Raw genomic sequence first — 71,404 nt, 5'->3', positions numbered from 1 at the left:
CAACTATATACGAAATCACAGCTATATTGGGTGTGTGATGATTGTGTAGGCCTACTATAATGGTGATGGAAAATCTCAATGAAGATTTATTATGCTTTCTTGTATTAGTCATAATTGAAAATATTGGATATACACGCATTAATTACGTGTCATTATGGTAGATTTTAGAGTGGCTAATAGCCTTATACTGTTTTTGTTGTTTGTTCTACAAATCCTTTAGTGTTAAAATTTAAAAACAATAAAACCAGGTTACATGGCACACACACAATTATCTTTGAGAAAAATGAGGAAACAAATAATATACAAACAGAAAAATTTACAACTGAAAAGAGAAAAAATACCTCTTCTTGATCCAAACCCCTCTCTAAAATAAATATGTGAACATAAGAATTGCTATGGTTTCATTAGACTAAGGTATGTTCCATAGAATCTTGAGCCATTTTGAGGTTAAGAATGCATGATGTGGTACTACTTGGACTTTTCTTATTATCTTGTGAAGTAACCAAAGCTAGAGAGTCCATTTTCCAGTACTCACCAGTTCTCCACTTTTCCCCTTTAAATGCCCATTTCTTCTCAGATTCTTTCTTCTGCTGATTTTGATCAGTCCCACCAATGCCATAATCAGAGTTTGAGATTGATACTTTTCTCCAGTTGCACCAGATTCGTAGCATAATATAAAGCATCACTAAACATATTAGTGTAGATGTTAATACAATGGCCACTACTATACCAACTACTTGTGAATTTGATAGCCTCCCTTTACCATGCTCCTCAGATTCCAAACATGAAACTAATGGTGGGCCACAGAGTCTGTGATCATTGCCCATGAAAGAGCTCAGTGGGAATCCAGAAAAGATTGTTGGTATTTGTCCTTGGAGATGGTTGTTTGAAAGGTTCAACTTGTGAAGGCTTGTTAGTTTTCCAAGTGAAGAAGGGATATCTCCTTGAAGCTGATTTGAAGACATGTTTAATCTCTCTAACTTCATGAGGTTTCCTAGTGATGATGGAATTTCCCCAGCTAACAAATTTTTGCTGAGGTCCAGGATTACTTGTAACTCAGTCAACCCTCCTAGCTCAACTGGTATAGAACCTGTCAAAGAATTCTCAGAGAGCCTCAATTCATATAGCTTCTTACATTGCTGGATTTTTACTGGTATGGGTCCTGAGAAGTTGTTTCTTTGCAGATTAAGAACATTGAGAGATGTAAGATCTCCAATCTCTTCCGGGATTTCGCTGGAGAAGTTATTGCTGTACAGGGAAAGCTTGAGTAGTTTCGAACAGTTCCCGAGTTCTTTAGGGACTATTCCATGGAAGTTGTTAGATGACAAATCTAACTCACCTAGCTCTTTTAAGCTTCCTAACCATAAAGGCATTACTCCTGTGAACTGGTTATTTTTTAGTAAAAGATGCTCAAGCTTTTTACAGTTTGATAGTTGAGGTAGGACTTCTCCTATCAAACTGTTGAATGATAAGTCAATAAAATTGAGCTCTGTGAATTGAGAGAACTCAGAAGGAATGCTGCCAGTAAGGCAGTTTTGAGCAAGTCGAAGACGGCTTAAGTTCCTAGATGTGGCTAGGCTAATTGGAATAGGTCCTGAGAAACTATTGTTTGTCAAATCCAAAGCAGTAAGAAAATTTGAGCCAGTGAGGGGAAAGATGCTTCCCATGAATTTGTTATGGGAAAAATTTATGATTTTGAGATTTTTTAGAAGGAAGAGAGATGATGGAAGAGGACCTTCAAAGGAGTTATTGTAAAGAGTGATGGTGCTTAGCTCTGAAAGGAATCTGAATGTGGATGGTAATGAACCTGAGAGCTTGTTATCAGCTAGAGCCAAGATCTGAAGCTTTGTGCAGAAACCCAAGCTTGGTGGGATGGGACCAGACAAGTCATTTTGCCTGAGATGAAGCAAAACTAGTTGCTTAAGTTTCCCAATTGTCTTTGGAATCAAACCTGAAAAATGGTTACCAAAAAAATCAATTTCTTTTAAGCTTGAGCAGTTTGTTAACTCTGTTGGTATTTCTCCTGTCATCTGGTTATCATAGAGGTATATGACTTCTAGCCTCTGCAGTTTTCCTAGCTCCACTGGGATTCTGCCTGTGATCCTGTTACCAAACAGATAAAGACTTTCTAAGTTACTCAAGTTACCGATTTCAGGCGGTATAGTTCCTGAAAAGCTGTTGTTATTGAGCACCAGATCTGTCAGGCTCTCTAATTTGTCCAAGAAAGGTGGTAATTCTCCTCCTAAGCTGTTATCTGAAAGGTCTAGCTGTAGGAGTGAAGAACAGCTCAATAGCTCTAATGGAAAACTCCCAGAGAGCTTATTTCGAGCGAGAAGAAGTTGTTGCATACTTGAAATGTTGAGGCAGAAGTTTCTTGGAATGGTACCAGTCAATCCATTATCAGAAAGAACCAAAGCTGTCAAGCTCTTTAGCTGAGTATTGAGAAGATTAATGGTTCCTGAAAGCTTGTTTCTTGATAAGTCAAGTACTTCAAGCTTAGATAACTGATTAAGCTCAATGGGAATTTGACCACTCAATCTGTTTCCCAGCAAACTTAAGTACTTCAAGTTTTGAAGGTTACTTAATGAAACAGGAATCGATCCGGAGAGGCTGTTGTTTGCCAGGTTGAGAACTTCCAGTGATTTAAGAGATCCCAATGAAGGAGTTATAACACCTTCAAGCATGTTGTTTGATGCAGCAAAGTTCTGAAGCTCTTTGCAGCCACTAATCTCTTTCGGTATAAGGCCACTGAGACTGTTGTTCTGCAGATCAAGAGATGTGAGATGCTTCAAGTTACCAATCTCAACTGGAATACTTCCATTGAATTGGCAAAAGGCAAGACCCAATACTCTCAACTCATTCAAGTTACTAATAGCTGGTGTAATTTCACCTGATAGCATGTTGTTTCCTATTCTAAGAACTTGCAAGCTCTTCAAAAGACCAATCTCTTCTGGAATCATACCAGATAGATAGTTTGAGTGTAGGAGTAGTATTTGAAGATTTTGAAGTTGTCCAAGCTCAGAAGGAATTTCACCAGTGAGAGTATTTGATGACAAGTCAAGTGTTTGGAGAGACGAGAGCCGCCATAGCTCACGAGGGATGGTGCCTGATAGTCCTGCCCAAGATAAGTTCAAGCTAACTATTTGGCCATTTGAACATATCACACCATTCCAGCTGCATGCATTAACTCCTGGAGACCAGTTTTCCATGACTCCTGATGAATCAACTAGTTCTGATTTTACTTTTAGAAGCCAAGAGGAATCAGTGGAATTGTCTCCATGAACACCAGCAATAACAGCAGCAGTGATGACAGAAAAGAACAAGAACAAGATGCCAGCCATTCCTAACATATAACCAACAAAGAATATTTAGTATTTACACTTGGGAAACTTAGTTCCATGAAAGACAAAAAAGAAGAAAAGAGTGTCTTAACTGTTATAACTCAAGTTTCAGTGTGATCATAAGAAGGAGATGGAATTCAGAACTGGTAAGATAATTGTAGAGCTGGGGTTTTTATGTAGTTAACTTGAAGCAAGTGTTTATGGTTAGTTTACATCATTAAGCTTTAAATTATAATTTCTTTGAACTAACTTCCATGTATAAATGTATCTATTATATTATATTATATACTAATTACTTTTTGTAGTTAGCTAAAAGGTGTGAGTGCATCTCTACTTTTTATTCTCTAAGACAACATGGAAAATTATTGCATGTCTAGGTAGATTTTGAGTGTGAAGAAGTGATGGAGATAAGATAGTGATATGGGCATTGGTGAAAGCTTGAAACAAAAACAAAAAGGTTTAGTAAGACCCACTTGGCCTAGATAGAAAAGTAGAGTGGGGTAATCTCTCTATAGGTTTCTATGATGAGCTTTTAGAATATAAAATTTATATATATAGAAAAAATAAAAGATAATTAAAAACTTAGGATGTAAATGAAAAATAGACATCAAATTTAGAAGAATCTTATAAGGATCCACTTGAAACTTAATCTAAAAAAAATGAGTGGATTTGACTTTCTTGATTGTCAACTAAATGGGTATAATTCCATTATGTTAAGTGATTTTTTCTTCTAAAATGCTTAGCAGCTACATAAGGACAAAAATATAGACATTCATGAACCTTGTACTGTTTTTAATTTCTTCTTAGCAATTTCATGGCTAATATCAATGGCTTTTGCAAGTGGAATTTGAAAACTAAAAGAAAATTGAATTAGAATTCCATTTAGAGATAACAAATATGTTACATATTTTTCTCCCTTTTTACATTTGATTATGATTATGATTATTATTCCACAATCTCACAGGTTAAGATGTCAACCATCAAAAATCCTTCATCACAACCTAAAACCACCTAATACCATATTAAATACAAGAGAAAACAGAGAAGCAAATCAACTACTATTTTGATCAATATTCATAAGTTGAAAACAGGGTATAGTTCCAAAAAATAACCCATGTGAGGTTTGGTTTAATAGATCCAAAAAAATGTTGTGTTGGCCTAAGGAGATTTGAATAGGAGTGTACAGAGATCATTTAAGTATATTTATAAAGCCTTAATAAAGGATTCCTGCTAATATAGAGCCCAAGCAAAAGAGGACAAATAACTTGCTTAAAAATTGGAATATCTTGATAGAGAACTGTTTATTGAGGACAAATATTTATCTGTATCAATTCATCAAATTAATAATAATAACAACATTTCATAAATTCATATGTATCATTTGCTTATTTGAGTGGGTTTAAGTTGAGAATTGATAAAATATAGTGTTTTTGTATTATTATTGATGTAATTTAATATTAAATTTTACCTACTTAAATTAATTATTAAACAGCATAGCATAACAGTCAAATTTAGTATATACTCCACTTCGGTACCTCCAACATAGCAGCATTTTTAACATTATTTTATCGTTCTAGCTACAGTGAACGACATATATGCCATGTAGCTAATAACATCTATTTTTTTTATATATATATTTAATAATTTTGTTTATGTACTTTTACAATGCACCTAAAAAAAAAGTGCACTACTGATGTATTTCCTATTATTTCAGTATTTAGGAAAAAAAACATAGATCAATTTTTTATAGTTGTGGCGTTATAATTATTTAAGATATTTAATAAACTTTTGAAAAATTAAGAATAATTAACAATATTAAAAATAATATTCAAATAGTCTATTTCTTATGTATATAAAATAAAAGAGTCACGCATGTAACAAACTGTTTGAATCTTATTTTCGACATGTAAATTTTTTTCGAATTTTTTAAAATTTTACAAAGTATCTTAAATAACTACAACATATACAATCATATAAAAAATGAACTAAAAAATTTACTTTTATGCCGAAACAGATAGAAGATGTATCAGTACATCTTTTTTAGAGAGATGCACTATAAAATTTTTCAATAATATAATAGTAAAAAGAGTGCTCTAATTTTTTAGGAAAAGAATACTATAATAATAAAAAAAATATATATATTAATTTTGGTGTAATTTAGTGTTGTAGTTAGAAAAAAAAAAAAAAAAAAAAAAAAAAAAGAAAAAAGAAAAATATAACACTATTTTTGGTGTTAGTGCAATACTAAAATTTGGTGTCTCAAACTATTTGTAAAGTGTCACTTTATAATGGTGCTGGATAATACTACTACACCTAATAAAAATACTTCTTAAGCTAAGAAAAACAAAAATAGATGAAAAGAATAAAAGCCAATAAGATTGTACCACTTAAAAAGTCCCAATAAAATGATGATTTATTTGTAATAACCCAAAACTAGTTCACATTTTCTTTTCCTGTGATTGAAATTATTATTGTTACCCTTAGTCATTGGCTCCACCATACAGTAAAATGATATGTGAACAATGCTCATATTTTCTTAAGTTTGGTCCCAAAATTCTATTCGTCAAATACTCAATTGACATCCTCTTCTTATTTTCTGACAGCAAACAAGGCATAATAATTTTTAATGATTCATTGAGTTTATGGTCAAAGTCCACATAATCTTCTTCCCAACCTAATATGAGGCTCTGAATTTATAGAAAGACAAGCAAGAAAGATTGTTAATAAACACTCTACCAACTCTAGAATTTAAAAGAGAAACAAGTTTGTGAATACAATTTTTATTTAACTTGTCTGAGAGACAAAGGGAAATAAATCAAATACAAACAGCCAAAGAAAGAGGGTACATTATTATGCATAGTAAATAAAATAACAATTAAGTGGGAATTCTTGTTTTCTTCTATTTATTTATATCAGACAAGTCTAATAACTAACTTCTTTGACAAGTTCTTCTTTATTTAACTAATCAAATTTGTGAGAGGAAAAAAATGAAAGAATGAAAATTTTTTTCTTATGCAATTTAGTAATACAATGATAAGTTCACTATCTAAGAGAAGATTACACTAAGCTAAGGTTAGGTGTCAATAAGAGTGTTTAGCCAAACTACTCTTATTATTGTTATCATCATATTAATTTATTTCGGTTCTTGACTTTATTTCTTAACCTTTCTTTTAAATTGTTGGAGACCTTTTATTGAAAAAACAAATACATTTATATTGACTTTGGCTTGCTTTGTCAATGATATTGTAGCTGGTAGCCTCCATAGTATATCAACCAATCATCAGCAAGATTCTAAAACTTTCAATAAACTTGCTGATTCACACATATTCATTTGTCAAAGATCAAGAAATATAGTCAAATGTATTATCAACCATACCACTATTTACACATCACCCTCAGTCTAGTAGCACTACATTATCAAAAGCCTTTAATTTTGTAGAGCTATTAAGTAGGAGTGTTCATTAGTTAATTCAATTATTTGCATAATTTAATTTAATATAATTTAATCTAATTTATAAAGTACAAATATCCATACATGTGTAGATTAGATTGGATTGGATTAGAAAATTCAAAAGTCATATTTGTACAAATTAAATTGTTGATTGACATATAAAAATAATCGATCCAATAAAATTTGAACATATTTATATAAAATTTTAAAATATATATATAAATTACTATTTTTAATGTAAAAAAATTAATAATATATAATATGTTTAATGTGTTTGTAATATATAATAGAGGTATTTTAAAGCGAAACTCTCTTAATTTTTTTTAATTGTTACACATATGACCCTAACTTAAAAAAAAAAATAGTGGCAAAAGTCCCTTTACTTATCATGATTTTGTTACACCTGGCAACTTAGCAACTAAAAAGGCTAGCTGCAACAAAATCATAAGTAAAAGAATTTTTGTCGCCATTTTTTTTATTGGAGTCATATGTGTAACAATTGAAAATGTTAAGGGAGTTTTGCCACAAATATTCTTATTTATTATATATTATAAAAATATAGTATATACTATTATTGAGGAAAGACCTCCACTGTTGGACCGTCAAGGAGGGAGGAGGTCGTCGAGTGGAGCTGCTGGACTGGTGGAGGGAGGAGGAGGGACTAAAATCTGAGATTGCAAAAGAGAGGGAAGAAGAAATTAGAGAGAGAGAGAGAGAGAGAGAGAGAGAGAGAGAGATGCACAGTAAGAAGAAAAAAAAAGAAAAAAAAACACCTCGGGGTGGTACTGCTCCGTCCCTTTGGTGTGCCATCAGTGCATGCCAAGGCTTAACATCGGGCGGGTTGATTGGATTTCAAGTTAACGGGTATCGAGATCACGAGTTTAGAGCAAAAAAAAAAGTATTTGTACCCGCTTGTGTAATAACTAAGTTGGTCGAGTTCACGAGTTCGTGGATTTGCGGGTTGGGTGGGTTTACTAATTGAAATTATTTATTTATTTATTTTAAGTTCTCACATCATAAATTCAAAAATTAAGACATAATAATAATAATAATAATAATAATAATAATAAATAAATAATATCTTTCTACCGTGACCTGTGAAGGAAGGAGGAAAGGGAAGGTCGGAGTCCAATCCAGCATTAGTGGCTACTGGCGTGCAAGGTTGATATATGACCTTTAGGTCATAGAGAGAGAGAGAGAGAGAGAGAGAGAGAGAGAGAGAGAGAGAGAGAGAGAGAGAGAGTTGAGAGTGAAAGGGGTTTCAACTCGTTGGGGTGGGATTGGAGGCTTCTGCCAGTCTGGTGAGAGGGGTCTCTGCCGGTGTGGTCTAGGTTCTAGGGGGTGGGTGAATCAAATGGGGGATGAGTTGAGCAAGGGAAGGGGTCATGGGGGGCTCTGGTAGTTTTGGGTTTAGGGTCTTTTTTTTTAAAAAAAAAAGATTAAGTGTAATGATGGGCGGGTTTGGGTCTAACCCTAACCTGACCACATGCAAAAAAGTCACATGAACCCGCTCGTTCTTAATGACTGGGTTCAACTCGACCCGAACATTCTATACAGTTTTTTTTTTTTCCAATAACTGGGTTGATCAGCTCGAGTTCGGGCCAAACTTAGCCCAAATATTCAACCCCTAGTGCATGGTGGTGGCTGACGGGATTAGAAAAGGTGGGTGGGTAAGGGCAGAGGGCTTCCAGAAGGGAACAGGGGGGAAGGGGAAATGAAATTAAATTTTTTGATTTTGAATTAGGTTCTTACTTTTCACTTCAGTGTATGTGTGCATGTGGTGTGAGTGTGTGTGTGTGTGATTAGGTACCGGACGAGTACAAATTAAACCTGTAACCAAGTGGTGTTATATTTGTATACTTGTACCAAACCTAATTAACAACCAGGTGAGACCCAACCGCTTATCAGTGCATCATACATTTTAACTTTCTCAAGTTTTCCGAGTTCGGGTTAAATGGATTAAGCGAGTTTCGAGTGTCAATGTCCAACCCTATAATTTTGAAATAACTGTGTCGTAAAGTGTAAAGAATGGTTCAACCAAACACTATTGCAAAAGTGAATCTATCTTCAGTTTCCTTTCGGGCAACTCCATATTTTGGAGTAGTTTTGTGATAGTCTTTAAAGAGCAACACAACTTAACATTTTCTCATAAAGTGAATCCATCTTTTGTCCGAACAATCAGTTTCGGTTGTCCTTTCTACTTGTCGGCGAGCACAACCTACCTTTCCATATTTGGGGAAGTGCATTTGGACTAAAGGTGACTGAGTTGAGGCATTTATATAATAACAAGAACAAGCATAAGTCTTTATTTGGAAGGATTATAGCATTGTTACAGGAGTTTATCCAAAAAACAAAACCACATTAAATTCAAAATAAAACGAAAATTGATTATCTTACACGACTTGAAAAGGCTGGACTGAGAAATGATCCCAGTGAACTTACACAACACCATAGAAGCTCTGTAAATTAATAGAACAAAATAAAACATAACATGTTCCATAGAAGAATGTTAGTACCTTTTCTCTCTTATTCATATCGCAAAAACAATTTATTCCAAGTTCTTTAGAAACTAGAGAACATTAATTAATGCTAAACAAAAATCATTAATGCATAAACTGGATCTTTTCCAGTTACATGACTCTAAGTTGTTGCATACATATTTTAATGGGTAATGTATACCCTTACTCAAATGACCAAGATTCAAATTTTCATACCTATGATAAGTAATATATAGCATAATTTAGAGCAAGTCAGTAGCACACTCTAAAGAATAATATAGTATTAAATCACACACTCGAAAGTAGTCAAATGAAGACACTTCTGTCTGCATTAAATTGGTCAGTTTTTTCAGTTAGTGATAGACAGTTGGGAATCTTAGGATTTGGAACCACCGCCGAGGCCCAAAAACTTATCAGCTAGGTTTGCCACACTATTTGCTAGGGTGTTTGCTTCGTCTTGTGTGGAAGCCTCTGCGTAAACACGTATCACATCTTCTGTCCCCGATGGTCGTATGAAACATCGGCCTTTTGAATATTTAGCTGCAGTTTTTGAAAAGGAGAAAATCGTGTTCTTAAAGATTCGATCATGTTGAGAATCAACTTTTCTCATTGAAAGAATAGTAACATATGCTAAAATTTAAGTTTTGTGACACCATTTTAACTTCTAAGAAAGATCTTAAGCTACATACCTGTTTCAGCATTAATGGCTTCTTGAAGGCCAGGCGGTTTCACAACCTCAGTTTCTGCATTTGCTGTAACGACAGCAGTTCTATCTACGACTTTGACCTGATAAAGTAAGCAAAGTTTAGCCAGTTAAAAGATGTAAGAAATGGTAAAAAAATTTACTTACCATAATATTAAAAAAACTAGTTCGAATTTAGAGACTGAGACCTCTACTTTTACCCACATTCTACTCTCATCACTGAACTACGGATAAGAGAAATGCTAAAAATAGACACTAGTGGTACTTAACACCCTTCTCGGTGTCATATCGCTATTGGTGCAATTAATTATCGAGTCTCATACAACTTAAGATAATAACTTTTAGAAAATATTGCTAACCAATCGTAAGGTGCCACTTATAGGTGATGTTAGGCATTACTGGTGCCCAATAGCAATAGGCTAGGCTCTCAGTATACTACCGAGAGTTTGGCAAAAAAATTTGGAGATGTATTGTGGTCAACACTTCTTCATAAATATATTGAATGGAGAAATTAAGGCCTATTATATTCCATCTACAATATCATCAAAAGGGAAAACTTGAAAGTGAAAACACTGTCCACGCACACAATTATACACAACAAAGAACTAATAATTACCATGATCTAAAGAAAATTCAAAAGGAAGGAAAACAAGAAGATCACACTAACATTTGGTTAAATCTTTATACTTCATAACAATGCCCTAAATTCTGACCAAAATCAAGTTACCTATTGAAAATTTACGTGACAGACTACAATGATAAATATAAGATTTGGTACCAGAAAATATTGCTTCCAAAGACAAAACTTCATTTATTGGACGTGATAAAGGACCAATGTTTCACATAAAAATTAATAATAAAGATCTCTACCTTAAGTTGCTTACTGGGTAGATCATGATAAAGCTCACTCCATCGATGTATCGACCATTTCATGTGTCTTAATATAGCCTCCACTAAAAGAATTCCACTTATAGCATCCCCAATAGCCTGGTTGATTAACTTACTAACTGCTAATAATCTCAAAGCAGCATTTCTTTGCTCTGGGTCTGAAATAAACACCAAATATTTCATGAGTGTTAGCATGTCATTCTATTATTTGTATTTGATACACTAAAATTCAGTTATTAGTTTAAAACCTTGCGCACCAGAAGAAAGCTCATCATTCTTGGCCTCTAACCAATGTAGAAAAGGTTCAGAGAACAAAACAGTTCCGTGGCCATTTGCTTCAAAATAGATCCCAATATCATACTGAGCAGCTTTCTCGTGTAGGTGCTTCACCCCTGTTGGTGTAAGAACAACTTCAAGGCCTAACTGCTTCAAATAATCTGTGGATGCTCCATTTGCATAAGCAGTTTGTACAACACCAATACGACATTGATAATCATTTCCAGCACCATTGGTTTTCTTCATGAGAATGCTTAGCTGCTCCTTGATAAATATAGCAAACAAAGATAATATCTTGTCCCCATCAACAAGTTCAATCTTATCACTATTTTTCGATGGCACTATGAAATATACAAATCGATCAGCATCGCCATCCAAACTAGCACACCTGAAATATTAGAACCACCCCAGCAATTAACTCCATCACTGAAGTTAGCATTTAGCATCAACAGTATATCATTAACATAACTAAAAAGGAACTACCATACAGCCATGTGATTAGGATTTCACAACTACGAAATTAAGATAAATGCTCGAATCATATCATTTTATTCTTGAAAACACAATAAAATTAAACTATCAAACTAGCTTTAAGTGAATCAAAAGTCCTTTAGTAGCGGACCTAGTCATTGCTCAAGTTCAAAACTTCAAGTATTTCAAAAGTAATTTCATTACTCCAATTGTTTACACAAACAACTAACTCAATTCAAACTTACATCAAAGGTATTTACAAAAACAAAAAAAAACTACACAATTTCGCTATATATTTTCATTCTGCTTACTGCTTTCACTATATTTATCAATTAAATAATAGCTTACCTTATCCCAACATCCTGTGAACCAAAACCAGAAGGAACAACTTTCTCTTTCTGCACAAAATCGGCACCAACACCTTCATTTAGCACGCCACCGCCACTTCCAGTGTTTCGAACCTCAAGTTCCAACCCCTTCAAGTTCAACATTTCCTTCAAAACCAAAAGCTTTTCACCTCCAACACCATTAGCACCATCAACAACCAACTTATGAAACCCCTCAATGCTTTCACCTCCACCAGGAATCAAATCCATCAAGCACCTAAAGCAAAACCCACTCAAACCCTTTAATATCTAATCCGCAGTTACAATTCTCAACCCATAAACCAAACAAAAACAAACTCAACTCAACTCACCAACCTGAAGGACATCGAAAGCTGCTCAAAGTAATCGAATTCGGCTGCTCGTGTACTACAATTACTAGCTCGAACCATCCAATGTAGTTGAGGAGTAGTCAAAATTCCCACATCGATAGCAACAGCACCAATAATCGAACCAATTCCCTTCAATGAATCATCGATACAAAAGAAAAATCGAATCAAATCTCCAATTATTACAAAGCAAAACTATCAGGAAGGATATGGGGCCTAACTCAACCTAACAATTAAGGGTGGATCGAGTATATATCACCGGCTAACGTGAGACTTTAATACGTCCCCTCTTGCAGAACATACAACAACATTGAACTAATCGATATTAGGAGTACCCAATATTGTAAAATTAGGACGAATCATCAGTACAAAAGAAAAATCAAATCAAATCTCCAAATATATACAAAGCAAAACTATCAATAAAAATATTGGACCTAACTCAACCTAACAATTAGGGAAGGATCGAATATATATCACCAGGTAATGTGAAACTTTAAAATTGATATTAGGAGTACTCAATATTGTATCAGTACAAAAAAAAAAAAAAAAAAAAATCAAATCTCCAAATATTACAAAACAAAACTATCAGGAAGGATATTGGGCTAACTCAACCTAACGCACAACATAGACTATGCTTAAACAACAGTGAACAAATCGTTATTTAGAAGCGAAGGATGCTTAACTCAACTTAACAAAAGCTGCTTGTGATGAGAGAATTGCCCTCATCTTCTTAATTGGACTAATCAATCAAGTATATACGACAAGCCAAATTATGAATTTAATCAAAACTACACTTTTTCAAAGGAACAAACCACACAAATCGAAATCGAACACAAAATTACTATTATTGAAGAAGAAGCCTTACAAGTTTAGTAGCCTCGAGCAGAGAAGGACCACTAGGCCTGGTATCTCTCCCAACCAAAACCTCAACCTTCTTCTCACCACATCGCTCGATCTTGTCCGATATAAGTTGGATAAGACAATCAGCAGTAGGTGCGTTGGCGAGTGAATCTGCAAAAGGCTCCCAATCCTGAGAAAGCATCCCACCGGTTGGGTCGACGATTTTGACGCCATTATCAGAGACCTGGTTATGAGAAGCTGTGATCATGATTCCAATCACGGATTGTGTCTTTAAAGCCCTTAAAGCACCCAAGATCCCCATCCTGTAAAGAGTGGATGGGAGAAGAGAAGCTTCGGCTCTGAAACCAGCTGTGCCGTAAGATGGCTTGAAGCCTTGTGGGAGTGGGAAACGTGAGGCTGTGCTTAGAAGAAGCGATCGCTGCTCTTCTTCCATGGTTGATGGAGTGAAATTTGTCTGAGGAGAGAGAGTGAGAGAGAGTGGCATGAGAAGAAGAAGAAAACGAAATGGATGAAAAAGTTAATATATGATTCCTAATTATGTATCTTAATTAATTAATTAATTCTAATTTGGATAAGAAAACATTTCGGGCTCGTTTGGTTTGTCGTGCTGTATTGGATTGTATTGTATTAGATTAGACTGTATAATTTTAAAAATTACCTAAAATATGTGAAAATGTCAAGAGTTTACTTTTTTATGACATAAATAAATAAAGCTAAGTGGTTACGAGTTTTTTTGTTTTTTTACATTTATATGGTTTTTTATGCCATATTTTTGTAAAAAAAAAAAGTAGAAATCCTATATTTGTAAAACAATAATAAGTTTTGCCGGAAAAATCACGGTCACCGAAAAAGTCGTCGGGAAAGTCACCGAAAAAGTCAACGTGGCCGGAAAGTCAACAGAAAAGTCAACATCGCTAAAAAAGTCAACGTCACTGGAAAAGTCACCAAAGTAAATGTCTCATATATAACTAAAAATATAACCGGTTATATGAATAAAAACTAATAACTCAAACCGGTTATAATTGAAATATAATCGGTTCTGTAACATAATAAATAAATTTAAATAACATAAAATAACTCAAACCAGTTATAATTAAAATAGAACCGGTTCTATAACAGTGTTATAATGAAAAAAAACAAATAACACGAAAGAACTCAAACTGGTTATAACTAAAATAGAACCGGTAATATAACATAATGAATACAAACAAGTAACACGCAATAACTCAAACCGATTACAATTAAAAACAAAAAAGAAATCAGTTCCTAAAACACTGAAATATAAATTAAAGACAAAACTAGTTTCATAATAAAATACTTCATAACACATAATACCTCATAAAACCGGTTATAATTTTTTTTTTTTAAAAAAAAAAAGTAGGGATCAAATGTCTCGGATATAATAAAAATAAAATCGGTTCTATAACACAATGAATAAAAATAAATAATACAAAATAACTCAAACCGGTTATAATTAAAATATTACCGATTTTGTAACATAATGAATAAAAATAAATAACACAAAATAATTTAAATCAGTTATAATTAAAATAGAACCGGTTCTGTAACAGTGTTATAATGAATAAAAATCAATAACACGAAATAACTCTAAACCGATTATAACTAAAATAGAACCGGTTATATAACATAATGAATACAAACAAGTAACACACAATTACAATTAAAAAATAAAGGGGAAATCAGTTCCTAAAACACTAAAACATAAATTAAAAACAAACTAGTTCTACATCGTAACACATAATACCTCGTAAAATCGATTATAATTTTTTTTAAAAGGTGAGGATCAATTTAAAAAAATACTGAAGCATAAATATGAAAAGAACCAGCTTCGTAACAAAATAAATAACACAAATAATAACACACAATAACTAAAAATATAATATAAAAAAACCAGTTATATTTTAATTATAACCGGTTTGAGTTATTGTGTGTTATTTATTATTATTCATTATGTTATAGAAGCGGTTCTATTTTTATTATATCTGAGACATTTGATCCCCACTTTTTTTTAAAAAAAAAATTATAACCAGTTTTATGAGGTATTATATGTTATGAAATATTTTATTGTGAAACTAGTTTTGTCTTTAATTTATATTTCAGTGTTTTAAGAACTGATTTCTTCTTTGTTTTTAATTGTAATCAGTTTGAGTTACTGCGTGTTACTTGTTTGTATTTATTATGTTATATAACCGGTTCTATTTTAATTATAACTAGTTTGAATTCTTTCGTTTTATTTGTTTTTATTCATTATAATACTGTTATAGAACCGGTTCTATTTTAATTATAACTGGTTTGAGTTATTTTATATTATTTATATTTATTTATTTATTATGTTATATAATGATTAGTGTTTTTAAATTAAAAAGTATTCTATTGGTCATCTGTGGTGTCTAACACCTCTAGACATGTTGTCTTATAATTAGCTAACGATACTCTTTAAAAATTATTATATTAAACTATATAAAACTCAATACTTAATTAAACCAATAGTAATATTGACACACACACAAGCATGCTAAATACTACTGGTATCTTTTAGTATTATATGATACATAATCCTTAATTACACCAGTAAAAATATAACACATTCTAATAGTATTGAGTATTGATGCAAATGAGCAGTTTCACCAGTGTGTCACCTGATAGTCACGTGACTATTAGTTGAGCTTCATCATGGAAAGGTAAACAAAATTACCAAACTACCCCTTCTCATAAACAAACTATAGATTATAATATAATGGCTAGGGAAATCCCATAACCAAATGTGTAAGTAGTAAGTACTATCAAAAGAACCAAACTTGAGCACGACATAATTTATTGATATACCCAACAGTTTAAGCTCATATTTTAGGATCATAAACATTGAACAATCTGTGGCACAAATAATTTATGTACAATGGGTATTAACTTGCAAGAAAGCACATGAAAAAAAAAAATGTCACCAATTTTGCTTTCTTTTCTGCACTTAGTATCTTTCTTGGTATACAAAGTCCTGAGAAAATCTTTGTAACTAGCTGTGGACAAGTCAAAATGCTTCAGTATCCATTCACTTTTCAACCAAAAAAAAAAATGAAAAAATAGACCTATCAAGAGTTGAATTTTAAAGATCAAATGCAAGTTGTTTCACTGGTTATATAAGGAAATTTGATGCTTTATTAAGAAGAATAAGCAGGTGAAGGGAAAAATCTCATAAGGAAGCTTGATAGAGACCAAATGCATATAACCCCTAGACACTGGAGGACATTCAGAAGTGTTCCTAGGGAGCTGTTTATCGCCAAGTTATGAGAGGTCATCTCAGCTCCTCTTACTGTAAACGATAGGGCTGTTACCAGCTGAGCAGCCCTGTTCAGTTGGTGTAATCTGTAAACCTGCAAAGCATCAAACAGAAAAGTTGATTTTTATAGTCCTCAAAGGTAAAATAGTTCAGCTAGTCTTTTTTGTAGTTATCAAATGAGTCAAGATAAGAAACCAAGTTGAGCGAAAATAAACTAAGTATCTTTACCTGAAAGATTATTGGAATAACAGGCCAAGATGGTGACTTCTTATATCTTGCATACTGCTCAAATGCAAATTGGACTACTATACCAACCAGGTAGGGTGCAAGAGTAGCAGATGCTGCAGGGCCAGTCCAGGGCCAGACGAACCCCATTGTCACCATGGGAATTATAAGACTAAGTACCAAAGCAGCAACAGATGAGATTCGTTGTCCAAAATGTGAGGCCAGCGTTCTATTACTGTTTGCAGTAGATTCTGGCATAGAGGGCCGCCCCAAACGGTCAATTAGAAGAAGAAACACAGCAACACCGCAATAGAAAAGAGCTTCCGTGAAGAACAGTATGAGGAAATCTAAAATTTGACAAGAAGTCGGCGTACTTTTAGAACTATGTGACAACATAACAAAGTCATATCACACCCAAGTATATTCAGACATCAACTAAGATAATATCGACCTGATTTTGTTTGCAACTAAAGCGTCTCTAATTGAAAAATAGGAAGAAACAAAAGGCAAAAATATAGCAATCCTCAAAATCAGTATATACCAGTGCAAGCAATCTCACCTGTCAACAAAGAGTCCTCAAATATTGCTGAGAGCATTCTACGCAAATACAGAGAGGGAAAGACAAAAGAGGCTACAAGTACAGCCGGACCAATAAACCATAACAGGCTGTTGTGGTTCTTCTCTGGACTAAACACATGAATCTTATCCTCTCTTTCGTATGAACGGTGGTTATAAAAGGATATTAGACCTGGTTTTCCACCAGCACCATCAAATATAATATTTGAATTGCTTGCAGTAGATACATCTTCAGCACTAGGGTCAAGGTTTTCTTGCTCTGATGCAACTAATTCTATCTCATCATGTAGCGGTTGTTCCTCAGAAACTGCAAAAAGAGCACTGCACCACTTTGGGGACCTTCCTTTTGAGTTAAGTATTCCATGAATGAACTTGCAGGACTTGCCTGATTGGAATAAAAATAGAAGCAAACAATAACATTTTAGAGAAACTATTAGCAATATTGAACCTCGCGGGGAAGTAAAATAAGCGACTATATAATGTTCACTGGAGCATCACTCAATACATCCCTTGATTTGTATTTATAGATAAAGTTTTAATATTGACTCTCTTAAGTAGAGTCCCAAGACTTCCCTTAGCCATAATTGTCTACCTACTATACATTCTACAAATCAATTTGGGCAACCTAAATTGCACTTCCAAATACAATTTCCGCATTTAACAAATTTTGTAATCAATATTGGAAGTTACCTCTAGGATATCTTAGCAGTTGAGGTTCATGTTGTTGATTGTTGTATAATCCTCGTGATAAGCTCAACTGGTGATAAAATGGAGAAAATAATTTTCATGAGCACTATGATATTCTTCAACCAAAATCCTCTTCAAATTTATGGCAAATGGCAAGAGAAATAACTACAAATCCAAACTACAAAAAGCATATGACAACAACAAAAGTAAAAATGATTTGATAGGACCTTAGCTCAGCACAAATACAAATAACCATTTCCAACAACCCTCATTAGTTCCATGAAAAGACCAAGGTTGCAAACAATACCTACCATCATTTATCAGTCCTCAACATAATGACTCTTAGACAAAATCCAAAACTAATCCACTACCCAATCCAAGGGGCATCCTCGCGAAGTAAGTTCCATTAGAATGAAAGTTAGCAAACTACTGTGTAGCATTACCAATTTACAACCTAACCATCAGCAAGGCAAGCATATAAATTTTCAAGTAATCTTTGTGTAAGAAAAATACCAACTCTGTTGTAACTCACCATCTCAGCATTGTTTCTAATAAAAAAAATTGAAATACTCTAACAGAACACATATATGAGCTATCTACACTAAAAAAAAATGCTATTATATCAGAAAATATTTACAGCTGAAACCTACAATATCAGACACGAGTACCAGCCATTCTGCTTAGGAAGAGAAACAAGTTGAAACCCAGTAATGTCATCAAAGTTTTATCCCCCTTTTTCTTCTTAGAAAGGGACACATTCAATACCCAGTAAGCAATAAGTCAAAGACATAAGTTTTTTTGGGGCCTAAATCACACATTCTCATTTCTCACAAAATGAAATCCCGATTGCTCAAGTCGAGTAAAAGGGCTTAAGTTGAATCAAACCTGAAAAGGACTTCTGGTGCGTATTGGAGTGGAAAGAGCAGCAGCCAAACAAGAGAAGGAGGAGCCAACGTTAGTAGCAGCCATTACTGAAACCAAAAAAAAAAAACCTCACACTACCACAGACACCACAACCGCAGCTAATGATTAATACTACCAAACCCAGTTCAGAAGAGCGACAATTATGGATACCCACATCCTAAAATTATAGAATAAACGGAATTTTATGAGAATTCGAAGATTTTAGTGTGGATTTTTCCTTTTTTTTTTTTGTTCCAAGGTGGGATTGCTACGGATGAACTTTTGGGACATGTAAGTAAATGAATGTTGTTTGTGTTGTGACTACAATTCCTCCGTCGTTTAGTGGAGTATTGTTTTTTCTTGTATTTTTTTTTTTCAAAAGGCTTTTTATAAAGAGTTAGACTTCTCGGTCATTACAAAGGATAGGAATAGGAATGGATTGTACATCCACTCTTCCGAAAATAGAGTTAACAAAAGCTTACCTGGTCACATTATGGGCCAAATAGTTACAAGTTTTAGAAATAAAAGAAAAATTACAACTTAACATAAAAGTAGAAAGCTTTTTACATTGTTGTGTATAGTTATCAAATTTCCAACAGGTATGAGTCCCCGTTAAGGTCTTGATTACCGTCTCTGAATCACTTTCTACTAACACAAAGCGGTGTTGCTGAGAAACAACAGTCTCCACGGCCAACAAGACAGCTGGAGCTTCCCCAACAAGGGGGTCCGAAAAACATAGCGTAGAAGTAGCCACCCACAAAATGGTCTCCCTATGATCCCTAGCAATGGCCACCGCGCACATAGAGTCAGAACCAACTCTAACATCACAGTTGATCTTGATCTAGTCTTCAGGAGGAGGAACCCAAATAGGAGACCCAACTACCTTCAAATGATTAAGTAAACTAGAGCCATAATCACAGAAGTGGCATCCACTTTTAATTCGGATATGAAAATGAAGTCAGGATTGAATGACCGAATCAGGGCTTTCAGTTCAAGAACTATAGAGGTCTGCCCTAACCCTCTACAGTTCCAAGCGACACCTTTCACGGATCTGTGGAGGAGGTACACCGGCCTCCTCCACAGGGGTCAAAGACACCACCGCCACACCAACTGCTGAACTAGCAATCTTCAATTTGTATGCCCACATTGCGTGGAATAGAGAGATCCATCAGCCGGGCCTTCATCTTCCAAGCCGTGAGTCTCTCAGACTGACCCACCGAGACTAGTTCAACTCCTTTACAAGAGGGAGAAACACCAATCTTAGCGCATCCACTTTGATCAATTTCGTCACTCTCCAGTGGTTCCTCAGTAGATTCATGAGAGGCATGATCGCACAAATTATTATCCACCTGCCCCAGTGGTCCCGTACTCCGAGGATAATCCCTGACCACCCTTTTAACTCTACGCATAGATACCAACGGGGTGACTCCCACTGAGTTTTTTTTCTTGTATAATATATATACGGTCATTTACGGATTTTTGTCTAGAATTTTGACATTTATATATAATATATATACGGTCATTTACGGATTTTTGTCCAGAATTTTGACATCTAATAATATATATCCCAACTTTACATACCATTAAAAATTTCTCGGATTAAGATAGTGAATCAAGATGTCCTCTTAAAAAGTTGTGTGTTGTGTTAAACCAATCTAAATTTGACACGTCAACTAATTTTTTATTTATTAATAAATTAACCATTAATATATATAATTTTTTTCCTTAAAATACTCAAATTAATTGCTGTGTCAGAATAAAATTGGTTTAATATACTATAAAACACAACCTTTTAACAGAATATTCTAAGATAGTTGGATTGAAGAGTTTCTGTATAATTTAAGTGAAAATTACATGAGATTTTATAAAAAAAGTTATAAAAATATAGCATTTTTAGGTTTGCTATTTCTTTATGGCATTTTTTTACATTTAAATTTTTTTATAGTATTTGATATGCTATATTTTTATAAACTAATATCCAAACACATATTTGATGTTTTTGTTTCTAGTTTAATTAGTTTTATTTTTTTTCTTTAGTTTATTTTATATTTACATTTTAGGGTTTTTTTTTTCAAACATTATATTTATAATTTGATAAGAAAATTTTTATATTTATACTTTCTTAATTTTTTTTTTCTTTTTTTACTATTTTTTACTTATTAAAGCTTCAAAAATTTTTTTTGTCCTTTTATATATGTTTGAGTCAATTTTGACTCTTTTTTTCTTTTTATTATTTAAGTCAGATACTTACTTTTTTTTTTTCTTTCTTTCTCTTCTCTTTCTCTATTTTTCTTCTTTTATTTTTTTTCTAATTTCTCTTTGTGTCCCTTTTTTTTTTTCTCAAACTAATTTTTTTTATCTTTGTATGTATACAATAAGTGTACATTTTTATATCTTATTTTTTTTAACACTCTTTTTCACTCTTACAAAAAAATTAAGAGCACTCCTCCTATAATATTTTTCTATCTTTTACGTAATTAATAAAAATAGTATATTTTATTAGATGTTTTGTAGTTTATTTAGAGTTAATCTATGAATGATTTGTATATTTTAAAAAGATTGATGTCTTGATATTTTTCTTTTAATTTATAACAAGATTTTCTACAATATGAGATTGAGTATTATAAATACAATACTTAGTTTGACTTTTGTGTTTTTTTTTTAACACTTCCGTTTTACTATACTGGGGTTGCATCATTTATTTTTTTTGTTGTGTTTTGTCTTTTTTTTTTATTATTTTAAGCTTTTCATATTATTTTTTATAGAGTCAAAACTAAATTTATAAGTTTTTATGAGTTCTATTTCCACCCTATAAAATGATAAGTACACCCTATTAGAAAAATACTTATATAATTTTAAAAATTACTCTTGATATATTTTTAAAATATTTTCCTCGCATTATTTTATGTTAATTTCAATACTTATTTTGATTTATTTTCATATTTTTTTCCTAAATCATGTACACATATTTTTTTTTTTACTTTCTTAAGAAAATTTTAATATGTATATTTTTTAAGAATATGAAATAAAAAAAGTTAAAAAAAAAATAGTACAATTAAATATATAAATTTTATATAAAATAAAAATTATTAAAATTTGGTGGCTTTAAAAGTTTTTGGGGTGTAGATAAAATTTCTTTTTTTACAGGGTCGAGACTGGTTTCATGAATTTTATATGATTTTCTTATAGGGCCGAAACTGGTTTAACAGATTTTGAAAGTTTTGTAATGAGATTGCTTCATTTTATGATTTTTTTATTTTAAGTTTCTTTATATTATTTTTTTTTTCTAAATTTAAAACTGATTTTCACATTTATATTATGTTCTTAAAGTATGTGTTGTTTTTGATTATTTTTGTTAGTGTTTTTTTCTAAATTATTGTTCGAAACTGGTTTACATATTTTGAGATTTTTGTAATGAGATTGCTCTATTTTATAATGTTATTACAAATTTTTTATTTTAAGTTACTTTTTTATATTTTATTTCTAGGTTCGAAACTTACACTTATATTTTATTTTTAATTTATTGGTATGCATTGTATGTTGTTTTGATTATATTTGTGATTAATATTTTTTTGTATTTTTGTATGTATTTTTTTTTCATTTGATTGTCTGATGAAACTGGTTTCTATTGACTTTATTATTTAACATTTATTATTTTTTATGATTTTTTATAGCGTCAAAACTGGTTTTACATGGTCGAAACTAGTTTCACAAGTTTTAACTGTTCTGTAATGGGTTGCTCCATTTTTATGATGTTATTGTATATTTTTTAGTTTGTATAAAATCAGTTTTATTATTGTATGATATTTGAACAACAATTTTTGTTTTATTTTAAATAATTAGTTTCTGACACACATATTATTTTATTATTTTTTAAGTAACTAGTTTTCATAACTGGTTTTGTTTTTTATTGTTGTTCATAATTGAGTTTTAAGTTTCAATTTTTTTATTTGATTATTTTAGGAAACTGATTTTTATTTTGATTGTTTTACTAACTGGTTTCTCACATTCTACTATTTTTTTGGTTATTCTTTTATGAGTTTTATTGTATTTTTGTCTCTTTAATTTTTTTTGTTTCTTTTTATCTCTTTGATTTTAATTTCTGATTCTCTTTGTTATATTTGCTGCATATTGTATGCTTAAATTAACTCTGATTTTCGAGCAAGCAAATAAAAAGTTAAATGCCAAATAAAGAATTAAGTTAGAAATTTAGTTGTTGCACCTGATTTTTCCCAATATACGTGGACCAACCGAACAAGGACACGTGGATCAAGCAATGTACAATCCAAAATATTTGCTAAGTCTTTATGCTGTAAGGTAGCTTCCAGGACGTAGCTCCCGGAGAAAGCATGCAGAACCCCATATGCTCCCGGAAGCTCGAGGTAACGTTAAGGCATCTCCGGGACGTGTCAGGTTTCTCCTGAGCAATCAAGTCGCATTTAATGCCGCATGGGAGGAAGCGTGTTGGGACTGCTACACGCAATAAAGTCTGACGGCACAACCTCCAACCAACAGCTACAAAGTAATGATCATTTAAGTCTAGCGACGGCTACACTGTGAAGAGTCACATCAGTCAAAAGACAATAAGGACATTCCACATAAAAACCCTACAGCACCTAGGGATTTGACCATGCATTACCCATGGTATATTCATTGGGAATGCCCAACTTTATGGATACTTATAGATACATTTGTAAGGATAATTCTGGGCCCACCAAAAACACTATAAATACCCCCTCAAAGCTCATTAAATGGGATCGAGAATCTTGGGCTGCATATGAGCAAGTAGAGTAAATACTCACCAAGAACATTCTCTGTATTTATAAGAGTGAAACACTCCCCAAATACATTCTCTGTATTAAATACATCCATAAATAACAAAGACTCGTGGACTAAGGTTCATTAACGCCCCAACCACGTAAAAATCCTTCTCTAATTTTCTTACAGCTCTCTAACTTTATAATATTTTATTAGTTGCTGAAAACAACGGTCAACATTAGTTATCACGTATTAATATAAAATTTATATGTTCGAAACTGGTTTTTAAATTTAGTATCGTTTGTAAAAATTTAGTTATGAGGCATTGTGTATTTTTTATTATGTTATTGATGAAATTGTTTTTTTAATCACTTTTAATTAAATAATTAGTTTCTTTTAATATTGATGAAACTGGTTTTTAAAGTTAGTATCGTTTTTAGATTATAATTTTTTTCATTATCTTGTTGATGAAACTATTTTTTTATTTTTTTAATAAAATTATTAGTTTATTTCAATGTTGATGAAACTAATTTTTAAAGTTTGTATTATTTTTAGATTATAATTTTTTATATTATTTTTTTTCGAGGAAGATGTTGATGAAAATGGTTTTTTTTTTCTGTTGCTTTTAATGAAATAATTAATTTTTAACCAAAAAAAAATAAATAAACAAACAATAGTCTAAATAAAAAAACAGGTTTAATTTTTGAAAAAAAAAACAGCATCTATAGTTGAGATCATTTTTTATTTATTTTAGTGTTTTATTTTTCAAAAAGGAAAAAAATACTAAAAAGAAACACAAATTTAAAGTTTTTTATGGCATTCCTCATAAATTTTTTCCATATTTGTAAGTTTTTTTTTTTAAAAAAAAAATGGCATATTTAGTATAATTAAGTATTTATGCCATATATATCAAAATTGATCTTCATTTTCCCATATTTTTGTAATATTAAAGGGTACGAGTTAGTACATAGACAATTATTACATTAATAAAATTAAATAGAATTAGACTGAGATATTTGTATCCAACAATCTCGATAGTAAAATGAATTTTTAATAACTACAAATTTAAAAGACATAGTTTGTTACATAATAAAATTTGGAGAACAAAAATAGTAATTTATTTATGGGTATCTACACATTTGTTATCATGTGTTTTATCTAAATACAAGTTAAATACCTTGTGTCTTTAATAATACTTATTTGGTACGCTGTATTTTAAAATCATACATATTTAGTAATTTAAATTTAAATTTTTTTGAATAAATTTAATCAATACAATCAAACGGTTTAAAATTTTACAAATTTTGAATTCAAATTTAATTATTTGATTATATATAACTGAGATCTGGTTTGTTAAATTGAAAAAATTATATTGATTAAATTTTACTTTAAAGTACTAAATATATATAATTTAAAAATATTTATTAAAAATACATGATACAAAATGAAGACACAAAGTATTAAATAAGTATATTTCCTCTATTTATTATTATTTTTGTATACAAAACAATACAATTTTATGCACAAGCACACAATATGTTTTTTTTTTCACATATTATAAATTTTGGGTTAATCTATTATTAGGTGAGGTTGATTGTGTTTAATATAGGAACGATTTTTTCACATTGAACTAGATGTTCACTTTATCCTAGACAAAGTGCTTGGAAAAATATTAGAGATGAGGTACTGCTATCATATGACCCAATCGTAGATTGCCTTACCAAGAGCCTTATTCACACAACATTCATTTTTCAATTGACTATCTTGGTGATACATTAGTATCACCAAGATACTAATGTATCACCAAGATAATGAATGTTTAGCAAAAAATAACGAATACTCAGCCTAGAATAGCAAGTATTCGAACAAGGTTGCCTAGACAATAGAACGAAAATGGAAAAATATAATGAACTCAAAGGTGTATAATGGTTCAATCAGATCACGTCTGCTTAGTTCACTGTTGCAAAGGATTTGTGTTCAATTTATTCATGTTAGATCAATCATTTATATACAAAGCAAGTGTCCATTTGATTACACATAACTAACCGGTTACATAACCATTTTACAATTAATATTAACATTAAATTAGAATAAATGTAATAAGAATAAATGAAGAACAGTTTTAAATCTGTTTCAATAAGTATAGCAACGTATGCAACCTGTAAGGTGCGAGTTGCCTGTTCATAGTCTCACTAAGAGTGTTCCCGGTGTGGGTGGTGCGATTTTTGACCATTCTGCACATGCAATTTTTTTAATTTTTCAAACCGCACCCGCACCGTGAAACTAAAAAATGCAGAAACTGTACCCCAAAAAATGGTGCGGTGCAGTTTTTGCAGTTTTTATGGTTTAGACTATCACCAAATAATTAAACTATCACAAATACAACAAAGCTTGAGCAACATTTATCAAAAATACCATAAGGCTTGAAAATAAATATGAAAAAAATTAAGTTTTAATAATACAATAATTAGTGGGCTTTGAGTTGAACATTCAGATATTGGACCTAAATAAATATAAAAATTAGTGTTTCTATAATATGCAGTGCGGTCCAGTTTGAACCGCATATTAACAATTCAAAACCGCAAACTGCACCGCATTACGCAGTTTAGGAAAAATTCAAATCGCGTCCGCACCGCAAAGAATTTCAAACCGCATTTTTTTGCAGTGCAGGCGATTTGAGCAGTTTGATGAACACCCCTAATTCACACACAAGCTCACAGGCTTTGGGTGCATTTTATCTTTCTAGAAAGGGCTAACGAGCCTCGTGTTAAGGTGTTTGCATTCTGTTTGAGTCACATATATGGACACCTCATACGCGTTGACAACATGAGACATGCGAGTCCCTATCGAGTCATCGAATTGTCGTTTGGACAAGTTCATTATGTAAAGAAGCGATCTTTACTCAATAGAAGGAGAAGGCTACCTAATCATCGCATATATCTTGGTACATGCGCAACTTGTATAAACTCATTTTGGTCCTACTTATTTTATACTATGCATGGCACAATATGTGACTAGATGCTGTCAAGGTCGCATCATCTCGCGAGTTTGGGTCAAGCAAGGTCAACTCTCAAGGAGTCATTAATTAACAGCTCATCCATCCCTCATGAATTGGATCCACGTGTCAATTTCATAGGAGACTGATCTCGAGTTTCTAGATAAAAAATTCGCACTGCAACACATGCCCCCTAGTTTCGCGACTGACGGCTACGTCATTAAGGAAACTATTAGAGAGAGGTAGGCGAGTTGCTATCATGAGATGATGACTTTTGGTTGTCTTGTCGAGGGTTTCGAAAAGTCGGCTATAATTATTACTTTATTTCTTTGAGATGCCACGTCATCAAAACCATTCGGGGTATCTGCAGGTGTGTTTTCTGGAGACCATTGGATTGGGAGACCTTAAGCATTCTCTTGCCACGTGTCCATATCCCAATGAATGAAGAATACCCCACGGATATAAATAGATCACAACTCATTTTTCCCTTACCCAGAATTTCAAACTCTTTAGAGTATTCTAAATTTTTGAATTCCTGCTAATTGAAAGCAATTTTGAAGGTTCGATCATCTACAAGAATATTCCAGAAAGAATCATATTGAAGGTTAGTGACTTTCCTTCTTGTAGTAATTTTCTTTTCCTTGAGTATTCGCGTGCATTTTGGGTTTTAGGGATAGAAAAATGTATGAAATGAATAGGGTCTAATGAGAGAATTAAAAATTTTAGGCAGAATATGGTTTTTTTTTTTTTTTGAAAAATACGTGTCTGAAATTTAAATACTCGCGGGTTTCCATGCTGAACTCTTGAATACCCGCATCTTTATGATATACCATTTTACATACTCGCATTTTGAAATTGTTTAACCCAACATAACTATTAGACATTGTCTCTGAGTTTTGACTCTTAGGTCATACGTGACCAGTTAACTTTGGGGTTTTAATCCATATGCACTTTAGTTTATATGAAAAACTACTTGAGTTCTCAAAATGGTTGGAGTATCCCATTAACTTAATGTTCATGCAATCGCATACCCTTTAGGATATTGGGATACGCCCAACCATTTCTTGAGACATGTGGTTAGTCTTTTCTTGCGTTTTGATTTGAAATCTTATTGTCCGAGTGAGAACACTTTCTGTTCAAATTGCACTTGCTCCACGCTGAAAAGATCTTCTATCTTTCAGATGACCGATCTATCGGATGTACGATTTAGGAGAGGGGGCCTTCACTAACGAATCTCATAAGAGTGATAGCTTCATACCCACCTCGCCATCTGAGGACGAGACTCCTATGGATAGGGTTCGAGAAGGCTCACTATCTACCGATGAGATAGATCGCATGGTACAAGAGTTAGCAGAACAAGTCACCTTAGAGGTGCAGGATAGCGAATCCATGAAGTCTGCCCAAGGTAATTTCGCCTATCCGTGAATTGCCCCAAATGTGGAAGTCAAAGAGATGGGTGGGGACTTTGAATTACCTGATCGCAAAGTTGAAGATGATGCAGAGGGTGAGGGCAGCAAAATAGATTCAGTGGACAATGCCCAGTTAGACGAGCATTTTTCTTGCGAGGATCTAGTTTCGCGGGTTAAAATTTTTTAGAAACTAAATTTAATTCACACTGCTACCTCAAAGGCCATGTCGATGCAGTAACATCATCTTCTGTTCACTAACCCTGCGATCATCTCAACTCAAAACATTGTAGTTTCAATTCTGATTCTTCGTTGCGGGGTGATGTTTCCTTTTCACCCTTTCGTAAAAGCCATCTTAACGCAATACGATATTTCTCCCTTCCAATTTACCCCTAACATTTATCGCATAATTCTCAAATTCTATGCGATGTATATGGAATACACGCGAGGAGAACCCACAGTCGAGGATTTTAGCTACTTTTATGATATAAAAAAGTGTAGGTCATGATAATGGTTTCTACTGCTTTAGAAAATGGGGCAATTCTGAAATAAATAGGGCAGAAGACACGATTTAAAATATGGGGGATTGGAAGTTGAAGTGATTTTATGCGTTTAAGATGCTAGGGGTCAGGATTGACTTTAATTGTTGACCTCGTACGTTGCATACCTTCACACTTAACCTTTATTCTTGCTATTTTACAGATGATGACATTTATCTATGTTTGCAGGTAGACTGGCTCGATCTATACTAGACAAAAGTCGTGTGGAAATTGTTGAAGTGTTGAGTAGCCTTCCAGTTCAAGATCACAACTGGCGTTTATTGTGTACTTCTACAAAACTGCGAGAACACAATTTGATTCCAGACAACACTAAGCTTCAGCGAGAACCAATTTATAAGGAGCCATCTGAGAAACAAAAGGAAAAGATAGACAAGCATCTTTCCCAACAGACCTCAAGACAAGTATTAGGTAATGTGATTTGACGATTATTGATTATGTTGTCTTAATTTCTCAAATTCTCACCTTTGTGTATCTTTTTGAAAATATGACTTTTCTGAAGCAAGCTCCCTATTTTAGTTGCAAGCCAAAGGTCAGTACTGCAACTCCCTCTACTGTAACGCCTCAAAAGAGGAAGAGCAAAGTCACCACTAATCCTGGGGTTAATTCATCAAAGAAACACCAGATAGTGGCTCAAGATAAAGGGAAGAAAGTCATGATGGATCCTGCTACCAAAGCTAGCGACTTCATGGTCTTACAGGAGAAGTTCGTGAGAGAAGACTTTGTTGCCAAAGTCGAAGGGGCTCCTACTAAGATCTTTTGTCCCGTTCGATCGAACTTTTCTCCCAAATGACGACTGTGTACTCGGGGGCCTTTGTTGCGGGTTTCAAAGATCTTGACCTTTTGAAGAAATAAAACTCGACTCTTCAAGAAGTCTTGAAGAAAGCAAAGTTGGACGCTGCTGCAAAAGAGAAGGAAGTCAAGGATCTTGGCAAGGCCAAAGATTAGGCGAAAGAGAGGGCCAAGCAGTCAGAGGATAAGAATAAGAAGTTGGAGGAAGAGAATACTACTCTTACTCGCAATCTCAAGGCTGAGAAGGAAAACACGAAAAAAGCTTACAATCAGGCTGTCTTCGACTACATCTATACCACCCTGACCAAGCTGCCAGACTTTGCCTTCGCAGTTTTTGGACCAGAGGCAGTTGACATGGCTAATGCTTTTCGCACCATGTTCCAACTGAGACTCAGGAGTTAGGTGTGAACCTCTTTCCTGAAGATGCAAATACTTTTGAAGTCGCAGATGGTAATAGCAAAGTCGCGGAAGATCTCAATGCCCATGTTGCTTATTTTTTTTTCCCTTTTGTTTTTCGAATTTCTTTTGAGCAGTACACGGGTACTCGCATTTTGTACTTGGTATTTTTAAGACAATTATACTTATCTTTTTATGTTGCTCTTGTATGAACAATGTATCCTTCGAGGATACCTCTTTTTCTTCTAAGTATTTTATAGTTCACAGTGAACTTTTTATGCATTTATAATCGCAACTCAATACTTTTAAACGCTTATCTTCCTGGTTGTTGTTTTATAACGACCATCCTTCACAGCTTGGTGCGATGAACATTTCGATGTTCATATTGAAAAATTCCACAAATTTTACTAAGCATATAAATGCAAAATATGTGAAAAAAATTTAAAATTCATAAGTTTCAAAAAAAAGATAATTCATTGGATAATCAATAGTATAATGGTACAATGTATGGTTATAGTCCCTATACTTAGATAATTTAGATTATAAATAAATTGGCTAAGTATATACATGCGGGTACTATTGATAGTAATACTTCAAGTGTTCCCCATTCCAATATCAAAGATTGAGTCATTGAGATCAGATAACCAGTAAGTTGCGTTTCCGATCTTTTTGGCGATTAGGTAGGGACCATCCCAATTATTACCGAATACCCCATGCATAGAGTTGTGTGTGTTGGGCATGACTTTACGCAATACCAAGTCTCCTACTTGTAAACTTCTTTCTTTAACCTTAGAATTAAAATAACGGGTTGTGCCCTGTTGATAGGCTGTGTTTTTAATCTAATTCTGATTGCGCTTTTCTTCCAGTAAATGAAATTGAAATAACTGATTTTCTTCGTTGGTCTCGATGTCAAAAACATATCTTCTCAATGATCTAGCTCCTACTTCGACTGAAACCTTGGCTTCACACCCATAAGAAAATGAAAAAGGGGTTTCGCCAATCGTGGAACGAAGTGTTGTGTAGAGTGATAATCCACACCAAAACTAGGATTTAATTTTAAGGGACATTAGCTTGAAAATATATAAGGGAATTGTCATGTATACTGTATTTTTTATTTTTATGTTTTTTTTTTTAGATTTTTATTTTATTTTTATAAAAGTTGTTTACATTTTTAGGTTATGTTGTTTCCATTTTAAAGTTATCTTATTTTTATTTTTATAAATAAATAAAAAATTAATTATAAAAAATATAAATAAAAAAGTCTCAAATATATACTTAGTATACCAAAAAAATTTGTTAAACATCGATACTTATTATATTAACCATAATTTAAAGCTAATAAATAACAATAAATGATTTGACTTGAATAAGATGGATACAAGGGCTATAGCCCCTGAAGAAAAAATTATACTTAAAAAATTAATTTTTTATTTTATTTAATAATTAAATAGTAAAATGGTAAAAAAATACCCACAACTATATTTTATAATAATTAAATCTCAATAAAATTAAATAAATTTACTAAAGTGGTTATAATTTTTATTGTAAGTAGGCATAATTATTTTAGGGATGACAATATATATAGCTCTTAGTGATAAGTATTCTTATATCAACAATGTCAACCAACTAATCTTTTAATCAAACATACATAATTCTATAATCTCAGAATTTATTTTTGTCAAAACAAAAATAAATAAATTGTTCAAGAAAATAAATAAAGAAGTAAAATTATCTATCTCCTCTCTTTGTATGATTATACTTGATTATGTTTGATGTCACAAATTGTTGAAAAGATCTCTTTCTAAATAACCTAAATCATGTAAAATATTTTGGCCCTATAAAAAGTGAAATTTGTTGTAAAAATTATGGACTTATTGGAAATGACCTAGAAAATCAAAATTGACAATTGAAAGAGTGCTACAATTGTAATCATAAATATAATTTAATTGTTCAACACTTCTCTTCTTCTTGTAAAGAGAAATAGATGTAACTGTGCTGTGAGAAAAAACAGTTATAGTAAAACTGTAAAAAAAAATTGAACTGAGTGTTTGGTAAATTATAAATTTCAAAGTACTGTGAGTTATTAAGATCTATTATAATGATAATGATAATGTTATAATCTAATTTATTATAATCACAAATATGTAAAAACTTATTTTATATAATATTTTATATTTTTATATATTTTTAATTTTTTTAATTTTTTTTTCAAATATAAATTTATATGCATTTGATCAAAATAATTTATAGTATTTTTTTATTATGTTTTATCAAATGTAAAAAAAATTAGAAACTCAAGTATATAAGAAAAATTCTAGGTTGATGTTGTTTGTTAATATTAAAATAAAATATATATATTTTTTTTTAAAAAAAAATAAGAGATTTAAAAATTATTTATTTCATTATAATTAGTTTTTTTTTATTTTTTTTATTTTTTTAACATATAATAAATAAGTAAATATAGTTTTAGTAAAAAAGAAATTATTATAGTCTTTAAATCAAAACAATTTTTTCTAAAAGTTGGGTTGGAGCAACTTAAGCTTTTAACTGTAACTTCTCCAAAAAAATTTCAAAAAACCGTTTTTTGACTGTTTACCAAATACATTTTTATCACAACTTTTTCAAAAAGAAGCTTTTAGTTTTTCCAAAACCTGTACCAAACGGGTCTAAGTTCAAATATCAAAAAAAAAAAAGAAAAAAGAATACTACAATTATGACATTTTTGTAAGAAAAAACCCGCAAAATAATAATGATGTCAAAATTATTGTTTTGTTATATTAAAATTTGCACCAGACATATACTTAAATTTAAACAATATTTGTGAGCAAGTATTTGTTCAAAAAAAAAAAAGAATAATTACATAAGACACTATTTTTTGTAAAATATTTACATTTTTACGTTCAAATAATGTTTTTTTTACATTTTTACGGTTTTCCAAAAAATAACACGAAAACAACATAAAATCAACAAGAAAACAACATAAAAGTAACATCAAAATAACAACAAAAAATAACATACAAATAACAAAAAATTAACAACAAATGAACAAAATTTTAACATAAAAAGACCATATTTTATGTAAATAAAATCAAAAAAATCGTAAAAATGTTTAAAATTCCGTAAAACCGTATTTGTGTTGTTTTTGTGCATTTGTGAAATTATCCCAAAAAAAATGTGAGAAAGAATAGAACAAATGAGACTTCTAGCCCACATATGACTTTTTTTTCCTTCTTTTTTGAACAAAGCCACATAGTAATAATTAGGCCTGCACATGGGTTGGGTTGGGCGGTTTTTGGGCGGTTTGGCGGTTTTTTAAAATCACAACCCATACCTGCCCAATAAAAGTTTGGGTTGGGCGGTTTTTTAAGGGGCGGTTTTATGCGGTTTTTTTGGGCAGTTTGGGTTGCTTAAAAATCAAAACTTCCAAAATATATTGTCACAAGAAAAAAAAAATAACTAAAAATTTATACCTGTTAATAACAATGCATAAAAGTCCTTAAAAAATTCATATCAATCTTTATAAACTCCATAACAAGGCATAATAATAATCCATGAAAATTTCGTAACAATTCTTATAAAGTCCATAGTACTATTCCATAACAATCTAGAAAAGGTCCTTAAAAAGTCCATACAAGTTCATAACAATCCAAAAAAAAAGTCCATAATTTAAGTCCATAACACAATCTAAGTTCATAATAATTCATAAAGTCTCCATAATTAAAACAAAAGTGACTTCAAAAGTTGGCTCCAAATGAAATGCAACTCTGCAAAATAATAAAAAATTTTAATTACCATATAAATAACAACTTGATATTGATTAAATTACAATACATAATTATAATAACCAACCTTAATCTCTAATGAAACCATTTCAAACTTGCAACAACGCTATATATCATTTAGGATGCTCGCTAGGAGTAGCAATAATATCTGCAAACGAATGAAATATATATCATAACAAGATAATTCTTTTTAGCGTAACAGTAATAATATAATTTATGTATAAGGAGTTTTCAAGATCAAATAGTATATCTTACCATTTTCAAGTTGTTCAGAAGTATTTAGTAATTCTTCTTCATCCATGTATTCCTTGACAATAATTGGTTGGTTGCTTTCACTATACCAATTCTTCAAACATATTAGACCCTCCACTGTCTTTGGTAGTAATGAGCTTCGAAATGGATCAAGAATACGCCCCCCAATTGAAAATGCAGACTCTGATGGCACAGTGGTAACAGGAATGGCCAAAACATCTTGAGCAAACAAAGATAATACCGGATACCTATTCGATTGTCCCGTCCACCACTTCAAGATATCAAAACGCTGACCCACAACAAAATCTTCAGTCTCATCAGCCAAATATTTGTCAATCTCATTTCTATTTCTTTCACCGTGTATATATAAAATTCCCCAAATTTAATATTGTAAAATAATATTTAAGTTATTATTATTAATGTGTAGTTAATAGTTATCTTGTTTGATTTGGCATTATATTGTATTTGTACCTAAGGAATATATTCACTTAATTATGCATAGCCGGCGAGAAACTATGAAAACATCTCAACTTTTGTGTTTGAGACACACGGTTTAAACTTTAATGTCTTAATTAATTTGACTTAGACTAGACTACTTGAATAGATATATCTTAATCTCCATATTATGTCTCTCATGTTCTTTCTATAAAACCCAGCTCGTTTTGCTTCTCAAATTAATCCCAACTCAAAAAATTAAACAATTTAGATCTACATTTTAGTGGTTTTTTTTTTAAAAAAAAAAAATGGTAACTAATTTTGAGTTATTAGTTACATCTTGCTTAAGATGGAGGTAGTCTAGCTATTCTCTTTAACATATTACATAACATCACACACCAAATGGGCTAAAAAGCAAGTCCACAATGACTCTATTCTGAATCCATTTTGTCAAGTCAATATATGCAAAAGCTTAAACTCAATAAATTTAAGTAGATGAATAAGATTTTATTTTTTACCACATTCAATTAATTGAATGTCCAAGAATATGTGGGCAATCAAGAGAGCTACAAATTTATGATAGAATAATTTTCTATGAACTCTCAAGTCTCACTAAAGAAAAACACATCATACTAAACAGAGTGAAGAAAGAAATGAATCTCAAAAGGCACAAACTGAAACAAACACTACAGAGGTTTTTTGACATATTTTCAACTGAGATTCCAAATGTTGAATATGCCAAAAAATTCATAAATGTTCCTAAAGACAATTTGAAACAACATAGCAGAATATAACTACTCCAAATAAGTAAGAAAGCTAGGTTAGGATGGCTGGAAGTGGAGAAGGGAGTCGAGGGGGCTGGCGGCTGTGATGGCCTGAGGCTAGGCGGCGGCTCGACGAGCAGAGAAGAAGGGGGGGAGGGGCGACGACGACCGGAGAAGAAGGTGTGGGGGGGGGGGGGGGGGGGGGGGGGCGGCGCGATGCTGTTGGCGGAGGGTTATTTAGTTTTAGGCTTTTTTGTTTTAGTTTTTCAATTTAGGCAGTAGGTAATAGTATAAATTAAATTTTAAAAAAAAATATAATATAAGGCTAACCCGTACCCGCCCGCCAAACAGCGGGTTAAAATTCAACCCAATCCAATTTTTGCGGATTTTTAATGGGCAGTTTCCATACGGGCGGATTCTAATGGGTTAGGCGGTTCCCACGGTTTAGCGGTTTTTATGTTCCGGCCTAGTAATAATGACTATTGAGTGTACAACACTCCCATTGATTACAAAAGATAACACCCAGAAAGACATTTCTCTAAAGAAATTCCTAAATCATTTATTGAACAGTTAGATTTTAATAAAGTGAATGGTGTTATTAATTTCATGGTGCTAAAACTCAACAATTTGAAGTGACAAATTATCCCAATCAAGTCCTCCTTAGTCCTTACATGGAATGTGAAAAGGAAAGGGAAAGAGAAAGGGAGAGAGGGAGGAGAAAGAGAAAGAATAATGAAGAAAGTTGAAACATCAAAACAAGCACCCTCTAACACAGGAGGAGTTCCAATCATTCTATCTCTCTCAATAATAGATTAGAAACCACTAACTAAATACAACAACAAAAAAATAAATTGATGACCAGCCTCATCCAAAAATCAAATTACCTGCCTTATAAAAATTACAGAAACCAGACAACTCTGCATTATCATGTTCCTGGTCTAGCTCTAGTCGAAAGCTCAAACATACAGAGAACCCCATTCATTCCAAAAACGGGCTTTGCCTAGTTTCTTACCTATAATATCAACTTCCTCAAAAAGTCACCATCAGAAGCAACTCAATTTTTTGGTCCCTTTCTGACTGAAGACCTCTTAAAATACACACTCTCTCTCTCTCTCACTCTAAATGAGGTTAGCCCTCTTTAGGAACCTGATTGTTCTGCAATAATATGGCCATATTGACTCCACAAAATCAAGGTATTTCTCTACTAACCACTCTCCCCATTCTTTCATCTTTCGTTTAAATGCCTCCTTGTAGTTCATGTTTTTGATGTCTAACACGGGTTGCCAGAAACGAGCATGAACTTCCTCCTTAAGCTTTCCTTGCACAATATAGCTGTAGGCCACCATGCAGTATGCGGGCCAGTTCTTAATGACTTTAACTGCCTGCTTGAAGGTGAATACGTAGAGACCAAATAACCACCCGAGCAACTTTACATAAAGAGCAACGATAACGGGCCCAATTATCCACAAGGGAGTCAAATCTTTAGAAACTTCGGCCCCATATTTCAGATTTATGGCCAGGTACATAGGGATGCTGCAGATTTAGCAGATAAAACATCAGCATAATATTAAATGAAAGTACAAAAACTTTTGAAACATAAGCTTATAGTTTTATGTTAGATAGTAGAATACAAATAGAGACTTCTCCAGTTATATGCACAAGGCAAGGAGTAGAAAATTTAAAAACTGAAATCCTTGTTTTGTTACAAATACTAAATCTTAGACTCAGAAGCCCTGACAACAGTTGATGAACTACCCCTGCTTAATTGTCTCACATCATAGAAACTTTTATTTACATTTTCCTTTCAGTGACATCTACTACTTGTTATTTGTTACTGTCAAAATTAGTTCTGGGGGTGGAACACTAATGATCAGAAGATAGAACATATATTCATAAACAGCTTATATAATTGGTTAAGAGGGGGTTGGAGGAAATGTTCATATTTAAGATAATATAGAGAGAAAGAGAGAGAAACAAAACCACTTTACTTACAATACCATCAAGGGTATCTTAATTGATGCATCCAGTCTCAAAAAGTGACACCAAATCACCTTTAGAAGAGAAGTTGTTTCCTTCTTCTCAGTCTCAAGTTCAGTTTCAGATATATTGGTAGGAGCTGGTTCCTCTCCTTCTATAATGTCATCCACTACATGATCTGAGGATTGTGTTCGCAGGTTTGTCAACCATTTCTTGAATAACCGGTGAATAGCAGGTGACGACACACTCTCATTTGCCTCGCAGGAGTAGGAAACTGAAACATCATTTGCCTTTGAAGATTCAGTTATGGCATCCTCGCTCTCTTTTAGTTTGACCGAGTTCTTGCCACTCTTTGATCCACTTGCTCTACCTCCAGGTTCATTGTTTCGAGCATTACCTTTAAAGGCTAAAATTCGCAAAGCTTTAGGTTTTGGTCTGCTTACACACGAAGGCCCTACACTGTGGAATGAATTTTCTGAATTTGTCTGATCAAAGATAAATAAGAAATATGGTGTTTGTGTGCATCAATGTTGCATGGATGCAGAAAGCAGTTAAAGAAAATTAAAGTTACAACAACTATGCTGAATGCAGTAAAAAATTGAAGTATAACTCTATAGCATGATTATATGAGTCTCAAAACGCATATCGTGTATCATCAACCTAAACAAAAAAAAATTAGAATAAGGAGAATATTGACCTCGAAGAAATATTCCGCTTTAGTAAGAAAGAAGCATCTGTTCTCCCAGATATGTGTAGTGTAGTTACATGTCTTTTCAATTTAAACCCCCTTAACCAAAGTAAGGGCCTTGAGGGCAATGTCACATAAGAACCCTACAACAAAGTAAATGAAGAACTTATGATGATGGTGAAGATGTACAAACAAAATATTCTAGTGTTTAAATACCAATATACACTTATTACCAACATCTATGAGGAAACTTGTTATATAATGTGTGTATGAGAGAGAGAGAGAGAGAGAGAGAGAGAGAGAGAGAGAGAGAGAAAGAGCATGTTCCTATAATCCTAATATATCATACACAGCCCATATGTAAACAACACTTATAAAATACCTGCATTGGATGGGTGACCAACGCCATTATCTCTACCGATCATCAACCCAAAAGAACCTAGATAAACACAAATTATTCATAAATAGATGGAAACTTGATGCAGCAAAATGATTTTGTTGTAGATATAATAATGTCACATAAGAACTCCACAACAAAGTCAAAGTAAATGAAAAACTATTGATTCATAAAATATACAAATAAGACTCCTAAGTAGGCTTTTAGTGCAAAGAGAATACAGATGGTACTCCATAACTCCATTAAAATAATAGGAGGGGTTCAATAAGATTTAAATGCAAAAACATCAGAGACAATTTATTACTTGAAAAAAAATAAAAGTAGCCTCATTATATAACAAGAAGCATTCAAAAAAAAAAAAAACATTCCTCCCAAGCTGAGGTTTCAACAATGGAGCTGTCTAAAGTAAACCAGGAAGATAGTAAAGCTAACAATGATGAAAAGTCAACTTTTAATCAATAAAGCCAAAAGAAAAAAGGAAAAAAAACCTCATTTCTTATTTTACACGAACAATTCTCCAGTTGAATTGTAAGAAAAACATGAACATACCAAAAACCCAACAAGTAGCTCTAACAACACGGCATCACCTATGCTTGAATATATATACACACAAATACACTTTGGAAACGTAACCAAAATGTGCCAGGAATTACCAACATTATTGTTTCAACCACCTGAAATACTAACAAATATCTTAAAATTCTATCAATTTTTTCTTAGCAACCAAACACAAGCTTACCCAAAACAAAAATTCAAGCCAAAAGCGACTAAATTTTCCATATATTAAAAAAACAAAGAAAACCCAATCCTCAAAACCTCTGCCATATCTTCTTCTTCTTCTTCTATGTAACAAGAAGAAACAAATTCTTTATAGAAAAAACTCGAAACACACAAAACAAAACAAAACCCCAGAAAGAAAATAGCAAAATAGAAACTGAATTAAGACTAACCCTTGTGATTGAAGTCATGAGGTTGCTTGGTTTGCCTAATTAGAATATATTTGATGGAATATGAATCAGGATAAGAAGAATGACCTATCTTATCCAAATTGATATTTCTACAGAAGAAGCTGAAACTCTTGTTGGTTAATCTTTAAAGTATATATATAGGAACCCTTTTCTCTCTTCCTATGAAAAAATAAAAATAAGAAGGTGGATGGTAATTAGTATAAGTACATACAGAGAGAGGAGAGAGAGAGAGAGAGAGAGAGAAAGAAACAGAGAGGCTAAGGTAAAAGGCGTGAAGATTCATTCTGGCAATTTGGAGAAGAAAAAGGCACGCAATATGGGCCGGGCTTCTTGGCCCATTGGGTAGGAAGTGAGAAATGTGCTATGAGAAATTAGCCTTTACAAAGTGGCCCATATATTGTAATTTCAGTGGAAATTACATGCTTTCTCATAACTTTGGGGAAACTTATAAAAATACTGAAAATTGAATTAATTTTCACAAAAATACTGTCACACAAAAAAGTTTTCAAAAATACTGTGTTTTTATAAAACACTAGTAGAACACAAAACAGAACAACTCAAAACAACAGTAGAACAACTAAAAAACATCAGTAGAATACTAGTGAAAACTTAACACAGTATATTGCAGTATGAAACTTATAAAAAAATACTGTAAAAAAGTAAAATATACCACCTGGCAGTATTTTTGTAAAAAATATGGTAAAAGTTAGTATACTATGTAAATTTCCCTAACTTTATGCATTTTTAAATAAATTTTTAAGAATTTTTTATTTTTACACTTTAAAATAGTTTTTTTTTTTTTTTTTTTTTTGCATTTTTACGGAATTCTACATAAAAACCCTTATAGAAACTAACGGAGCAACCTCAATCGTAACTAAAATCCATATAGCAACCCACATAAAAACTACCAGAGAAACCACTAGAGCAACATAAACTATAAATTTGAAGAAAAAATTAAAAAAAAAATAATATATAGAATAATTTCCTATAATTTTATGGCTTTTTATTTTAAAAATATAATAATATGGAATTATTTTCTCACAAATTTATAAGGGAAACATAATTACATCACATTTTTAATAGTAGTTAGAGTTTCTATGATTTTAAGAATTAATTTGTAATTTTATTATTTTTTAAAATTAGTTTATTATTTCAACTTTTTTGATTCAGAAAAATTAAGTACTTTTATTTTTCACATGTATTTTACAAATTTTACTATTAAATAGTTATTCTGTTATTTCTTATTATTTATTATTATTTTTTATTACTGTATTTTTTGTTTATATTGTTCATATAATTTTTTCAGCTATTCTCAAATATATATATAGGCACACTTTATATAGAAAATAGATATAACAATCAATTTTATAGATTATAATAATTATTAGTGATATTTATTTTAAAATCTATAGAATAATTGTTTTAATAATATTCTACATATATAACCATACCTATTATTTAACGTAGTTAATTTATTAATAATAATATGCTATATTAATTAATTTAAAAACTTAGTCATACATATATAATGTGAAAATATATACATATTCTAAAATAATTTTTAAGATAATTTGAGAAAAAATAAAAGTTATATATTTTTTGAAAAATATCTTAAGTATAGTTTACATTTAAATTTAATTTGATTTTTTATAACCATAATTTTTTAATTGAATTATTGTTTTAATTTGAAAACTAAGAATTGATTATTATTGTTTCAAAAAATATCTTAAATAAAATTCATTTTGAACTTTTCCATCAGCGCAACCAGTTGCTATGAACCTAGAATAATCAATTCAAAATAAGATATTATTGTTTTAATTTTTTAATATTCTTCATTTTGAATTTTGTTGCTAAACTTGAAAATAAGATTTTACTTAAATTGTATTGAGCTTTGTTGTCAAAATCTTCATAACTAAGTATAAATTTCAGAGGTTAAGGTAATTATTTTACCTTACTCAATGAGTAACTTAAAGTATAATAATTAGTTTAATAAGACAAAAAATTACGAAAAAATAGAACCAGATAGTACCAACAATTAGCCAATATATGAAATTGAATATAAACTCTACCTTAAGAAAATATGAGATATATATATATATATTACCACTTTATAATTGGCACATAAAAAATATAAAATAAAATTAGCACAAAATTATAGAAACCAATAAACTATGTATTGCTTAGGGAGAATGGAGATTTCATGACTAGTACTAAATATAATCATTATAAATATAAGGATTAGATTTATGAAGAATAACTATACATGGAAAGAAAGTATATATATAACTCAAAATTTGAGATTTTCACACAAATTATAATTGATTCACTAAATAAATGTCTTCTTTATAACATTTGTAACAATTTTTCTTATTCTCTATTGTATTTTCAACAAAATACAACCTCAAGCATCTCGAACCCATTGTTATCATCACTGAAATTTGCAATAAATTAATAAAAATTATAAATACAAATATAATTCAAAGAGATAGGAGATGAAGAGATAAAGAGAAAAGAAAGAATACTTATACTATTTGTACTCGCTCTTTACTCACACATTGATCGTCTATCGACCTCAAGTACATTGCTGCAAGAAAGCCACTACCACACTATCATTGAGATTAGTCAAGTCAAATACAAATTCAATATGTAACGACAACAATTTATAATAATAATAAAAAAGAATGCACACTATTATATTTATGGGAAACAATAAAAGATTAATCAGTGATATATGTCATTATATAATATATATATTCTTTATAACATCTGTAACAATTTTTCTTATTCTTTATTGTATTTTCAACAAAATACAACCTCAAGCATCTCGAACCCAATGTTATCATCACTGAAATTTGCAATAAATTAATAAAAATTATAAATACAAATATAATTCAAAGAGATAGGAGATGAAGAGATAAAGAGAAAAGAAAGAATACCTATACTATTTGTACTCGCTCTTTACTCACACATTGATCGTCTATCGACCTCAAGTACATTGTTGCAAGAAAGCCACTACCACACTATCATTGAGATTAGTCAAGTCAAATACAAATTCAATATGTAACGACAACAATTTATAATAATAATAAAAAAGAATGCACACTATTATATTTATGGGGAACAATAAAAGATTAATCAGTGAGAGTAAAATATATGTCATTATATAATATATATACTTGAGACATTTAAATTCAGTTAAAAGTATAAGATTAAAGAAAATAAACATCAGAATCTTAATAAATATCAGTTCAAATATTAATGAGATTGGTTTTATTATTATTTTATTATATATAAATAATATTTTATTATTTTATTAAATAAAAATAAAAAGTCACCCATAAATTTTTCATAAACCAAGAATTTTAGTTATATTGGCACACTTTATATAGAATAGATATATATACTAGCAAAAAGTTACGTGTGAGGCACGCATATTAATTTTATGCTAAGTTTTTTCTACGTTACTTAAAAGTGATACAATTAAAAATTAAAGAAAAAATATAGTTAATTATTAGGTGAGATTATTATTATGTGTATCTAAATACTATAATTTATAATTTTTGACAATTAAAAGTAAATACCAGATACAATATATTAGTGTACACTTTATTCTTTGTGGAGTTCTTATCTTGTAGTGCAGTAGTGACTGGTGAAATAAAAACTCTAACAATAAATGTTGTTTTTGCTCTTGATAAAACTATATATAAGTGAAAAATTTGTTGGGGTAATCTAATATTTGGCCTAGACTTATTTAATCATTGCAAAACTTAAATCTTATAAAAAAACTAAGTTTGTTTAAACAAAAAGCCACTATTTTAAAACAATGATGTGGTAGAGAAATAGGGGAAGTAGAAACTTGATGATGAGTGTGCTTTATTTTTATAGTGTGAAAAGTTAATGACTTGTAAAATTATTAATGAAACCAATAATAAGGAGTTAATTACTTTTGTTTGAAAGGAAAATTAAACAATTGGAAAGATGCAGATTAATAGTGCTACTAACCAACCGTATGAGTTTGACTAATAATATAGTATTCTTTTGATATTTGAAGGTTTCTATTGAAAAGACAAAAATTGATTGAACAGAAGAGAAGTTTGGTCACAAAAGCCTCAGGAAAGTAATACTAATAAAGAGACATAATAAGAGACAAAGGAAGAGTGATGATGTGGATTTCTAGTCTTGGTCCTATATGTCAAAACAAAACAAGGTATCAATGACTTCTGCATCAATTATTTCTATCCAAACAAAAAGAAGAGTTTCCTGTTTTCCAATCTCATTAGCAAATTAAAAACTTAAAACCCTAAGTACAGTACTTGTTTTCCAATGAGTGAATATACATAAAACTTCAAAGTGAGCAGTGCAAATTCCAAATCTAATGAATTGAGTAACATTTTGTTCTTGAAAATTAGTGATGCATTAGGGGTATTGAATATAGTCATATAAATAAAGAGCAGAGAAAAACCCAATTCGATTAAAAAACATCAACGAAGATTTCTTACTAACCATACTTCTCAATCATATATGGAGAAGAGATTCTACATGGAATTTTTTTACAAAGCTTCCAAATGCCCAAATTGACTCTACTACCGATCGCAGATCTTCCATCTTCAATCGACTCATCCATATGGCCAAATTACTCCGACAGCCCAAATGGGAAGTTATACTTGGAGACTGAGGGGTCATCAATGGCTACGGGATTTTGGTTTCTTGTCATTGTACGGAATGAAAGTGGCGAGGATGGCTTACGGGGATGGGTTTTCAAAGAGAGAGGAGAGAGAGAGAGAGAGACTTGGTGCATTCGACAATCAATGATAATTGATGGTTCAAGAAGGGAGTTAATATATATTTATTATTATTTATTTATATTTATATATTAGTTTACAAATCGTAAACTATTTAATATTAATTATATATTTAATTTTATTTTATTAGCTTACTAACGTCAATCGCTAAACTGATTATTTAGTCTTTCAAATGAGATTTATTCGCTTGATAAGGTTTTCAAATTGATTGAGAATTTATTTCTTTTTATAAAAAAATAAATAAGTTATTACTTAATAGCGATTAACAAACTGAATCGTTTTTGTGAGAATAGAAAGGTTTGATTTGAAATTTTTTAAAAGTGTTAAAAAAAAAAATCACCCAATAATTTCTCGTAAATTAAAAATTCTGTTATATAGACTCATTTTATATAGAATAGATGTATATATATAATTTGTTCAGCATAATAAAGTAGATGAATAATCATTGACGACATTATATTGAGATGTGTTATTTTATATTTTTTTAAACAACTAAAGTGATATTTCTTCTCACACTTGAATTCAAAAGTAAAATTTGGTGTATATATTTTTATGAATTAATTTATTTTTCCCATAGCTTTCTCTAATGTATGTAGGAAAATCTATTTTTCTCTTTTTAATTTAATTGAATGAGTCAAATTTTTTTTAACTGTTTTTTTTCTTTTTGTACTTGCATTAAGTAACTATCTATTTTGAATTTTCATGATTTTCTAGATCTTGATATCTACCCACTATAATTTTGTGGGTAATAAGTCATATATATAAATTCTTTTAAGATAATTACATAAAACACAATTATTGATAAAATAATTATATTTTTTACATTTAAATATTTTTTAAATATTTTTACATTTTTTTTATAGAAATAATACGAAAAACAATAAAAAAGTTACATAAAAGTAACAACAAAATAACATATAAACAACAACAAAAAATAATATACCTATAACAAAAAATAGACAGCAAATTAATAAGAGTACAACATAAAAAAAATTATATTTTCCGTAGATATAATTATATAAATTATAAAATTATTTAAAATTCCGTACAACTGTATTTTTGTAATTTATTATTGTTTTTGTGTATTTGTAAAACACTCCCAATCCTTTTTATGATTTTTCTTAATAAAAGTATTTAGTTAGGTTACAAATTACATTACATCAATTTTTTGTGAGATTCTTTAAAGTAAAGTGAGTATTTTTTTTGTGTGGTATTCTCGACACACAAAATAGTATATTACCATTGGTAACCAATTATGTGTCTTATATTTTTGCTAATAAATTGCTATTTTGAGTAACTAATTACCTCATTTTAGTTAACCATTTACTTATGTTTTAGGTATCTAAGTATTTATATTTTGGGTAACCAAATAGGTTCTATATTAGGTAACCAATTACATATATTTTGGCAACTTTGTACTTATATATTAAGTAACTAGATAATTTGAACTGTAGAGGGAAAGAGAGATGGTCTTCTACTTTCTCTCTAGAGTCAACCTTCCTTCGTGTCACCCTGAGTCTTCTCCTTGAGTCACCCTGTTTTCTTAGTCTTTCCATCTTGTCTTCCCTCATCCTTCTTCTTTCCTGTGTTTAGGTTCTTTGCCTTTTGGGTTTGTCTTTTCTTTAGGCTCGTTAGTTTTGTCCATTGGCTGCTGTGTTTTTGGGGTTTGAGTGTTAGTTTTGAGTTTCCTTTGTTTTTCGGTTATGGGAGTTTGTTAATTTCTGTTAAGTGTTAGGTAAGATTTGGGTTGGTGGGTGCCCCTTTTGTCTCTGTTGAGGTTCATTTATTGCTTTGTTTCTTGGTTCGTTATTCCACTGTTTGCTGATCATTTATGGAGTCATTAACTGTCGCTAGTTCTCCTCTCAAGGGTAAGAACTTTTCTTGCCTTGAAACTTCTGTCAAACTCTCTCTGTGTCCCTCCTCGGTTCTGGCTTTGGCTGCGTCCTCGTTGTATGGGAAAGTGATTGCTCCCATGTCTATGGATATCCCCACTGTGCTTGACTTTGTGGCAAAGACTTGGAAAAGGCCGGTTAGTATTTTTGCTATGGTAGATGATTTGAAGACTTCCAATGTGTTCAAGTTTGGTTTTGATAACACAGACGATAGGAACTGGGCTATTTCTAACGGCCCCTGGTGCATCCGTGGATATACATTAGCTTTGCAAGATTGGTCTCCGAGAGTGGATGGGCTGATTTTGTTTAACTCTCTTCGAGTTTGGGTTCAAGTTCATAATCTTCCCCATGAGTTTTACTCAAATGACAATGGGCTGCTTCTTGGGGGGCTGGTTGGGAAAGTGCTTAAGTTAGAAATGGAGGAGGATAAACCAGCTTCTTGGTCCACTTTCTTTAAGTTTTTGGTTGAAGTCGACATTAACAAACCCCTGGTCTCAAAGTGTTTTTTTGACCTGAACAGTGGCGTCAAACAGTGGTTACAAATGAAGTATGAAAAGATTGGCATTTTCTGCTACAACTGCGGCTGGCTGGACCATCAACGCCGAGGATGTTCTCTGTCGTCGCCGGTGACGGTGGCGAAAGGTGATGGCATTCCTTTTCCAATGTTCGGACCGTGGCTCTCCACGTCCTCGGCTTACCATGACGTTTTCTCTGGTCCGGTCTATGGTGGATCGAGTTCTTCTTCGTTGGTGATAACGGGCAAAAATGGCGATGCGTTCAGATCGTCGATGGCTTCTCCGGCTGTGATTGATGGCGGGTCAAAGGGGAACACTGCTTTGGTTTGACGTTCGAGAAACCCTTTGAGAATGACTTCTCGTGCTGCAGTCGTACCTGGGAAGGCTCATCGACTGGTGTGGCATCCTAAGCATTCGGATGTGAGCTGTGATAAATTTTTTTCTGTTTTTGGTAATGGAGGAAATACTGAAGGTCTGAGAAATGGGAAAGCAAGTCTGGTCTTAACTAATTTGAAGGAAGGCGTGGAGAGTGGGGAATTTAAAATTAATAAAAATGCAATTTTGAATAATAGGGCCGTTGCTTTGTCTTCTTTGGATGATGGGCCTTCTCCTATTGGGCCGATGGTGGTTTTAAATGAAAAGGAAGTGGACTGTGTGGAAGGTGGGCCTCTAGGTGACAATAATCAATTAAATGGGCCAATAACTGATTGTTCTCATTTTCCTAGTGGTGGGCCGGTGCTGGGGGAATTACAAAAGCCTAATGATGGGCCTATGGGGAACCCGATAATGACTTCTTTACCCAATTCTAGTGGGCCGGCGCACATGGATAAGGTAATGGGTGCACAAAGTGGGCTTAACTCTTCCGATCCTATGGTTGAATGTGAGAAGAAATCTCACCTTAATGAAGAACAAGCTTTATCTCAATTCTTCAAAGCTTAAGAGGATTTAATGAATGATCTAAAACATTTTGGCAAGCTGGATTTATATGAGATTCGCAAGATAGGTGGGGATATAGGTGTCCCGGCCTCCTCTGAAGTTAATGAGAGGACGACACCTTTCAAGAAAAGGAAATTTGAATCTTCTGCTTCTCTCTGCTCAAGGCCTCACAAAGTTCATCGCAAGTACCCGGGTGTCGTCCGCGACTTTCCATGGGACACTAAGCAAAAAGAGAATGACTCTGACCTATTACCTGACGAGCCTTCTGAGGATAGTTCCAACTCCCCGAGCCGCTCTGGTATCTTGAAGAATCCTCTGATTGGCTCATTTGTGATCGATGATGCTGTGTCGAGTGGGTCTGCTTACTCTCATACCCCTGTGGAGGAGAATGTGGAATCTCCTCCACAGGAGCCATGAGAGGCATTGCTTGGAACTGTAGAGGGTTAGGGCAGACCTCTACAGTTCGGGAACTGAAGTCCCTCATCCGGTCTCGATCTCCTGATTTTCTCTTTTTGACCGAGCTCAAAGTGGATGCTAATCCTCTGATATGTATGATTCCTTGCTCTCCAGTCCCACTCCTGCTTTACCAAATGCCTGGTCCCCTCCTCCTCTGGACTGGGTTAAGCTCAATTGCGATGTGAAAGTGGGTTTGGAGAGTATGTGTATTGCTGTTGTGGCTAGAGATCATTTGGGCAGAGTGATTAGAGTTCATACAGCTCGGGAGGAGTTCTCGGATGCTCTGTGTGGTGAAGTCGCGGCTTGCTGCTTGGCTGTGTCAATTGCTTTGGATTCCGGCTACAAGTTTGTTATTGTGGAGAATGATTCGAGAGTGGTTATCGACGCCATCAATGGGAAGGGATCTCGTTGGGCTTTAGAGAACTATATCTCATTTTGTACTAAATCTTCTCCTTTATTTAATAGTTGTAATTTCTCTTATGTCAGTAGAACATGTAATTTTGCCGCTCATAATGTGGCTAGATGGGCCTTCTCCCATCAGATGTATGGGTCCCTACCGGTCTCTTCTATACCGGAAACTCTATTTTGTAACGACCGTGAGGTCTAACTGAGCTTTTATTTTATAATATAAACGCTTTTCATCAAAAAAAAAAAAAATAAACAAAAAAACTAGATAATTATATTTTGAGTAACTAAGTACTTATATTTTGGGTGATATATGTACTTATATTTTAGGCAACTAGGTACTATCTTAGATAACCAATTACTTATATTATGAGTAATACTAGGTAACTAGGTACTTATTTTTTGGATAATAAGATACTTATATTTTGGGTATGCTATCTTAAATAATTAATTGCTAATATTTTGGGTAATTAGTTACTAATATTAGAGTATGAAGCTCTTATGATAAGTGGATCTTAAAAGTAGTTACAATTGTACCTCCAATTACAACTAAGCAACTGTAAAAATATATAATAATAAAAATAACTATTATAGTATGTTTACTAATAAGTAATAGGAATTAATAGTAAGGTAATCATTCCCTTACATTTGTTTACTTACATTATTAAAATTAAGAAAGGGAGAGCTTGATTTAATAAAAGAAGAAAAAATGAGAACTTCTTCCACCAATTTTGTAAGGAATGTCATTAAGGGTAATGGATTTTAATTATTTTTATTTTATTTTTTAATATTAAATACATATTGATAATTTTGTCCTTTAAAATATATCTTACAAAATAACTATCATATAATGTAGTGTAACCTAAAAAGGCAATTTAGTCAATTTAAGTATTCTGATTACATTTCCTAGTAAAGTAAACAAGATAAATCACAACTATTTTATTTTCAAAAAAAATTAGTAAACAATATATTACAAATATTGATTACGATTATTTTTCATATATTCAATTACATTTCTCTGTTAGTTTATTCCGATTCTGAATACTGTATAGTAAACGTACCATTAATATCATTATGTAATATTACATTTGTGAAAACAAATAAATAAAGGAATAATAGATAAGAAAAACTAGAGAGGGTGGGAGAGATTAAAAAAATGAAAATACAAAAGAAGAAATAAATGAAATTTAGAGACAAAAGAAAATAGAGAAAGCAAATGATAGAAAAAAAAAAACAATGAAACAAAAAATATGAAAAAAAAAATAAAAAGATGAATAATAACAAGAAAAATAGAAGAAGAAAAAAATAAACCAAAGAAAACAATAAGAAAGAAAGAAAGTAAAAAAATGAAGTAAAATAATAAGAAATAAAAGTAAATAGAAAAAAAAAAAAAGAAGAAAAAATAATAAAGAAATAAAAAATATAGGATAAAAGAATGGTTAGAAACTTCTAAGAAATAAAAACCCACAAAAAATAAAAAACTATCAAAAAAATATTAAACTCCCATATATTAAAGCCATATTTTTTTTTTTGTAAAATCCCTTTGATTTACAATGAGTAAACGACGACATGTAGAGCGGGACTTGCCTTTGCATTCTATCTTCTTGTCTTGTGTAAAGCAAAAATAACTGATTTGAAGCTTAATTTGGTAGTGTTCAAGTTCACATTAAGTATTTTGGTGCTTTCCTAGTACTTCATAGCATGATAAGAATAAAGCCAAGCCATTCATGGTCAATCTTGTTAGGAAGCTATTAAAACTGTCTGGACCAGACCAACTACAATGTTTAGGAATAAAACTACAGCTTCTAGTACCTCCAAAGTATAAAATTATAAGAATTGGACAGCATAATATACACATTAGAAGACAATCCTTTTACAGGATTTTTAGGCTCAGACAGAGCAGGAAACTGGTACACAAATGAAAAAAAAAAACAAATGTTTAGGTTCTACACATCCATCTTGAACAGAAATCAGATTGAGAACCAAAAAAACAAACTTTTTCTAATTCATTCCCCCTCCCTTCCTCCCTACAGCGTTTTAACATTTTAAAAGAGGAATATACTGTCGCTAAATACAAGGGTTCCACAGGAAACAAGCCGGGACCAACTACAATGTTTTCATTTAAGATACATCTGTTAAAAATTAAAATTAAAAAAATATTCCACATCCAAATACCCCCAAACTCTAAATCACTCAGAATACTCTCTCCGTTTTGTTGTTGTTGTTGTTGTTGCCGCCGATCAGCATACCTTCTCCACACCCCTGTTTCAGTTTCATAGGATTTTGTCAGACCACCCTTCTGCTTTTTACAAATATAAACATCAGAAAATTCCAGCAAATATATCGTTTCGTAAGTACCTGGTAAAATTGATCAAAACGCCGCCACTACAAACCACAAAAGTCAGGTTTTATCAACAAAACAAGGCCTTGAGAGTTGAGATTTTACTTGTATAATCCACTAACCATAACCAGTGTCTACATGAACTCCACTTTGCTGTCCATAAAGGTACACTACTACTCATAACCGGCATCAACTTGAACTCCACTTTGTCGTCCATTAAAGTTTCCACCCCCACCACGTCTTGAATGATTCTGGCCCCCCCTACCCCGGACCCTAGCACCTGAATTGTCGGTACCATCTTTAGGTCCATCAGAACTGCTAGACTTGTTGTAGGGCCCAACTGGTTGATACTCATAATGTGAATTTTGCCTTGGTTTTTCCCTGTTTGGAGGTGGATTATTTTGCTTGTTATCTTGTCCAGAATAATTCCAATCTCCACGAGTCTCTTGAGCTTTGCTGAATCGCCTGTTCTGGTTTCCACTTTTGCGGAATCCTGACGACATGTGTTGTTCCTGTTGAACATCCACTTTCACTGAAGGTGGTTCAACTGGATAAGCAGGACCTTTGTTTGAAATGTGGGGGTTTCCCTTGAATGAAGCAGACTTCCTCTCTCTTCTAGGCTCTTGTAGCCTAGCATGTGATGCATCCTCAGCATTGTTTTTTTCAGAAACTGGTTGATCACGATGAATCTGGCCTGAAGAATTATTAGTAACTTTGTCCTGAGTCGGTGGTGGCAACACTCCATCATGTCGATTGGATTGTGATTTGTTAGTCCAAGCAACTTCAGCACCAGGATTTTGACTAATATTATGTCTGACACCCCGCTGATGATGACCAGTTGAAACTGCCTGAGCCTTTGGTTGCCAATGAGACACTGAATGTTCCCCAATACCTCGATTTTCTTTAGCAGGAGCAGACACCTCCACCTTACTCATCTCAGTGGTTGAAGATTGAGTGTAATTTTTGTCATTCTCCCTACTATTGCTTTTCTTTTGATTTTGATCAAGATCACAATTATTCCCCATGCCTTTGTGTCCCTTAAAACCATGTCGCTTTCCTCTAACTGCAACTCCCTGATCTATAACGGTAGACACTGAGACAGGTTCAACAGGGCTAGGGTCATTAAAAATGCCCCAGCCATCATTAGTGCCCCATTCACCAGTACACTTTTGTTGCTCTTGCACAGAGCTTGCATCAGTGTTTTGATGATGCTGATGTTCATTTGATTTTGGCTTCTTCTGGATATGACTTGTAGTATATGATGGCGCATCTTGCAAAATTTGAGTACTGGTTGATTCTGTTGATACCCGTTGCCGCCATGATCCCTGTGATTTCCCCTGTTTATTATGCCTGCCAATCCCATTACGAGGATCCACAGAGAAACCCAATTTCCCAGCAACCATTCCAGTACTGTGAGTACTTTCAGTATTTGCTCTTGCAGTAGATTCATCGACAGTAGTCTGATTGACTTCAGAAGTCACAATGTGACTACCTCCATGCTGTGCCATTTCTTTTGCTACAGGTTTTGGGACATACCTCTCCATTTCTGCCCTTTTATTTTTCAAATTATTCTGTACTTGGGGATCAGACTTGACAAAAGGACCAACTATATCAACTGCATTTTTAGGGCTGGGTTCATCAGTAATCTCAGCTTTGTTCTGTGACCGAATGGGTGCCCAGACAACTGCATCACTGCCATGAAGCTTTTCTGCAGGTCTATTACCTTGAGGATTTCTAGGCATCCTTCGTGACTGTTGAGGTTTCAATTGGCTGTTAACTCTTCCATGACTATGAGAGTCCTCATTTGGTGAAGATGGGTGTTGCTCTAAAGGCCGATCTACATCTCTAGAAACGGACTGCAACTGAACTGCACTAGGATCCAACTGAGATTCAGATGCCTTCGGCTGAGAACTTCCAAGAGACAAATTTGCAGGGTTCTCTTTTGATCCCAATGGTGCTGAAGTAGACACAACTGAAACATCTTCTAACTTGTGCTTGTTCTTTCCATTCTTACTATTCTTCTTTCGTGGATGTAGAGAGGAATCACTACTGGCACTTGCATTTACAGGGACAGTTGACCCACCACCCGGGAGAACATCATTGGTTACAACACAAAGAGATGTATCATTACTCTCGGCAGCTGCCCGAGTTTTTGGCACCTCCAGTGTGGTGGCATGCTTTTGCTTAAAACCTGTATGCTTCTGTTTAGATACATTACTTTCAAGACCTTGAGGAACATTACTGTGATGAGCAGCAAAAGCACCATTAACCTCATGCTGCGAGGACTTAGATTGAGCATGCATCCTTGGAGGTTCCCCAGACACACCCTTCGGAGCCTCTAAAGGTAGTTCGCACGGTAAAGAGGCTTTTTCAGCTCCACTTGGGTAGCTCTCGTTAACTTGAGCAACTACATTTGATTTAGAGCCCAAAGCTGTCTTTGGTGGCCCATAGCTCTTGTCAGCTATAAAGGTTTCACCAGAAGGCTGAGATTGTTCTTGCTTATTCTGGACAGTACCACTAGAAGCATTTTCCAGGTTCTGAGTTGACTCTTCTACTGCTTTTGTTCGCCTATCCAATTCTTCCAGCTTTGCACGAGCCCTGGCTGCCTGCTTCTTACTTCGCTCCTCCTCTTCCTCCTGCAATTGCTTGGCTTTTTGCTTGGCCAGCTCCTTATTCTTTGCTCGCTGGTAAATAATCCACAAAAACTCAGGTAAATTCAAACTGTAAATTAATAATCCTACACATATTAAAGAGTGACTAATTTTACTGTCCAGTCAAACGTCCACTAAAACAAATCGTTTATATCATACAGATAACAAAAAGCTAAAGGCTAAAGACTAAAGACTGGCAAACTTTTCTTGGAATATTAAGCCATGCGATTGAGTGGATGGATCTCCGTACTCATCCTAAGCACTGAAACAGTCATTTACCAAAACAATAACAGCATTCCATCATTTTGACAACAATGACTTAGACTTTGTTTTTGACATCTCCCTTCTCTACTTCCTGCTCTTGCACCGCTTTTCTTTCCACAGTTTATCAGTATAACCGCCTTCTTCCATTTCTTTTATTTGATATTTTCTTTATATTTTGGTTAGTTGCTTCTTAAGAAAAAGATTTTGGATGTCTTTGGTGTTGTAATATGTGCCTCTTTCTCTCATTTCTCTTGTACTCCACAAATTTTGAGAAGTACAATTTCATTGTTCTAGCTTCTTTCCTTACAAAATTTGTATTACGTATTTATATATTCAAAACTTGATCAGTTGCTTAGAAAAACTATGTCTACCTTTTAATTTTTTTTTTTGTGAGAGACTTTAGCGAAGTAATTTTGTCAAGGGGTCACTGGATTTGTTAAGAGAGTTTGATGAGTTTTGTTTCAAAAATGATTTGCATTCTCTCAGTGGTACGAAGACATCTCACAACCCACCAATGTTCTGTAAAATTGGGATTCAACTTTGGTCAATCCTTTTGATAAGCATTTGCGTGATTCATTACTATTGGCATTGTACTTATTATAATTTTTTATGGAAGACACATTACTTAAAATGATGACAATATAATAATGAAAAACAATTAAGAGTAAATGATTAAAAAAATGAGACACAAAAGATGATCTTGAGAATTTCTTTTAGCAATTTAATTATTAGTTTGATCTATGTAAAAGTTCAATGATAAAAGACAATATTATGTTGGAATTAATTTTGTGGACTAGTATAAACATATATAGCAATGTTAAACAACCACATTTGTTTGGTGTATAATGGAGACCATAATGGGATGGTCTTATTTTTCTAAATAAATAGATGGTCTCCTTGGACACACTCTACAATCTTATGTGACTAGCCCATTGGGTCACATACATTCTTTTCTTAAACTATCACCAAAAGCCCAATTCAATACTTACTAAAATGATTATTTATTCATTTTAGTAATGTTTTTAGCATATGATATAACATGTATTGTGAATAAAAGGGGCTGAGTAGTTCAGTGATAAGTTTTTTTGAGTGCAGTACAGATAGTATCTTCATCTAACTATTCTGATGATAATTTTCAAGGTGAAAGATGGCATTTTTTTTAAAGGTCAAAGCAGCTATGGTGGAGGTGTGTATCTATGTTCTCGCTTTTGATTTTAGTATACTTAGAATATCAAATAAATGCTTTTTTTAGATGAGATTGTTAAATCTGAATTTTATTAATAATTACTATGATTCTCATCTTAGATATAACATATCATTCTTTTTCACTAAAACATCTGTATAAAATATAGAAATTGCCTAAATAAATTGTACTTTTTCAATAATCACATCAAACATGTATAATTAAACTTTATGATCTACTAATAATATTTTATCATATGAAATTCTAATTTATGTGTTTTTTTAATGCTGTATCATTTGTAAATGAAAATATAAATGCTTATTAAAATTTGCATACCTTTTTGAAGTATTATTTATGTTCATTATTTATTCTTGAAATATAGGAATTGAGTAATTATTATTTTTATTTGATAGTATGTCCTCTTATTCAATCCAAAAACTAAAATTATTTTAGATTATATTAATTGACTCACTTATACATTTAAAATAACTATTAATTCATTTTTTAAGAAAAAATTATCAAGTAGAAACTCGTCTAATTAAATTTTGTAATTGTATATACAATATGCCGAAACTATTAATTATAAGAGGTGTAGAAATTAATGGATTTACCTGGGCCTGGTTATTGCTTCGATCTAACATTGGCAGCAAAGGCTGCCCTTCAAGTTTGCCATGAGGAAGTAACCCAGAACCTGAATTTTCAGCCTCCTGAGATCCACGGTGGTGATCGTGACCATGAATATTAGAAGTTTCTGAGTTCACAGCTCCAGACTCAGAAATTGAAGGCTTCTTTTGCCAGCCTTCACCATCCTGTGTAATAAATCTTCCTTTACCATAATGATCACTTCTGGATTGTGAAGATTGTGAAGACATCCTGTATTTCATCATATCAGTGTATCCCAAACTGTATAAACAGATTATATACCAAAGGAAACATGAAAAATAAAACGAACCTGGAGATGTTTGTTTCAGAGCCAACTTTTGAATCAAGTTTCTTATCTCCCCCAGAGAGGCCAACTTTTCGGTTGTTGGAGCTGCTAATATCAGCAGTATAAGTTTTCTCAGGATATGAGGAACCGCCCCCAGATTCATTCCTATTCTGTGTACCTTTTGCATTTGAATGAAATTTATTTTTTCGATCTTCCCCACTGGAAGCAATTATGGTTTCGTTACGCCCATCAGAAGCACGTGCTTTTGCATTTAATTCTTCTAATCTCTGGATCAGACTGGAATCTTTTGGGGCAGCTGGAAGTGGTGAAGCTTTTGACAAACCCAAGGCCTCACTTTCCAATTTCTTTCCTGAAATCTCATCAATGACCTTCATATTTCCCCCACTACTAGGGGACTTCACTTTGACAGGGACTAAAAGAGCACCTTTGTTGTCGGAATTCGGAAATGAAGCTTCTTCCACAGGGGCTTTCCTTAAATCCCTTACCTCATCCTTTTTATATGATCTCCAGTCATCTTCCCAGTATGAAGTTGTCTTTGGCTGATCTCCCCTTGATGTATCAAGGGCTACAGCACTCTCGCTTTTATGCTCCTCAATTTTTCTATCATAACCATCATGCTGCTTCAGAAGGACCTTGTATGGTCCTCGATTATCCTGGGGATGAACTGATTCCACTTGTTCTACTACCTGTGTCTGGTTGACAGAGCCATATCCACTAGACCGTCCATGGGAATTCCCAGGCTCAGGAGCAACTTGGCCAGGATACATGTTATAAACAGGACGAGCTGCCATGCCCATAAAAGGAACATCACGATCATTTGAACTACAGTATCCCATAGGAGGACCGTAGTAACCCTCGTAGGTTACTGGACCAGGGTAAAAACCAGGCTGCATAGGCACACCTGGGCGAATGAATGCATCTGGCATATGAGGTCTGTACATATCTCCATTTTTAGGATGAGGACCTCTTGGCCCAGCTCCAGGTGGGGGAATCGGCTGTGGATTGGGAAGACCAGCAGTGGGCATATGTGGACGATAATATGGGAAGGGTTCCATTGGATAACCAGCAGCAGCAACCGGATTTCCATAAGGACCTCCTGGAGGTCCTCTAAACCAAACACCCCCTTGAGGGTTATTTAATGGAGCGCCACGCCAACCATCAAATTCATAATGCTGTGGATGGGGAGGGTAAGTTTGGTTATTCCCCTGCCACTTTTCCTGACCAGGCCTAACCCCATCTTCACAGTACGGTGGACTATCTCTTTTCCAAGAATTTACCGTGTCATTTTTTACAATGTCTCTTGTTGAAAGATCACCTGAATATTTAAAACAAAAAATTAATGAACTCATAGTTGTTCCAAGATTGATGTTGTAAACAAGCTATTAGGAGCAACGTAAGAAATTGTAATGCACGAATTTCATAAGCGTGAACACTAACCAGTACCAGAAGTCCCGATCCTCTCTTTAGTTGTTCCTAATCCACTGGAGGATGAACCAGGACGGCTATGAGAACTCTGATCTGTCAGCAACATCACATCAAAAAAATTAGGATGATAAAAATAACTTACGAGTACACCACAACATTTCACATAATAAGCCTTGTCACCTTGATGCACTTTAACCCTGTTCATGCAAATTTAGGTCACATTGTTGATACATATGTTACATACATAATCATGCAAACAGTCAGCAATCTTACCGGAACTTTCTTTTCCTGAACCAAGTGTCGGAAAGTCTCCAGAAGTAAGCGAAAATCCATCATTTTTTGGTGGCGTTACACCCTGCCACATAACCAAAAAGGACCAAATGTATAAGGTATCAGGCTGTTTACATAATATGTTGAAAAAAGAATAATAAACATTACAAAGAGGAGCAAAACAAACAAAAGCAAAGGTGGTGACTATCAGGTGGGGTCACAAAATCAGATGTCCAGATTAAAGACAATCAACTGCATAACGTTACAATCTCCTACTCAAATTCACACTATTATAAATCAACAAGATATATAAAAACATAGAAACCTATCAGATTAGAATTATTGGCAAAGTTAAAAAAAAAAAAGAATATTCTCATTTAGTATCCTATGTTTTCAATAATACTTATTTGGTACTTTGTATTTTGAAATTGTACATATTTGGTACCCTAATGTAAGATTTAATCAATACAATTTTATCAATTTGACCAAACGGTTCTCAATTATATGTAATCAAATAATTAAATTTGAATTCAAAATTCATAAAATTGAAGAGAGTTTGATTGCATTGATAGAATTTTATCAAATAAATTTGAGTTTAGGGTACCAAATATGTATAATTTTAAAATACAGGATACCAAATAAGTATTATTGAAAACACAAGGTACCATATTTATATTTAGATAAAACATAAGATATCAAATGTGTAGACACCCAAAAAAAAAAAAAACTAATATGCAGCATACATGTTTACTAGACAAATTAGAAGTACAGGAATAAAGAAAAACTAATTGTATATTTTTAAATTAATTAAAAATATAAGCAGATAAATATGCATTTGATGAACCAATAGTTTGTAATATAAATGATTTTCATAGAGCTTTACCATACCAATTTTTCTGCAGTCCCAGCAGCATTCCATGCCACTTGATGCTCAGAGTGTTCAGCAAATCGTGAAAGCTGTGAGCTACCAGGTCTTGTTTCCGCACTTCGAGGGCGCAATGCTATCAGTGATGTCTGGCTTGAGGTCAATGCCCCAGAAGCTGACGATGGCCTAGAATTTGGACCAGAAACATTAATTGTAGGTTCATGAGCTCTATCACTGCTTGCAGTTGAAGGGCGAGTGCCACTTCCAGAAGAAGGGCGGCCACTTAGAAAACTTGGAGATCCACCACCATCAGTATTAGGAGAAAGTGATGAAGAACCCCACGGACAAGATGATTTACTGCCCCAGCCAAGGGTACCCCTACATGTAGGTGTCCAGTACAAGTAATTGCTGAGAATTCATTTTTAGTGACAGCTTTTTTTTTTTTTTTGGAGCAACAAAATAAATTGAAAGCATAACACTAATCCATTTAAATAAGATTGGAAAATGTGTAATAGAGAGAGAGAGAGAGAGAGAGAGAGAGAGAGAGAGAGAGAGAGAGATCACTTACTTGGGTACAATCTCAACATTGGGATCCAAGCCATGATTTTCTGACCTTGAAGCGACAAAAATACAAGTTTCAGGGGAAACAAACTACTCATAACAATGAACTTAGAAAAACTGAAAAAAAAAAAAAAAAAAAAAAACAAGTACCTTTGACTGGGTAAGTTAATAGGCTTTGGAACAACCACTTTCCCCAGTACAGTCAAGCCACCTCTTTTGCCCGTGGTAGAGGGAGCCCATCTGCAACAAAATTGCCAAAAACACACAAAAATGATGACAATTTAGCAAGAATGAACATGATGCCATTGCAGAACAACATGTATATTTATGAACACCTCAAACATAGTATTCATCTCCTAGAACTCAAAATTTCCTATAATATTTAATTTTACTTTCAGTTTTATATTTGCTGTCAATATGAAAACTGGTGGTGATCAACTCTTCCTGGACATTCAGAGCTCAGCCATTAACACGAGCAATGCCAATTTTTCAAATTTCTTAGTTCTCAGTTCTCACCCATTATCACAGATACCACACTAGAAAATAAAGATCCGTACATAAAAAAGCAGAAATTCAAGCCACCAATACCAATAATTTGAGCAAGTGAAGAACCCAAAAGGAAGAGAAAGTCATACCTTCGATCTCCAGACAACATACTTGATGTCATATTTCAACTGTCCTTGCAGGGTCATTCAAACAAATTTCAGGCAACCTGGAAAGAAAAAAATAAAAATTAAGACTATGGAAATAGGTTACACAACAGACACCCAACCACTTGAACAAAACTAAAAGGTGTGCCCATCTTATGAAGACACACACATACCAGTATTTTAGTACATGGATAAACTAGAAGGCATAAAGTATATCAAAGCTGCTTTTTTTCATTCAAAGTTTAACCCTTTCAGCCTCGGCCAAAAAAATTAGCAATTCACATTCTTCTACTCACTAGTTTGGATGACTTCCCGTTTCCTTAGATACTATAAGCAAACAACCCGTCTTTTGTTATCACCTATTACTGAGTATATTCCATCTAATGACTTCTCTCAACTAACAAATTGATTCGGAGATTATTATGTTCGCTTTATTCTTACTTATTATTCTAATATTAACAGGCTCACCAAAAGAAAGTAGGAAACAAATAAGAAGAAAAAAAGATAAATATATTATAAACAAAAACAACCTAGATTACTAACTTTGATCAATCTGTCAAATCTACAACCAAAAATTTAGAAGCCCAGTTCATGAGGTGCTAAAGACATAGGAATGTACTCTTTGAAATCAAAAGGAGGCAAATAAAATCAGCAATACAAAATATTTGAACACATAATCTTAAAACAAAACAGTAATAGTGGGTAACGATCGTTTCCTATTGGATTGAAAAATAAAAAAAAAAATCCACAGGAACCCAACCCAATTACTCCAAACCTGAAATGCAATCTTTTCTTATAAAATAATAAAAGAAAATGTCCTTGCATAAAACTTCAGCGGCGAAATATAGATATACCTCGCCAATAAATACACTTCCACGAAATATATACAAATTAGTTATAGCTTCCTAGAAAAATCCAAACCACGCTTATCAGTAAAACAACACAGAAATAAAGCTTAAATCTTGAAATACAATACAATAACCCTAAGATTATCAGAGAACGATCGATAAACCTAACCACCCCGTTTGCTTGTGTAGAAAAACAAAATCTTGCAGTATACATAAATGAAAATACATTAAGTTCCAAATGCAAATCCCTTTTATTATTATTATTAATTTGTTTCTGTTCCATATTTGAACCATTCACACTTTTCTCAGGAACCAATCACCGTTTTAATAAACAAAAAAAATATTAAAATTAATAAATAAATATAGCTTCAGCGGATGAGATTGACTTGCCTGAGATGATAATGGTTCGCGGTTTCAACTTTCAAGCCTATGATGAATAAAAAAATAGGGAGGGTTTTTGGATAGGAAGAAAACAGAGAGGTGAAAAAGCGATCGAAACCAGGGGGAGAGAGAAAAAGAGAAGGAGGGATATAAGGGTTGGGGTTAGAGAGATCGCTAGGAAGATTTAAGAGAAGGAAGATCTCTGTTCGAGTTCAAAACGACGTAGTTTCAGAGTTTTGGGTTTCAGATCGAAGAAAAAAGAAAGAACGAAAAAACGAGAAAGAGAGAGAAAGCTCCCTAATAGAGTTAAAGATGTACGAATTGCCCTCCAAACACTAATATAGGTATTTTTCAACATATATTATTTTTATATTATTCAAAAATAATGAATGGATAATAACAAAAAAAAAAAAATACAAAACAACATATAATTTCTGTTATTTTTTTTTAATTTAAATTTAAACCCATTATATATATTTTTTTTACTTTAAAAAATACATTATACATATTAAAAAATACATTTTTATATTATTATTATTATTATTATTATTAAAAATAATCTTTATTAGACAAAAACATCCTCTAATACAAAGGCCTCAGTAAAACAACGAGCTATCCAATAATAAGCACCACGTGTCATACAGTGCGCGTCTTTGTTTGCAGACCGTTTAACATGATCAATAAAAACATTACGTAAAGAAGATAAAATAAATTGACAATCTTGAACAAATACACCAAAAATAAAAGGCATAGATACCGAACTAAGAATAGCTTGAACAACTAAAATGCAATCTGTCTCTAAAATGATATTTGATTTGTTATGCCTCTTTATCCAACTAAATGCCTCTTTGACACTTAGAATTTCTACAAATTCGGGTCGGCAACTGACAGAAGAAATAGTTGAAAACGCCTCAATTATTTGACCATCATAGCTGCGTGCTACAAAACCAGTACCGATCTCATTTGTGTCTTCAAAAACCGCCCCATCCACATTAATTTTTAACTGTCCAGCCACCGGTTTGGACCAGTATTCTCTTGTATCAGTACGATTGGAAGCTAGGGAACCCGAGTCCAGCCGCTTAGACTGAGCACACGTCCATTGTCGAAGAGTAGTACGAGTCAGCCAAACAACATCAGTAGCACTACAACTTTTACCATTCCAAAGCATATCATTCCGAGCCTTCCAAATTGCCCAGCCAACCATGACAGCTTCTTCAACCAACCTCATATTGCCTACTGCCAACACTTCCATAAACCAGTCAAAAAAATTGGTTGCTGCAGAATCACCAACACCTAACGCTAATCGAAGCCAACATGAATGAGCAAAGGAGCACTGAACCAAAACAAGGAAAATTGACTCTTCCCCATAGTTGCACAACACACAATGTAAATCCACATGAACATGTTTACTATGAAGTTGAGTACGTGTAGGCAAACAACCCGAAAGAGCTTTCCAAGCAAAATGTAAAACCTTAGGAGGGGCTTTAATCTTCCAAAGCATCTTCCAAACATCATCCTCCATGGACGAGTTCCAACTACCATTGACCGTCTGTAAGTGATTATAGGAGCTTTTGACAGTGAAAAAACCAGTTGGATCCTTGTTCCAAAACCAACTATCACTCTCAAGATTAACACTCAAAGGCACCTGTTTGATGAGCTCAACATCACGGGAATCAAACAAGTCCTCAATAAGCTCCAAATCCCATTGTCTGCTATCTGGCTTCATGAGTTGAGACACTTTACAATTGGCCAGTGCCGAATGATTAGATACCACACACGGGTTAGCCTTAGACAAAAGCCAAGGTATGTTAAGCACTTCAGTAGATGAACCAGGTCATATTCTCCTACGGGCACCATCTCTGAGCAGCGTTTGTGACTCAAACACTGTGTCATATAAAGCTCGGATTGCCATCCAACTCGGCCTCCAAGAATGAACAGTTAGGAAAGTATCAAGCCTTATATATCCGACCCACAAGGGAATCCTGGTGCAAAAGTAACCGCCAACCTTGCTTACCCAACAAAGACAGGTTATACTCACGCAAACTCCGAAAACTCATCCCACTTGAGTTCTCATTTTTTCATAGTTTCCTCCAACTAAACCAGCTCACACCTTTCCTAAAATAATAATAAAATAATAAAAAAAAATATTTATATTTCTTAAAATTTACTATTGTAACAGTAATTTAAAAATATATATTTTTATTATTATTTTTTAGAAAAAATAGAAAAAATAATTAAAATTATAATTAACAATAAATTTTATTTTAGAGAATTTCCCTATATAGTATATACTATTTCTTAATTTTTTTTTTTAAATTTACAGTTTGGGTTGTTATCGTAGTTTCTATAGTGGTTTTTATGTTGGTTGTTATACGAATTTTAGTTGCGATTTAAGTTGGCCCATTAGTTGTTACAGGGGTTTCTGTGTAAAATTCCGTAAAAATGCAAAAAAAAAAATAGTGTAAAAATAAAAAAAAAAAAAGCCTTAATTTTTTATAAATCACTTAAATTAAGCATTTTTAATAAAAAAATATTATTTATTGAATAACATAAAAAAATCTAATTATACAGCTAAAAATAAACATAATCAAAATAAAAATGAAAAATATAACTAAGTATACTTGCATTGCGCGTAAGATTAACCTAGTATAACTAATTCAAAGATTTAAAATTATACCAAATTTACCTTGAGTAGTTATTCTATGTAAAAATTACACTATATATGGGAAAATTTTAAGAGTTTATTTTTTTATGGCATAAATAAATAAAGTTAAGTGGTTATAAGATTTTCTCTTTTTTTTTTTTTACATTTATATGAGTTTTTTTATGCCATATTTTTGTAAAAAAAGATAGAAATCCCATATTTGTAAAAAATAATAAGTTTTTCTGAAAAAGTCACCGTCACCGGAGAAAGTTACTAAAAAAGCCACCAGAAGTAGATGTCTCAAATATAAATAAAAATAGAACCGGGTATAATTGAAATATAACTGGTTCTGTAACACAAAGAATAAAAACAAATAAAACAAAATAACTCAAACTAATTATAATTAAATTATAACCGGTTATAACTAAAATAGAACCAGTTATATAACATAATTAATACAAACAAGTAACATAATTAATACAAACAAGTAACACAAAATAATTCAAACCGATTACAATTAAAAAATAAAGGGGAAATCAGTTCCTAAAACACTGAAACGTAAATTAAAAACAAAACTAGTTCTACAATAAAAAACCTCATAACACATAATACCTCATAAAACCGATTATAATTTTTTTTAAAAAAATGGAGATCAATTTCAAAAAATATTGAGGCATAAATATGAAAAGAACCAGTTTCATAATAAAATAAATAAACACAAATAATAAAACACAATAACTCAAATATAATATAAAGAAACCGTTTATATTTATCAACTAGTTAAAAATTCAAGACAAAAAAATTGGTTCCGTAAAGCAACTAAGATAAAAATTCACACACAAAAACCAGTTAAATAAAATAGCTTAAACAAAAATATCCATTCAACATGCTTCAACCCACCAAATAATTACACTCATACCATATCTACCCAAAAAATACTCATTCATTATGTCTATATAACCAGTTGTATTTTAGTTATAACCGGTTTGCGTTATTTTGTGTTATTTATTTTTATTAATTATAACACTGTTATAAAATTGATTCATTATAACACTGTTATAGAACCTGTTCTATTTTAATTATAACTGGTTTAAATTATTTTGTATGATTTATTTTTATTCACTATGTTACAAAACCGGTTATATTTTAATTATAATCGGTTTGCATTATTTTGTGTTATTTATTTTTATTCATTATGTTATAGAACCAGTTCTATTTTTAAATTATAACCAGTTTCTGAATTATTGTGTGTTATTTGTTTTTAGTCATTTTGTTGTGGAACCGAGTCTATTTTAATTTATGTAGTCATCTGGTTTTTTATTTAATCAATTCTTGAATTATTTATTTTAGAAACTAGTATTTTAATTTAGTTATTTCGAGAACTGATTTTTTATTTAGTTAATTTAAGGAACCAGTTTTTTATTGATTTGTTTTATTTAACTGGTTTTTGTGTATGAGTTTTTATCTTAGTTGCTTTACGAAACTAGTTTTTTTTTTCTCAAATTTTTAACTAGTTGATAAATATAACCGTTTTTTTTATAATACATTTTTAATTATTGTATGTTATTTTTTGTGTTATTTATTTTGTTATGGAGCTAGTTCTTTTCATATTTATGCCTCAGTATTTTTTTTAAATTGATCCTCACCTTTTAAAAAAAATTAGAATCGATTTTGTGAGGTATTATGTGTTAAGAGATTTTTTATTGTAGAATTAGTTTTGTTTTTAATTTATGTTTCAGTGTTTTAGGAACTGATTTCCTCTTTATTTTTTAATTGTAATCGGTTTAAAGTATTGTGTGTTTTACTTGTTTGTATTCATTATGTTATATAACCGGTTCTATTTTAGTTATAATCGTTTTTGAGTTATTTCATGTTATTAATTTTTATTCATTATAGCATTATTATAGAACCGGTTCTATTTTAATTATAAATGGTTTAAATTATTTTGTGTTATTTATTTTTATTCATTATGTTACAGATTCGGTTATATTTTAATTATAACTAGTTTGAGTTATTTTGTGTTATTTATTTTTATTAATTATGTTATAGAACCGGTTCTATTTTTATTATATCCGAGATATTTGATCCCCACTTTTTTTAAAAAAAAAAAAATTATTATAACCGGTTTTATGAGGTATTATGTGTTATGAAATATTTTATTGTGAAACTAGTTTTGTTTTTAATTTATATTTCAGTGTTTTAAGAACTGATTTCGTCTTTGTTTTTAATTGTAATCAGTTTGAGTTATTGCGTGTTACTTGTTTGTATTCATTATGTTATATAACTGGTTCTATTTTAGTTATAATCAGTTTGAGTTCTTTCGTGTTATTTATTTTTATTCATTATAACACTGTTATAGAACCAATTCTATTTTAATTATAACTGGTTTGAATTATTTTATGTTATTGATATTTATTTATTATGTTATAGAACCGGTTATATTTAAATTATAACATGTTTGAGTTATTAGTTTTTATTCATATAACCAATTATATTCTTAGTTATATCTAAGACATTTACTTCTAGTGACTTTTTCAGTGATTTTTCCGGCGACGTTGACTTTTCCATTGACTTTTCTGGCGACGATGACTTTTCCAATGAATTTTTCGGCGGCAATGATTTTTCCAGTGCCAGTGACTTTTCCGGCAAAACTTATTGTTGTTTTACAATTATGGAATTTCTACTTTTTTTTTTTACAAAAATTTGGCATAAAAAAATCTCATATAAATATAAAAAATAAAAAAACCCATAACCATATAATGTTATTTATTTATGCCATAAAAAAGTAAACTATACCCTCAATTCCCATATTTATGAAAATTCCCCTTATTCTATCTTGGACCACCACTACTATTTTGACTCTAAGTTTAGGTTACCTTAAGTAAGCATATACAAGTAGGAGATTTTTAAGATTGAGGATTTACATCATTTCGGGTTAAAATATCTGGAATATAGTCTGTAAGAACCATTATTTTCTGTAGTGACAAATTATGTCCAGTTGCTTTCCAGTTGCGTCTGGGACTCGTAGTGTTTTGTCTGGAGTTCGTACTATTAGTGTTAGTCCACGTCAGCAAAGATATTTTAGGTTTTAATTGTTCAGATGGTAACAACTGTCTATTTCAGGTTTCTTGGTTTAGTTGGGTATAAATACAATTTCTGGGTATTATGTTTACAAACTTTTTGATCGGAGATTAGGGATTACGTTTTTTTCTTCTTATTTCTTCTTTATGTTCCATGGGAGGTGACCTTGGAGCTTGAGAGTATTAATCCAAAGTTGCAGATCAAAGCTTGAAGATGTTGAGTTCAGACTGAAGGGATTTCAGTATCATCTTCATCACCAGATCTGAAGGGAGTTCAGATTGAAGAAGTGTTGAAGAGAGCTCATCATTCACACAAGGGGATCTTGTGTCTCCAATCAAGGGTTTTGGCTGGTATGGGTATAGATTCATTGTATTTTGTAAAAGAGTGTATTGTTTACAATATTGTTGGTTTTTGTAAGATACATCTTTTAATATAGTGAAAGTTATTACCCTGGTTCGGGGAACCCAAGCACTAGCCTCCTAGAATGAGTTTCTAGGGCAGGTGAAGCTTGTAAAATTCTGGTGTTGAATCTTTGATTTTGTTCTTTTTATATTCAAGCTTAAATCAAGATAAAATCAATATAAATATGAAAAAGATAGGTTTGACAAGAACTTAAGGTTTACAATTGGTATCAGAGCCAGTTATTTCTGTTAAAAATATTGATCCTTAGAGTTCTTGCTAGATTCGTTGTACTGAAATTCATTGTTGCTGCAATTCTTTATTTTTCTACATTTTTTCCTTTCTGCAACACCCAGTTGGAACTAACCCCCTCTCCAGACACGACTCTCGGAGTATACTACTCTCTATCTTTGTTTTGTTTTTCCTTGATTCGTACATGAATGGAGATGTTCAGAGAAGGAGGGTCCACATCACGACCCCAAATGCTGGAAGGTGCCAATTACCCATACTGGAAAACCAAGATGCGAGCATTCTTGAGGGCGGTGAATGAAAGAATGTGGATGGCCATAGAAGATGGTTGGACATGCCCAACAGTGATGGATAATGGTGTCACCAAACCAAAACCTATGAGCTTGTGGACTCCAGATGAGATGGAGAGGGCCAATTTTAATTCGAAGGCCATGCATGCTCTATTCAATGCAGTGTCCACAAATTAATTGAAAGGTCATTGCGAACTGTGAGATGGCCAAAGAAGCTTGGGAAAAACTACGAATTAAAAATGAAGGGACAATTGTAGTAAAGAAATCTCGTCTTCGTGCTTTAGCAAAAGCGTTTGAAGATTTATCAATGGAGGAAGAAAAAACGGTGGCTGAGTTCCATGCCAAATTGTGTGACATATCAAATGAGTCTTATGCTTTGGGAAAGACTTATTCAATTGCAAAGTTGGTTCGTAAAGTTCTTGGAGTTCTACCTAGGAGATTTATGTCTAAAGTAACCTCCATTGAAGAAATGAGAAACGTGGAGGAACTGGATCTTGATGAACTGATTGGATCCTTGCAGAATTATGAAATGTCCTTAACAAGGTGGAAGAAAGAAAAAAAAGAAGGATGTGAACAAAGAAAAAGGGGACAACAGTGTTGCGTTCATTCACAAAGAAGAAAAGAAGTTTATCCCAGATGTGTCTGCTGGTTTCTCAGATGAAGCTGTAGATCTGCTGACCAAGAACTATGCAAAATTCTTGAAAAAAAGGTACAAGAAAGTGTTTTCTGAGGGTAAGGAAAATGTTCCCAAAAGAAATCCTCTTGCAAACTTCAGGCATGGTCAGCAACCCAATGACAATAAGAGCATGGGCATCCAGTGTAGAGAATGTGATGGGTTCGAACACATTCAGGCTGAGTGTGCCAACACTCTCAAAAAGAAGAAAGCCTTTGTTGCCACCTGGAGCGATAGTGACGAAGAAAAAGATTATGTTGCAACCAAAAGTTTTGATGAGCATAAACAGGTAGTGGCTTTCATGGCTCAAAGTCATCATTCTGTTGAATTTGAGGATGATGTAGTCTCCACTGTGTCTGAAGCCGACAGCAATGGAAGACAAAATGCATATGAAGAGATGTTTGCTCAGTGGGAATATATGACCAAGCTGATTAGAGGTCTGAACAGTGCCAAGGAGCAGATAGAGTCTGAAAAAGTCAAGCTGGAGGACACTGTTAAGAATCTCAACAAACTTCTTGATGAGAAGGACAATGAGATCTACAAGCTTTCAGCTGAACTCATAAGAGCTAAACAGGCTTTAGAGTTTATCCCTCCATGAGCGGCTGCCATCAATCAAAGTCTTCAACTTCAAAAACCTTATGGTGATCGAACCTCTATCGGATACAAGATGTTGTATAAGCAAGGAGATAACTTGGGGGTAGAAGAGTCCATTACACCAGTGATCAACCTAGACAAAAAGGATGACAAGCAATCATCATTTCCCTCGACACCTGAGTCCTCAGACCCCACTAGAAAATTCCATGTTCCATCTGGACCTACCAAGGTGAAGTTAGAAGGAAAAAGAATTGCCCCGAAGAATATATCTCAGATGGAGAGATTCATCCCAGTGTGTCACTTCTGTAACAGGAGGGGTCATATTTGACCGAGACGCTATAAGTTGCAGAACTACTTTAAAGCTATGATCAATCGACCTAAGAGTTTTCAAAAACCCAATAAAACTCGAAAGGAAGGATCTCAATGTGAGTGGAGATTGAGGTCTGATCGTGAATCGAATGTTGGGTTGGTAGCTCAAGTTTCATTGTCTGTGTTTTTGGAAGGACAGTGGTACTTGGATAGTGGTTGCTCTCGACACATGACTGGCAACAAGAAATTGTTAATCAATTACAAAGAAGCAAAGGAGGGAGCTGTCACTTTTGGTGATGGAAATAAGGGCCAGATTATTGGAAAAGGAGACTTGGTGATGAGTAGAGCTGCACCTCTTACTGAAGTACTGTATGTGAAAGGACTCAAGGCAAATCTGATAAGCATCGGTCAACTTTGTGATGCAAATTACACTGTAAGTTTTTCTAAAACTCATTGTTTAGTTTCATCTGATGGGTGCTCATTCTTAACAGAGAAGAGATCTAGTGATGGTAGTTATTTGTTGGACAATGTTGTCCTATGTAATAGTGCATTATTGGATAAATCAGATATTGGAGATTTTACTGCTATTCCAAAAGTTTTAACCAAAAGAAATAAGAGTGTTAAATCATCACCTCGTCTTTCAAGAGCTCATTCACTATTATTAGTGCTATGGTATGGTCTTCTAAACCTTATACTGTTGAATCTTGGGTTTCAACAAAGAAATGATGATGTTTTTGTCCTCATGTATGTTGGTTTTGATCATGTTGTACATCGTACTCCCTTGCTTCAAAAGAAACATGATACACACATGATATGTTGTCTAGTGTTCCTCATTGCTTGTTTATGTGTCATCATGTGTGATAATGAAAGTTCCACAAACATTCCTCAAAATGCATGTTGACTCAAAATATATAGATAACGAATATAATTTTTTAGAATTGGTTGAGTAAAAATACATTGGATAATCACATATTATTCTTGATGCTCTCTTGGATTTTTGTTTAATAAAGCCTTGAATTCTCGTATTAATGTGTGCAACTTGAGAAGTTTTTTTTATGTGTTCAATCTGATTAATTCGTTGTGGTATATGATCATTATCTTTCTCAATTTGTTCAGCTAAGCCTTGATTGCTATCATTTTTTTTTCTATGAGGCACTTCATGTCCCATCTACAGGTTCTCCAGTTCTATCGAGGAAGCTCTAAATAGGTGAATTTTTCAGGATCTTTTGAACCTTTATTTTTCCTAGCTAAAAAGGCTACCTCTTTTAGATGCAATGGGAAGAGCTCTCTTTAGTCCATTCACTAATAAGAAGTATGCTCCTTCTATATTAGTATTTTTGATTAAAAGAGGACGGCTACATCTCTAAGGGAGAGTGAAAGCCGTAACTGGTTGCAAAAGAAAGAGCCGGAGTGTCTAAAGATATAAAAGGCAAAAAAAAAAGGCTGCTTAATAAAAAAAATTTGAGAGAGTGAGCCAATGTTCTCACATGAGGTCACTTGCACACACCAAAGAAAAATCTTGGTTCAAAGTCTTGTTAAAAATTCCTTGGTTATTGTCTTTCTCAAGTGTGTGTGAATATGTGGATTGGAAGAAGTTGTTGTTGGGTTTTGTGCCCTAAATAAAACCCATTTCAATATAATCAGATTTACTTATTAATAAAGATCAGAAATAACATTTATTGTTGCATGGTTCACATGATTTATTTCATGATTATGTACATAATGTATGAATTCTATTTAAGTCCAGAACATATGAATTTGTTAATGATTATAGTGTTGTCAACACAGTGGAATATAATCTTAATTATATGTTCGAAAGTTTATTCCCTGATTTGTCAGTTCACTGGATTTAGACTGACATGGTATGATCAGCGATAGGTATTCTTACACCTTGGATAAGTGTTATGTCCTTTCCAGGGCATTGGCAAAGTTTACTAGCATCGGATGTATGGAGTATACATCGGAAGGGACCGATATTGAATTTTGATTAGATATATTAAATTTACCGTAATATCTATTCAATTCAATATCACATGTTGATCCTAGATCAAATGATCTTAATCCTGATATGTTTAGGTTCGATCTCAAGAGTATTATACATGTTCTTTGATTTGTTAGTTAAGCCTACTTTTGGGTCAGGGTTATACGTACATTTTGGGAACATGATAGTGCAATTGAAAGGGAGCGCTAACATAAATATGGAATCTATAGCTTCTATCTGACAAATAGAAAGTAAAGGATGATTTCCTTCGAGCTTGACCAAACAGAAATAAATGATGGAGTACTCATTTCACTTAGCTGAAATATTATTTATACAAGGTTAAGTATTTTAAGGATAAAATACATTGTAGGGTGTTACGGTAATCTAATCCCTTTACAGTGTAGATCATCTATATAGAGGATCATTGATCAAATTAGGATTATAACAATGGAACACTAATGACGTATCTATATCGTAGAACATATAGAGTGTTCTATATACTGAGAGTTCAATTCTAAGTTCTATGCGTGGATTCAACGAAGAATTAATAAGTCAGTGAATTTAAGATATAAATTCTTGATCTGCTTATTGGAAGCTCAGATATATAGACCCATGGTCCCCCCACTAGTTGAGACAATATTACTTGTAAGATTCATTTAATTGGTTTTGATTAATCAATTATAATTCTCAAATTAGACTATGTCTATTTGTGAATTTTTCACTAAGTAAGGGCGAA

The 71,404-nt window shown here is 32.6% G+C and overlaps 7 protein-coding genes and 1 long non-coding RNA gene across 11 annotated transcripts; 2 read left to right on the top strand and 6 right to left on the bottom strand.

Annotated features, from left to right (window-relative positions):
* Positions 1 to 190: 190 nt before the first annotated feature.
* On the bottom strand, positions 191 to 3,872 carry LOC115711641 (LRR receptor-like serine/threonine-protein kinase GSO1). Its single transcript, XM_030640014.2, has 2 exons — positions 3,434 to 3,872; positions 191 to 3,343 (listed from the first exon to the last, which is right to left on the bottom strand). Exon 2 carries the CDS (start codon positions 3,339 to 3,341, stop codon positions 405 to 407), a length of 2,937 nt encoding a protein of 978 aa, XP_030495874.2. The 5' UTR covers positions 3,342 to 3,343; positions 3,434 to 3,872; the 3' UTR covers positions 191 to 404.
* Positions 3,873 to 9,375: 5,503 nt separating this feature from the next.
* LOC115709613 (phosphoacetylglucosamine mutase) lies at positions 9,376 to 13,733 on the bottom strand. 2 transcript variants are annotated; one of them, XM_030637749.2, is made up of 7 exons: positions 13,206 to 13,733; positions 12,330 to 12,472; positions 11,977 to 12,231; positions 11,130 to 11,545; positions 10,864 to 11,039; positions 9,980 to 10,076; positions 9,376 to 9,830 (listed from the first exon to the last, which is right to left on the bottom strand). In XM_030637749.2, exons 1-7 carry the CDS (start codon positions 13,683 to 13,685, stop codon positions 9,667 to 9,669), a joined length of 1,731 nt encoding a protein of 576 aa, XP_030493609.2. In that variant the 5' UTR covers positions 13,686 to 13,733; the 3' UTR covers positions 9,376 to 9,666. The 2 variants fall into 2 exon arrangements, with proteins under 2 accessions (XP_030493609.2, XP_030493612.2); XM_030637752.2 differs by having other exon boundaries at positions 11,139 to 11,545; positions 13,206 to 13,706.
* Positions 13,734 to 16,035: 2,302 nt separating this feature from the next.
* On the bottom strand, positions 16,036 to 19,251 carry LOC115711564 (uncharacterized). The gene is made up of 5 exons (XM_030639916.2): positions 18,870 to 19,251; positions 17,988 to 18,054; positions 17,281 to 17,682; positions 16,725 to 17,068; positions 16,036 to 16,590 (listed from the first exon to the last, which is right to left on the bottom strand). The coding sequence occupies exons 1-5, from the start codon at positions 18,951 to 18,953 to the stop codon at positions 16,378 to 16,380; spliced, it is 1,110 nt and encodes a 369-aa protein (XP_030495776.1). The 5' UTR covers positions 18,954 to 19,251; the 3' UTR covers positions 16,036 to 16,377.
* A 14,130-nt stretch (positions 19,252 to 33,381) lies between these two features.
* On the bottom strand, positions 33,382 to 34,056 carry LOC133035774 (uncharacterized). Its single transcript, XR_009686866.1, has 3 exons — positions 33,829 to 34,056; positions 33,641 to 33,721; positions 33,382 to 33,555 (listed from the first exon to the last, which is right to left on the bottom strand). It is a non-coding gene; the product is annotated as an uncharacterized LOC133035774 (long non-coding RNA).
* A 1,543-nt stretch (positions 34,057 to 35,599) lies between these two features.
* On the bottom strand, positions 35,600 to 39,325 carry LOC115709805 (uncharacterized). Of its 2 annotated transcripts, XM_030638029.2 has the most exons (5): positions 39,037 to 39,325; positions 38,072 to 38,128; positions 37,699 to 37,832; positions 37,017 to 37,460; positions 35,600 to 36,557 (listed from the first exon to the last, which is right to left on the bottom strand). In XM_030638029.2, the coding sequence occupies exons 2-5, from the start codon at positions 38,096 to 38,098 to the stop codon at positions 36,143 to 36,145; spliced, it is 1,020 nt and encodes a 339-aa protein (XP_030493889.2). In that variant the 5' UTR covers positions 38,099 to 38,128; positions 39,037 to 39,325; the 3' UTR covers positions 35,600 to 36,142. The 2 variants fall into 2 exon arrangements, with proteins under 2 accessions (XP_030493889.2, XP_060967968.1); XM_061111985.1 differs by lacking the exon at positions 38,072 to 38,128.
* Positions 39,326 to 45,687: 6,362 nt separating this feature from the next.
* LOC133036113 (uncharacterized) lies at positions 45,688 to 46,593 on the top strand. Its single transcript, XM_061112605.1, has one exon. The coding sequence runs from the start codon at positions 45,688 to 45,690 to the stop codon at positions 46,591 to 46,593; it is 906 nt and encodes a 301-aa protein (XP_060968588.1).
* Positions 46,594 to 47,746: 1,153 nt separating this feature from the next.
* On the top strand, positions 47,747 to 48,262 carry LOC115704471 (uncharacterized). Its single transcript, XM_030631677.2, has one exon. The coding sequence runs from the start codon at positions 47,747 to 47,749 to the stop codon at positions 48,260 to 48,262; it is 516 nt and encodes a 171-aa protein (XP_030487537.2).
* A 1,649-nt stretch (positions 48,263 to 49,911) lies between these two features.
* Positions 49,912 to 60,780, bottom strand: LOC115709416 (protein MODIFIER OF SNC1 1). Of its 2 annotated transcripts, XR_009686865.1 has the most exons (11): positions 60,458 to 60,780; positions 59,205 to 59,281; positions 58,720 to 58,809; positions 58,577 to 58,621; positions 58,032 to 58,386; positions 57,147 to 57,228; positions 56,886 to 56,966; positions 55,452 to 56,763; positions 55,111 to 55,372; positions 50,419 to 53,085; positions 49,912 to 50,322 (listed from the first exon to the last, which is right to left on the bottom strand). XR_009686865.1 is itself a non-coding variant. In XM_061111984.1 (10 exons), exons 2-10 carry the CDS (start codon positions 59,234 to 59,236, stop codon positions 50,575 to 50,577), a joined length of 4,770 nt encoding a protein of 1,589 aa, XP_060967967.1. In that variant the 5' UTR covers positions 59,237 to 59,281; positions 60,458 to 60,776; the 3' UTR covers positions 49,912 to 50,574. The 2 variants fall into 2 exon arrangements, 1 of the variants encoding a protein (XP_060967967.1); XM_061111984.1 differs by having other exon boundaries at positions 49,912 to 53,085; positions 60,458 to 60,776.
* Between the last annotated feature and the right edge of the window lie 10,624 nt (positions 60,781 to 71,404).

Source organism: Cannabis sativa, chromosome 3 (genome assembly GCF_029168945.1).
Source record: "Cannabis sativa cultivar Pink pepper isolate KNU-18-1 chromosome 3, ASM2916894v1, whole genome shotgun sequence".
Lineage (NCBI taxonomy): Eukaryota > Viridiplantae > Streptophyta > Magnoliopsida > Rosales > Cannabaceae > Cannabis > Cannabis sativa.
Note: the sequence above shows the minus strand (reverse complement) of the source record. Positions and strands in the feature narration are given on the sequence as shown.

Coding starts and splice junctions, on each gene's coding strand:
- LOC115709416 (XM_061111984.1), bottom strand. CDS start 59,236: ATGACATCAAGTATGTTGTCTGGAGATCGAAG. Junction 58,387..58,576: donor AATGTTGAGATTGTACCCAA/GTAAGTGATCTC, acceptor ACCTACATGTAG/GGGTACCCTTGGCTGGGGCA. Junction 55,373..55,451: donor TCTGAAACAAACATCTCCAG/GTTCGTTTTATT, acceptor GATGAAATACAG/GATGTCTTCACAATCTTCAC.
- LOC115709805 (XM_030638029.2), bottom strand. CDS start 38,098: ATGGCGTTGGTCACCCATCCAATGCAG. Junction 37,833..38,071: donor TGGTCACCCATCCAATGCAG/GTATTTTATAAG, acceptor ACTTTGTTGTAG/GGTTCTTATGTGACATTGCC. Junction 36,558..37,016: donor AAGATACCCTTGATGGTATT/GTAAGTAAAGTG, acceptor CTAAATCTGCAG/CATCCCTATGTACCTGGCCA.
- LOC115704471 (XM_030631677.2), top strand. CDS start 47,747: ATGTATGATTCCTTGCTCTCCAGTCCCACTCCTGCTTTACCAAATGCC.
- LOC115709613 (XM_030637749.2), bottom strand. CDS start 13,685: ATGCCACTCTCTCTCACTCTCTCTCCTCAGACAAATTTCACTCCATCA. Junction 11,546..11,976: donor TCACAGGATGTTGGGATAAG/GTAAGCTATTAT, acceptor CTAATATTTCAG/GTGTGCTAGTTTGGATGGCG. Junction 9,831..9,979: donor AGCCATTAATGCTGAAACAG/GTATGTAGCTTA, acceptor CAAAAACTGCAG/CTAAATATTCAAAAGGCCGA.
- LOC115711564 (XM_030639916.2), bottom strand. CDS start 18,953: ATGGCTGCTACTAACGTTGGCTCCTCCTTCTCTTGTTTGGCTGCTGCT. Junction 17,069..17,280: donor TGAGGACTCTTTGTTGACAG/GTGAGATTGCTT, acceptor GTCAAATTTTAG/ATTTCCTCATACTGTTCTTC. Junction 16,591..16,724: donor TTATTCCAATAATCTTTCAG/GTAAAGATACTT, acceptor GATGCTTTGCAG/GTTTACAGATTACACCAACT.
- LOC115711641 (XM_030640014.2), bottom strand. CDS start 3,341: ATGGCTGGCATCTTGTTCTTGTTCTTTTCTGTCATCACTGCTGCTGTT.
- LOC133036113 (XM_061112605.1), top strand. CDS start 45,688: ATGGAGTCATTAACTGTCGCTAGTTCTCCTCTCAAGGGTAAGAACTTT.